The 72,089-nt window shown below is 37.5% G+C and overlaps 3 protein-coding genes and 1 long non-coding RNA gene across 4 annotated transcripts; 2 read left to right on the forward strand and 2 right to left on the reverse strand.

The window, feature by feature from the left end:
- Positions 1 to 3,269: 3,269 nt before the first annotated feature.
- LOC109148573 (septin and tuftelin-interacting protein 1 homolog 2-like) lies at positions 3,270 to 4,505 on the reverse strand. Its single transcript, XM_019296308.1, has one exon. It carries the CDS (start codon positions 4,503 to 4,505, stop codon positions 3,270 to 3,272), a length of 1,236 nt encoding a protein of 411 aa, XP_019151853.1.
- A 19,570-nt stretch (positions 4,506 to 24,075) lies between these two features.
- Positions 24,076 to 25,477, forward strand: LOC109148551. Its single transcript, XR_002048831.1, has 3 exons — positions 24,076 to 24,261; positions 24,684 to 24,826; positions 25,389 to 25,477. It is a non-coding gene; the product is annotated as an uncharacterized LOC109148551 (long non-coding RNA).
- Positions 25,478 to 27,637: 2,160 nt separating this feature from the next.
- LOC109148574 (receptor like protein 30-like) lies at positions 27,638 to 31,233 on the reverse strand. Its single transcript, XM_019296309.1, has 2 exons — positions 30,476 to 31,233; positions 27,638 to 30,403 (listed from the first exon to the last, which is right to left on the reverse strand). Exons 1-2 carry the CDS (start codon positions 31,231 to 31,233, stop codon positions 27,871 to 27,873), a joined length of 3,291 nt encoding a protein of 1,096 aa, XP_019151854.1. The 3' UTR covers positions 27,638 to 27,870.
- A 38,555-nt stretch (positions 31,234 to 69,788) lies between these two features.
- LOC109148575 lies at positions 69,789 to 70,574 on the forward strand. Its single transcript, XM_019296311.1, has one exon. The coding sequence runs from the start codon at positions 69,789 to 69,791 to the stop codon at positions 70,572 to 70,574; it is 786 nt and encodes a 261-aa protein (XP_019151856.1).
- The last annotated feature ends 1,515 nt before the right edge of the window (positions 70,575 to 72,089 follow it).

Genomic DNA, 72,089 nt, shown 5'->3' on the forward strand with positions numbered 1-72,089 from the left:
CAAGAGCCATCTCCAGTGGAATGATATCTAAACTCTATACTGTGATTTGATACTTGATGGATGCGTGAAAATCGTCCTCATCACCCTAGTATGTGCACAAGGCTGGTTGAGGTTACCAAATCAACCAGTTAAGGTTGAAGAAAATATTGATGATGTTTAAAAGCTTGAACACAGTAATTTATTTAAACTTTACATTCTGTTTTACCTTTTTAAATTTAGATATGAATATCATTTCTTTGTTTTTCTTTGCACTTTGCAGAGTTGGCTACTGGAATAAGTGGAATTGGAAGCACAGGATCTGGGGCTGCTAGTTCTTCCCTTCCTACCATTCCTGTAATGTTTTATTTACAGTCATTCCATTTTCTTGTGATATGTGATTTCACTGATTTCTGATTTGATTTTCAATGAGGAAAACTGACAAGGTTTAAAGGCTTGGTAACTACTAACAATTCAATTGTTGGATTTGTTGACTTGTTGCTGCCCTTGATTCCATTGATCCATTCAATCCTTTGGAGACTGGGGGTGGCCCCATGATACTATGATAGTAATCATAGTATGATCCCATCAGGTAAAACAGTATCAGCCTACTGCATATATGAATAGCATATATCTGAACTGGTCATCTGGTAATACCAGTCACTCTCCCTTATTCTCAATTTCTCATTCTGTTTTATCTCATTACTGTACTAATTGGCTATTTGGCTATGATGATGCTTCCACCACTCTTTGAAATGGCATTGGGTTGGTCTGTTGCTCATTAGTTTTGATTTCTATTCCAAAACTGAAAGTAGCGATTTGCTCCCAATTCTACATTGACATGAAAACATAGCAATCTGAGCCTTCTTTTTTTTTTTTTTTTTTTTTTCAGCACAAATGTGCAACTGTAATTGTGTGAATATGTGATGTTTCATGGTTTTATTTAACTTGTGTTTTGTCTTTTCGTAGGAAGATGATGAATGCTGAATTCTTATTTCTAAATTGCTGATTCTAAATGCTGAATAGTGAATACTGATAGAGTGATTGTGACTTTTGTGTTTTGGTGTTAGAGATTTTTGTCTTTTTGTCTCAATTCATATGTAAGAATTAAGATTGTATGTATGTTTGAGCATTTTACTAATTTACTTAGTCTTCTAGCATAGTAGCATGTCTACAAGACTTAGTAAGTCACTTAACATTTGAAAGTTAGTTACTACTTAGGCAATTTTTAAGTTAAGCTTGTTATTTTAGTTTTTTTATTTCAAATCCGAATCCGATCCGACCAAATTCGAACTTTGTAAAACCGAATGGAATTTCCTATAAAAATTAACGGATAGGAGTTAAAAAATGCAATCCATAATCCGATCGGGGCAGTTTCGATATCCGAACCGCCCGAACCCGTCCGATGCACACCCCTAATTACAACAGCAAATGAAAATGTTTGGAGCAAAGACACCTTTTTTCTGTGTCACAATAGAAGATTCCTTATTACCAGGAGTCAAGTTTCCACTCTGAGACATGTAAGGGAAAAGTGAATGTAATTTTAAGTTTTTAACAAATAACAATAGGGTTTTTTGTCATTATAGGATTTATAAGTTCCTTGTAGGCTTGTATTTCACTCTTGTGAATCTTAAATGTCAAATCTTGTGATTCTAAGATCTATAATTTCTGTGAGCCCTGTCATATCATTTTCCCAGCTGTACTATTAAAAGCACCCCATGAGGACATTAGCATGCACTATAATATAACAATATCCACACTAAGGATGTGAGGGCTTTAACAAACAAATTAAAGAAAGGTATGGAGTGGTTTTGTGATATGTTTTCTCCGATCCAGTAAAAGGGTATGTACACTACTACATATATACAAAATGTGATGGCATTGCATACCTTCCTGTCTGCTAGCTTACGGTTTATGGCATTAAGCACATTGTTGTACTCAGCAACCTTAACCTACAGCCATAAATTACCAACAAAAATTACAAGTTTGACAGAGCTTAGCTTCCAATGATAAATTTAAAATAAACTCAACTTTTCGGGCATATAACTGGGATTGAAAGGCATATATAACCAGGTTTCCTGCTCAGCAATTACATATGCCTCATAAATATGCACAATGGAGTCCAAAACATGAAAATTCTAGTGAAGTGAAAGACCAAATGTAGCTTCACAATAGCATAGTGAAACAATTATCCTCATCTTGCTACCTATCTTGGTAAAAGATTTAGTTCATATAAGAAACATGTTGTACAAACTGTTACTATCTACTAAAAATAACAATTTTTTTTTGAATGTCTTGGAAATAAATGTCATATTAAAAGGAGAAAGCACTAGATATCTTTTCCAGAATTTTTATACAATTTTATCTTAGAGATAAATAACTAAAACTCAGAGATCTAAAAACATATAGATAAATCACAAATAGTATTTCTTATCTCAAAGATGTCTAATTGATACAAGGAAACTAGACAATGAAGACTACTTTGCTTCAAAGTCTAGAAATGTTGTGTAAATATTAAAAGAAAAACGCGCTAAATAGGAAGGTTATGGTGCATCAATTGGAAACTGTGATGATATTATCAGTATTGGTGCCTGCTAGTTAGTTTTTAATATAAGAAAATTTTATCAAAAAGAAAAGGTTTACGGATAAGACGATAAAGCATCCTCATTACAAACTAATACCTTAAGATCATCCTCAATCTTCACAACTTGGGAGTGAACTCCATCTACAGTCTCCTTCAGAGGTGACATTATATTGTAGGATACTTAACCTCACCCCACACAAATCTAGGACAAAAATGAAATTGCAAAGTCTAGAAACAAGTCAAATGCATAGAAATCATAAAAGGAGGAAGAGAATAAGAAGAAGAAAATCAAAGAAGCCATAAAAATCAGATTTTTTTTTTATTCCAAGGCTTGATGGCCAGAAGATTTAAAGAAACTGTATCAACAGAACTGGTAAAACAAAGGTTACAAGAAATGCTTACATCAGATGCCAAATAAAAAATGCCCAGACATGAAATAGGAGAATTACTAAGCTGGGGTAGAAGAGTTATGAATTATAAGCAAAACGGAATGAACATAAATATATTATTGTATATACTTACAGCAGAATAAGCACTATCTATCTCCAATTCATACACTATCCTTTTTTGGATCATTATCCAGTGACCAATACAATGAAGAAGGGATGAACAATGGTAGGTACACAATGAATATCTTTCTACTCGACCTGGCTAGGCTAGTTCTTAAATAACAGTCAAAACGTTCTTGCTTTATCGTTGCCTCTTCAGACTAACTATATCTATTGTGTAACTCCAAAAGCTGCTCAAGAGACGCCGAAGACCATTTATCCTCGGTGTGTGCAAATACCTTCTCATTCAGAGAGTCTATAATTATGCTTATGCTACCAAAGCCATATATTTGATGATCATCATGTATCATGCCTGGCTTTAGCTTGAATACCAAACCATTCTGCTGCGCATGAGATTCTATTATTTTTTTCAAGCTGAACACTGATCGATTGTGTAACTCCAAAAGCAGATCAGGAGATGCCAAAGACCATTTATCCTCAGTTAGTGCAAATACCTTCTCATTCAAAGAGTCTATAATTATGCTTATTCTACCAAAGCTATATATTTGATGACCATCATGTATCCTGCCTGGCTTTGGTATTAATAGCAAACCATTCTGCTGGGCATGAGCTTCTATTTTTTTTTTCAAACTGAGCTTTGATTCACTATCTTCACCATCGACTTCGAGCCCACCACTCAAGTTCACAGAAGCATTTTCTTGAGCTTGTGCTGCTGCCTTTTTCTTGGTCTCTAATTGCCTCTTTTCAAACACTCTTATATTCTCTCTTAAACCTGGCTGGACTACCTCCATGCCTTTAGCAGCCTGGTTCACCATATCCATACCAACAAAAAGCCTATACTGGATATGATCATTTGCAAGAAGTTCAGGTGGCAATTCTTCTACTTTTATGTAAAGCTTCTTTTTTGAAACTTGCTTCAGCCAGGGCTTGTCTCTTTTGTGGCTTTCCAATGGCTGAGCAGGAAGAATAGGGGCAGACTTTGCTTCAGAGGGTGGCACCTTAGTCTCTTTGTATTCATTGAAACCCATTCCCATGTTCTTAGGCCGCAACTTTGGTTCAATAGGAGCTGTGGTACCTTGTTCATTCTTGCCAAGGCCACCTCCCTTATAACCCATCTTTTCAAGAAGCTTCATCCCAATCCCCTTAGTGTGCTTCTCAAATGATCCAAGGCCAGAAGATGATGCTCCAGTAGGCTTATCATCATCATGATCATCCTTAAGATCACTATCAATATGAATTTCAGTGGAGACAAAGTTAAGAGGCTTGGTAAGGTGTGGCTTCTTAGAAACTGAAAAGTCTTTCTTGCGCTGCTTTTTGCCCCTTCTCTCCTCATAGTCCGAATCGCTACTATCAGCAAAAATGCCATAGATAGCATCGGTCCGCGCCCGCTTCTCCTTGCGTTTACTACGGTAGTAAAACTCACCCTCATTCTCCATCACAAACGTAACCTTTCTTTCTATCTCCAGCTACGAGCTTAGGGCTTGGCTTGCGAGGGAGGGCTCAGGGCTCGATTAAATTGGAAGACGGAAGAAGATTTCCTTACCCTCCTAACTAATCTTCAGCAACGACATGCAAATCAAAGAATTGATGAGAGCTTTGAAAATTGACTCATCTCACAACTCAGAAGCAGCTATATATTTGAATACAAAAAGAGGAAATAACAGAGCGAAACCGGAATAGGAATATGAATAATGAATATGAATTTGAATAGGAATAGGAATAGGATTTAGCAGGGTGATGAGAAGACGATTGTGGACTTGTATAACAATTGTTTTTGTTGAATATTAGGAAATCTTTATTGAATATTAGGAAACTCCTACTCAGATGGACTTAGTTTCTCATTTCAATTAGGATTAGTTTAGTATATATATATATATATATATATAGAGAGAGAGAGAGAGAGAGAGGGGTCTATAGCAATAGTTATGCTGTGCAACCGAATGTACCATGCGCATGGTGCATACGGTTCAAAACGACGTCGTTTTGATTAAAAACGCGCGTCCCACTTAAAAAAAAAAAATCAGGTTCGACTCTCAGCAATAGCATTATTGTGGATATATAGTTATGAAATTGTGGTTATATAGTTATGAATTTATGGATATTTAGTTCATTCATTGTGGATATTTAGTTCAATCGTATATTGTGGATATTTAGTTCATTCATTCATTGTGGATTTTTACTTCATTCATTCACTGTGGATATATAGTTATGAAATTGTGGATATATAGTTATGAAATTGTGGTTATATAGTTATGAATTTATGGATATTTAGTTCATTCATTGTGGATATTTAGTTCAATCATATATATATATTGTGGATATTTAGTTCATTCATTGTGGATTTTTACTTCATTCATTCATTCATTGTGGATTTTTACTTCATTCATTCACTGTGGATATATAGTTATGAAATTGTGGGTATATAGTTATGAAATTGTAGTTATATAGTTATGAATTTTTGGATATATCAAAATGCTATTGCCGGGAATCGAACCTGATTTCTTCTTTAAGTGGGACGCGCGTTTTTTTAACCAAAACGGCGCCGTTTTGCAACCGTATGCACCTTGCAAGGTGCATTCGGTTGCACAGCATAATTTGCGGGTCTATAGAGGCATAGAGAACACATAAAGACCTAATGTATTGTAATTTTTTATCTACAAATCTACATCTACAATCTACAAATTTAATAAGAGTCAACAATGTTAGGTCATTAATTGAACAAAAAAAAATGACTGTGTAATTGTTTCTTAAAATTATTGGTTCGTATTATTTTGATTTTAGTATTATTTAATGATTTAATAATTTTCTTTATTTACCCTCTATTATATTATTTTTTTTCCATAAATAGCCATAGATTCCGTTAGTATAAACTTTAAGAACGAAATATTCTGTTAATTATTTATTATTCTTAACTTATTCATTAATTTCTATATATATAAAAAAAAAGGCTTAGGTTCAAACCACACCCCAATTAGAGTTGGCATCATTGTTAAACATATACTACGAATATGTTAAAACATATTAATATATATATATATATATATATATATATATATATATATATATTGGTTCCTGTGAGGTCATGTCTTCCTGTGCGGTCAGTGCGACATACACCATTAGGTATGTATAAATGCACCATACAGTGTTCGAAAATACACCAGAATGAAATGTCAAAAAATACACCACAAAAAAAATACACCACACATAATGGTGTATTTACGAACACTGTGTGGTGCATTTTTACATACCTAATGGTGTATGCCGCACTGACCGCACGAAAATACCTGACCTCATAGGAACCTGACTATATATATATATATATATATATATATATATATATATATATATATATATATATATATATATATAATTTAACATAAATTTTGGTCAAATAACTAATCCGACTAAATATATCCGACTAAATTTTGGTGAGTGTATGTATTTAGTCGGATTAGTTATTTGACCAAAATTTATGTTAAATTATATATATATATATATATATATATATATATATATATATATATATATATATATTACACAATTTTAGTATAAGTAAGATAAAACAGCAAAAGTTAACAAAAAATGAGTCAACCTAGATGGTAAACCATGTGTGTTTGCCAAAGGAAGGGCACAGGTTTAAATCCTATGTAATCTTTTTAGCTTGAACCCAGATTTTATAGCTATTTGAATAATGGTGAGGGTCTCAAAGAACGCAGTTTTTATGGCTATGTGAGATGTGAATTTTCTCTCTCACACACATATATACTTTTATATTAATAATGAGATGTGTAATTTATAATGTGTTTTCTATTAGAATTATTTTATCAAAACAAATATGTTTCATATTTTATCAAATAAATTGTTATTTCATATTGTTTTAATGTTTTGCATAAGGTTTTGATGCTTAACATTTTGTTATAAACTTATAGATATTTTTTATTATTTAAACTTCACCCCACTCAACTATTTTTCTGGGCCCGCCCCTAAGTTGGGCATCAAAGATTTTAAATCATGAACTTTAAAAATTATTTGATTTTCTTGCATTTAAAAAAAAAAACAAGTTTAGGTTGAGTTTTTTTTTTCTTCGTTTAATTAATCTTTGACGGCAATAATGTTACCGGAAATATAATATAAGAGTAACGAATAAGAGAGTAACAATAGTTGTATTGCCTTTGTCTCAGTATAGAAAGTACAGTGTGTCCCCTGCTCAGCTGAGGGAAGTTCTATTTATGCTAGGTCCTAACGGTAACAACATGAAGAGACATCTTTGGGGAGCTGAGCTAACGGCAAGAATATGAAGAGTCATGAATGAGGCGTTGAGGCTTTAACTCTCTCTCATCAGAGGTGGCATCAAAGGTGGCTTCAATGACAATAAATGTGACACCTGTTGGATTCTAACCGTTGGAGTTCTGCCCGTTGGGTTCCCATATGATGCTGAGTCAGATGCTCATTTGTGATCCGGGTCGGGTGCCAGCCCTATTATCCTGTCACCAGTCCCCCCTACTCCTGAGTCAACGGATGTGTTTGAGTTGACTTGGGAGTAAGGCTGAATCTATCTTGATCCTGTGTAGAATCCTGCTTGATTTAGGATATGTGATTTTATTTGATCCTGTGTATGTGATTTTATATATATATATATATTTTAATCACATATAATTTTATTTTATTTCTTATGCTAGCCGAGATAGGCTTTGGCCTAGGTTGGCAGAGGTGCGTGCCTCTGGCTGAGGCGTCGCCTCGACCGATCGTGGCCGAGGCGTGCGCCTCGACCGATCTTGGCTGAGGCGTCGCCTCGACTGATCGTGGCCGAGGCGTGCGCTTCGACTGATCGTGGCCGAGGCGTCTCCTCGACCTATCGTGGCCGAGGCGTGCGCCTAGACCGATCTTGGCCGAGGCGTCGCCTCGACTGATCGTGGCCGAGGCGTCGCCTCGACCGATCGTGGCCGAGGCGTCGCCTCGGCTGACCGTGGCCGAGGCGTCGCCTCGGCCGATTGTGGTCGAGGCGTCGCCTCGACCGATCGTGGCCGAGGCGTCGCCTCGACCGATCGTGGCCGAGGCGTCGCCTCGACCGATCGTGGCCGAGGCGTGCGCCTCGACCGACCGTGGCCGAGGCGTGCGCCTCGGCCGATCATGGCCGAGGCGTCGCCTCGACCGATAGTGGCCGAGGCGTCGCCTCGACCGATCGTGGCCGAGGCGTCGCCTCGACCGACCGTGGCCGAGGCGTCGCCGACGCCTCGACCGATCGTGATCGAGGCGTCGCCTCGACCGATCGTGGCCGAGGCGTCGCCTCGACCGACCGTGGCCGAGGCGTGCGCCTCGGCCGATCGTGGCCGAGGCGTGGCCTCGACCGATCGTGGACGAGGCGTCGCCTCGACCGATCGTGGACGAGGCGTCGCCTCGACCGATCGTGGCCGAGGCGTCGCCTCGTCCGATCGTGGCCAAGGCGTTGCCTCGACCGATCGTGGCGGAGGCGTCGCCTCGACCACTCGTGGCGGAGGCGTGCGCTTCGGCTGATCGCGGCCGAGGCGTAGCCTCGAACGATCGTGGCTGGGGCAGGCTCCGGCCTTTTTTTTTTTTTCTTTTTTTCTTTGGCCGAGACGGACTTCGGCGTTGGTCGAGGCGGGCGCCTCGGCCGAACCGTGGTCGAGGCGGGCGCCTCGGCCGAACCGTGGCCGAGGTGTGCGCCTCGGCTAACCATTGGCCGAGGCGGGTGCCTCGGCCAACTCTTGGCCGAGGCGGGCGCCTCGGCCAACACTTGGCCTAAGCGCACCTCGGCCAACCCTTGGCCGAGGCGCGCGCCTCGGCCAACACTTGGCCGAAGCGCACCTCGGCCAAGTGCCGAGGCGCACCTCGGTCAGACTGTGGCCGAGGCGGGCTCCTCGGCCAAACTGTGGCCGAGGCGTGCCTCGGTCAGACTGTGGCTGAGGCGGGCTCCTCGGCCGAACTTTGGCCGAGGCTTGCCTCGGCCATCCGAGTTGAGTCACGTCTCGGCCAACCTGTGGCTGGGGCGTGCTACTCGTTCTTTTTTTTTTTTTTTTTTTTTTTTTTTTGGAAACAACATGGGCGCACCACAAGCACGAGATACTATTCCAAAAGATTTCAGAATGCAAAGCGGGCGGACCGCGATTGCCAAACACTAGTCCCAAACGACTACTAGAATATTAAGGAAAATACTTAATCAAATGTTCCTAGCTCCATACCCGATCGATTATCTTTACAGATGGTGTGGACTTATGGATCATTTCTGCCAATCTTTTTGCATGCTTTAACGTAACAACTGCGGGCTGCTCGCTGGTTTCCTCTGACGACCCCTATCCCATTCGGAGTAGGGAACTTCATACACAAGTGTTCCACCGACACTATGGCCTTGAGGTCCTCCAGTGCCGGCCTCCCCAAAATGATGTTGTGCGCACAAGTGAGTCTTACCACGATGAATTCCATGTCAAGTTTGCGAATGTTAGGGCTCGTGCCTATCTCCACTGGTAAGGCCACCGACCCCTCCGTCTCCACTGAATCACCCGTAAATCCAGAGAGTGAGGTACGTACTTCTTTGAGCTGGTTCCTAGGTATCCCCAACTTGGTGAAGGCATCGTAATACATCACATTGACTGAGCTTCCCGTGTCGACTAAGATGCGGCGAATAATGACATCGTTGATGTCCATCTCAATCACCAAGGCGTCACGATGGGGTAGCGGGCCCTCTGGGAGGTCATCATTAGAGAAGGTGATGGCCTCCTGTCTCTGTTTCTTTTCTCTAGGAAGACTCGCCCCTTCTCCCACGTATATCTGTCGGCTCCACTTATTTCTTTCTGGGGGCGTGTCGCCCCCTGCCGGTCCACCATAGATAAAGTGTATGGTGTGTTTCTTTTGTCGTCTGGGCGCCACCTCGGTTTCTTTCTCGCTATCACTCTGCTCAGATATTTGGTCGTGGTCTCTTTTTTTGGCGTTTGAGGTGGATGGCTCGGTGCCATCCTCATTCATCCAGACATTTTTTGGTGGATTGTGTTGCGGCTGTTGCTGCTGCTTGGATCTCTTGACGAAATGTCGGAAGTAGCCCTGCTGGATGAGGTCTTCTATTTGTCTCTTCAAAACGTGACACTCATCCGTATCATGTCCGGCATGCCTATGAAACCTGCAGTACTTTGTTTGGTCTGCCTTTGGGGAGACCTTCATGCACTCCTCGGGGAATTCTACCATTCCCATCTCCTCAGCTTGCTTTAGAATGACACTGACGGGATGGGTAAGAGGAGTTAAATTACGCAAGGGGACTAGGCGAGGTCGTTCGTAGTCTCGGCCCTTCCCTGCGGTCGGGTGGTTCGAGAGTGGTACCTGGCTGGGCGGACCAGCTTTCCCAGGTTTCCCGTTTTTCCTGTTGTCCTCCTCATCTTTCTTTTTCCTGTCGACGTCCTCTGCCTCGGCATAGCGGCTAGCCGTCCTCATCAAATCTTCGTAAGAACGGGGGTGGTGGGCGTTCAGCTGCTTGTGGAAATACCCTGATCTTAAGGCATGGATAAATATTGGGATCACCGCCTTGGAGTCGAAGTCGTAGACATTACTGACTTCCTTTTTCCATTTGACCAGGAAGTTTTTTAGGCTCTCGCCTCTATCTTGCTTCACTACACAGAGGTGAGAGAAGGGTTTCTTACGCTGTATGCTACCGGAGAAGTATGTTAGGAAGCTCTTGGACAACTCCCCAAAGTTTTGGATCGACCCATCTGGGATGGTGTTGAACCAGTCTTGGGACGCTCCATCCAGGGTGGACAAGAACGCTCGGCACATGATGGCGTCCCCTGCCCCGATCATTACCATAGCAGCCTTGTACCTCGTCATGTGGACACGTGGGTCAGTGGCCCCCGTGTACTCCTTGATAGCGGGCAACCTAAAGTCCCTCGGCAAAGGTACGTCCATGATGCTTGGGGAGAATGGTGCTGTCATCTGTATCTCGGGTTCCGGCGACTGCTCCCGTGCCTCCACCCTTCTTGCTAACTCCTCGATTCTTCTCTGCAGCCTCTCGACCAGGGCTGACTCGTCAGGGTGCCGGCGCGGGGCCGGCTGCCGCTCCTCCATGTGTCGTCGTGGAGCTAGTTCATCAACGCGTCGCTTTCCCGCCGAGTGCCGTCGCGGAGCCGGCTCTTCGACGCGTCGCTCCTCCAAGTGTCGACGTAAGGCCGACTCATCAACGTGTTGGCGTGGGATCGGCTCCTGAGACTCGCCCACCTCCTCTGTGGGTGATCTCTCAGCTTCTCTGTTTTCGTGTTGGCGAGGACCTCTGGTAAAGGATCCCTCGGCCCGTGATCCTAATCTTTGCCGCACGGGCGCCCTTTGTCCCAGTCGTTCTGGTGCAGATTGGGAAGGGCCTGGTTGTCGTCTGGCCGGTGCACTTCTTTGGGTCTCCACCCTTATTTCCTGGGGCCGCGGCGGGGGCACTTGACCTTGCAGTCCCACCGCCACCTGATTTAGCGCCGCCGTCACTGCTTGCTGAATGACATCGGCAGTCGCCTGGAGGTTCATGACTTGGTTCGCCCCTCCATTGTGGGGTTGGTCTCGGAGGTCTCCTCCATTGTTGAGTTGGTCTCGAAGGCCTCCTCCATTGTTGAGTTGATCTCGAAGGTCCCCGGGCCTCCCGTTGTTGAGATGTTCTCGGAGGTCCCCTCCGCGATTGTTTGTGAGTAGGTCACGGAGGTCACCTGAGGCGTTGCCATTGTTCACGTTGCGAGAACCGTGGGAGCTGTGGGACGCCATTCTTTCAAGCTTGCTGTTGAAAGAGAAAAAAAAAAAGTTGTGTTGTAGCCTGCTTGAGTATTGGACTCAGGCTCTCAATGAAAGCACCAATGACGGTAATAATGTTACCGGAAATATAATATAAGAGTAACGAATAAGAGAGTAACAATAGTTGTATTGCCTTTGTCTCAGTATAGAAAGTACAGTGTGTCCCCTGCTCAGCTGAGGGAAGTTCTATTTATGCTAGGTCCTAACGGTAACAACATGAAGAGACATCTTTGGGGAGCTGAGCTAACGGCAAGAATATGAAGAGTCATGAATGAGGCGTTGAGGCTTTAACTCTCTCTCATCAGAGGTGGCATCAAAGGTGGCTTCAATGACAATAAATGTGACACCTGTTGGATTCTAACCGTTGGAGTTCTGCCCGTTGGGTTCCCATATGATGCTGAGTCAGATGCTCATTTGTGATCCGGGTCGGGTGCCAGCCCTATTATCCTGTCAATCTTCTTTTGATTATTTAGAACAAAACTTAATATTTCAATTATGCTTTTGCATTATTGGAATGATTTAGGTCATTATTGTATTAATATTTCTGTATGTATTTTTATAATGGTACAATTGTACATTATTTTGTAATTGTACATTACTTTATAAATATTATATTATTTTTTTTATTGGACAAAATTGTTCTTACATCATTGTTAGACTGTGCGACCTAACTACAAAGTTGTTGATCATAAATACAAAGAGTTACCAAAATAGTTCCTTCACTATAATGAAATTTCCAATTTGGTCCTTGACTATTTTTGTTACCCAATTAAGTCCTCCAATTATGAAAATGTTAACTAATTTAGTCCTCTGTTAGGTTATCTATAGAACATCTGTTAAATATGAGGGTAGTGTTGGCAATTCACTTCGCTGCCCAGGTTGCCCAGGCTGCCCATACTTTGCCATTAGAGTCAAAGGTTTGGTTCAAGACTTGAAAGACTAAAAAATTCGCAATTCCCAATTTGCAAACCCTACATTGGTGCTGCTGGTCCGACAAGAGCGTGTGCGATTGATGAATAAACCTTTGCGGGGAGAATACGCGGTGGGTGGCGGAGATCGAAGATTCATCTCCACGTGTACTACTATGGCTAGGGACTTACGACGCACGAAACGGCAAGAGCCCTTCGCGGGGAGAATGCTCTTCGTCGGACGGTAAGCTTCTCTTCGTTGAGAGTAAAACTGAGCAAGCATCTGCAGAGTATCATGACGCAGAGGAACAATTACAATTATCGGTTCCAGCTTTCAACACCAGATTATTATTTCTTCTTCCTCACACCAGTGTTCTCCATCGTCAGTAAAAGACGGCGTTACCGGCACCGGCAACGGGCTGTCTACCCCACCTCTATCGTTGAGAGCTAGCAATTCATTCTGTTTAAAAAAAAAAAAAAAACTTTTTTACACCAATTTAATTCTGTAAATTGTAATTTATGGGTGCTTAACTGCTTATTAAGGATATAGCATTTTAAATGGATAAAATATGACAAGAGTTTAAAAATGGAATGTACTTCCAGCACAGCCCGCTGTCATTTGACATAAAGAAGATGGAGAAAGTCGTGGGGGGCAGCCTCGTGGTGCCGTTTGTTGCTGCGAAAGAGGCGGTGGCATAGTATTGTTGTTGGGAAACATCGTCGTCTAGTGTGTCGGATTGCAGCAGCACAATAATCTGGACTGTGATAATGAATCTGACACTAGGAAGAGATTTAGCAGCTTGGATGCAATGGAAGTGAAATTCCAACACTACCCCCACATTTAATGCTGCCCGAACAAAGGACCAAATTGGTTAACATTTTCATAGTTGTATGACTTAATTGGGTAACAAAAATAGTCAAGGATCAAATTGGTAATTTCATTATAGTCAAGGGACCATTTTAGTAATTAACTCTAAATAAAATTATACATGGACCCTAAAATAGTGCGACCATTTTTCAAAGAATTGACAATGTTGACATCACAGTGGCCTCAATTGAATAGTTTACACATCAGAATATTATCAATGCATGAAAACTTCTAAATAAATTTGTAAGTTAATTTAATTTTTACTATATCATTATAACAATATCTATTGTGACCATATATTTTGAATTATTTATTATCTTTTTTTTGAAGGTGAATTATTTATTATCAGTTGACAACAATTGTAGCAATTGTCATTGACAAACTCTCAAAACAATTTGTCTCAACATGAATGGGAATTAAAAAAAAAAATCAATGATTTCATTATTGTTGATGAAAAGTATGTACGCCACTTTATTATTCTTATTAAATTAAATTTATTAGTAGCTACAACAAAAAATAATACGGAGTACATATGCATTTAATTAATTTAGAATTAGATGTCTATAATGCCTTTATTTTAAAAAATTATTCATTATAAAAAATTTAAAAAGAGATATAATTTCATTAGTTATATTATCTTTATTTTCTACAATTCAAAGGTTCCTTACCTTCAAATTGATTAATTTATTATATTCATTACCTTGTCCGTCTTCTTTTTACATTATCTTGTAATTAAATATCAAAGTTATAATACAAGGTATGTTTATATGTTTATATGTTTATATATATATATATATATATATATATATATATATATATATATATACCAAGTATTTTATACAAATATAATAAATATTAATATTTTGTTCAATACTTTCACATGATAACCCTATGATACACATCTCACAACACATGAAATATGTATGGGGGAAACTACCACTACCAAATATCAATAGGTGTTTGTAAGATAAAGAGTTCATAGTACAACTAAGATCATAGTCATATATACAACAATGCAAATCTAAAGCTTTCTACACTATAATCTCATTGCACGATGTATTCCTCTATGCTAGGCAAATTATGCTATGGAACCGTGTCCACCTTGCAAGGTAAACACGGTTCCACTGCATAACAATTGTCTATGCTACCACCAGTAACCCAATTGCACATGACACACTACCAAAATAAAAAAAAAATCAAAAAAAAAAACAAAAAAGAGAACATGTACTGAAGATGAAGATAATGATAATGCTACCCAAAAGAGAATTAAGAAGAATTAGAGAAATTTAAATCAAAAGTAGTATTTATTTAGACTATCGCTTTTAGACTTAAGTATTTAGAGTTTTAGACTAGCGTTATTACAAAGTTGCAAACATTTAGTTTAGTGACATTTACAATCAATCTCTCATACATTATCTTGCACTTACATACTTTAAATTACCGATTTAAATAAACAAATTAAATATTTATTTATCTATACATGAACATCTCCTATATAATATTGCATTGATATACTTTGAAATACTTATTTAAAAATAAATATTGGGCATTATCTCATGCGCGTAAAAAACTAGTAATAGGTATAAGGATCAAATAGGACATCAAACTACACACCAAAATGCAATTAGGCCATTGAACGCAAAAAATATGCAATTGAGTTTCTAAACTAACCAATTTCATGTCATTAGTCCAATTTACAAATTTTCAGGTTTCTAACATCTCATCCTAAATTTTTAGAAACCTAAAAACCTGCAAATTGGACTAATTGCATGAAATTAGTTAGTTTAGCAACTCAATTGCATTTTTTTAAGTTCAATGACATAATTGCATTTTGGTGTGTAGCGGGTGGTTGTTATTCTCCAGCCACCAGTCCTTCCAATCCCTCAATTTTAACATGGTATCAAAGCCTACTTTCCTAGGCTATTTTTCTTCCAATATTTCCGCCAGCACCTATTTTTTTGCGTAAACAAAAACCCGCGACTGTTTTCTCTTGTTCCAACGTGTCCGGTGGTTGTTTTCCAAATCTTTCAACACAGGACTCCTTGGAACCTCGTCGCGAGCCTTCGCTTAAAAACCCATCACCATCCGCAGCCGCACGCTCTATCACGTGCCACTATCGCCGACGGACTAGCTTTTGTTTTTCCAGCCAGATCTCCTCTTCTCCAGTGATTTCCTAGTCTCACCTCCTACATCGTTGGATTCTTCTCCTCGTTGCGACCTTAACTGGAAAATATGGTCTCCTTCCTCCATGCCATCGCTGTCTTCATGCGTCGACGACCTTCCAACTCTCTTCGTCAGTTCCGCGACTCCATCTATGTGCCTGTGATGTATTTTTCCGGTGAAATTTTTTCCAAACTGTTGTTTTCCCCGTCTTTGGACCTTTTTGGTGAAATTTGAAGGCTGTTGTAAGAATATTAGAATAGGCAAAGAGGGGAGAGGGAAGGTTCAGACTTCTCATTCATCATACCGAATTCTTATACAAAGGTATCATCATATACAAGGTAATAATGAATACATATAAAAGGTAGTAACCATATCAATTACAACTGCTACCATATATATAATAATGTCCACAATAATCATATTTATAACACTCATTATAACCTGACAAGGCTTAAACCACTCCTTGTGGCATTTTTTTTATGAATGCTGGTGTTGGCTATGTGTAGATTGAGCCCCAGGCAAGGTGACTACAATGCTAGTAGCCGCGACATCATTCATTAGCCCAGTCGGCCAGAAAACATGGACTGAAACACGTCTGCTGCTGCGAAGGAAACACTGCCACTGGACTACGAAGGCCGATCGCCAGGCGCGACATAACTGATCTGGCGGTGGGCTGCGACGCCACCTCGGGCGTGACCGGCAGCCATGCTAGTCTGGATATCCGCGGAGAGAAAAAGCCGATCTGAAGTGCGGAGAGAAAGGCGTCCTGGTCATCGGACTACGAAGTTCGGTCGCTATAAATTTGGCAAATTAAACTCTAGATAAATGCTTATTTTTAATATATTAAATATTTATTTTTTGTGTGTTGAAGGTTTATTATTTAATATATAAAAAATGAACATTCAATTTATTAAAAAGGGAAATTTGTAATTTATGTCTCTCAAATATGTCAATTATCTATGTCACCCTTAAATTATTAGTGGTGTAAATGTTGTCCCTCAATTTTTAAAATGTGACATATATTGCCCCTCGCCTAATAGGAAGAAGGAGAAATATGATTGTCGGTGGAAGGAGAACAAATTAAGAAAGAAAAATAGATGAGGCAATATATGCCAAGTCTTGAAAATTGAGGACAACATTTGCACTATTAATAATTCAGGAGTGACATTGATAATTGACATATTTGTGAGACATAAATTACAATTTTTCCTATTAAAACTAAATCTTTAATATTATAAGGTAAATCATGGTAAATTTTAATAGATCTTTAATATTATAACTTTATAAGGTAGATCATGGTAAATAGTACTCCGTATCAGGCCTGGCCCTGGGCAAGGGCAGGCTGGGCCCTTGCCTAGGGCCCACTCTTGGAAGGGGCCACCACCCTATCTCAATACCTTTATATATACTATAGATGTTTTCTATAATAAATTATTATAAAGTTTGTAAGTGTATTGAAAGTCAAACGAGTTGGTAGTGCTTGTTGTTTGAGTGCGTGAGATCTCGGGTCCTTATTTTTTAGGGATATTATTATATAGTACTAAAATTGAATTTTGGGATATTATTATATAGTATTAAAATTGAATTTAGGGATATTATTGTTATATAGTATTAAAATTGTAACTAAATTTATTTATATTTTTAACTTGTATTTTAAAAAAAAAATTAATTTGTAACTTTGTGTTTTTTTTTTTCTTTTTTTTTTTTTAATTATAGTGAGATTTATAATATAGATTGATTTGTGATTCATATCAAATTCTGAATATATTTCTATTCAAGTATTTTACTACTTATATTTAAAATATGTATCATTTTGTGAACTTTATAATGAGTATGTATATGTAATATATTTTGTGATTTAGTTATGAAAAATATTTTAAAAGATAGTTTAGTTTTTATGAATTATTTAGTCAATGTAGTTTAGAAGTCATATAATTCATATTGTGCATCATCGTATTCAAATTAATCTAGAAAAAATTGAAATTGATGTAACTAAAAGAAAAAGTATTTATAAATATAAATATGATATCAATATAGAAGATGTGTGATTTATTATGTCTTTTTTATTCGAACTATTTTATTCAATTAATTATGTTTCATATTTTATTATGAATATCTTTTATCACGTTTAGAGTATTTTGATTTATCCTCAAAAAAAAAAAAAGAAAAAAAAAGAGTATTTTGATTTATTGCTCCCAATAATTAAAATTTTTTGCTATGCTCTTATTTGTATGTTTTGTTTTATAATTTTTTATTAAAAATTACTTTATTATTTATTATAATAATGTGATTCTGTATAAGCTCATTTGGTTTTAATTTATTTTTTAAATCATTTGATTTTAAAATATTTATTCATTTTTATAAACTATAATTTTTTATTTATGAAAGCACTGATGTAGTTATTGACTATTTTAGATTTAAGAATGCATCTAGAATTGTTTTCATCTGTATGTATAATTGTCAAAAACATGTGAATCTTATTTCAAGTTATTTGACATTAGTATTCTTTCCCTTATTTAATTTAAATTTGGGATAAAGTACAAATAAGCCACTGAACTATTTGGAAAACAGCAATTAAGCCATCGAACTCAAATAATCATCAAATAAGCCATTGAACCCGGAAAAAAAAAGCAAATAAGCCATTGAACCCTGAAAAAAAAGAGCAATAAACATTTTTTATAGGTTAACTCCAAGTTTTTGCTAATTAGATTGCCAAATGTTTATTTTATTTACATTTATTATTTTTTTTATTAATATTATCCACTTGGATAGTATTATGTTTTAAAATAATTATAATCAAAATAATTTTATCTTGTCGAGATTTGATTTGTTTATTTATTATTATTTTTTCACTAGATCTTTTGTTTAAAAAAATAATAATAAATAAATAAATTAGATCTAGACAAGACAAAACTACTTTGATTATAATTACTTTAAAATATATTACTATGTAGATGGATTATATAATAAAAAAACGTAAATAAAATAAACATTTGGCAATCCAGTCAGTAAAAACCTGGAGTTAACATGTTAAAAATATTAATTACTCTTTTTTTCCAGGTTCAATGGCTTATTTGGGGGTTATTTGAGTTCGATGGCTTAATTGCTCTTTCCCAAATAGTTCAGTGGCTTATTTGTACTTTATCCCTTTAAATTTTAGTTATAAAATTAATATTTATTTAATATAGTGTCCATTTTTGTTCCTACGCCCGCCTATAAAATGATAGGACTGGCCCTGCTCCGTATAATGATTGTATAAATTTTTTGGACGCCAATGTCTAGACTTGCTCAAGGTTTGGAGTTTGGACAATTGGACGAGCAATGCAAACAACAGCATCCATACGAATTTAAACCTTAAACATGCAGATAAACTAACCATAAAATATACACAGCGGAAGACTAGATATGAAATATATGGAAAACGTAGAGTGCTATGCCACGCTCACTCAACAGTGAATGCATAGGCGTAAACATCTGCAACATAATCCAACTATCCAAAAACAATGTCAACGACAAGGAGTCTAAAGTCTAACAAAGGCACGTAGGCCCAAACCATCATAAGGTTCAAGGGATCTATACTAACTGTCTCTAGATCGCGCTCTCGTCTACTCAGCACCTGAAAGAACACAAACATATATATGGGACGACGCCCGGTCAACGAATGATACTGGTAACCCACCAATACATGTGAAATATCATACATAGATAGGATATATATACAAAATCATTCGCGAAACGGGATATAGTATATATAAGTTCAAATCCAAGAGTAGAAGTCAAACACAAGACTCTATGCACTCACAACAAAGACAAGGCAACACATCCCAAGACCACAAGAAGTAATAACGACTCACAAGAACGGCTCAAGGCATAATCTACCATCACACAGTAGATTAACACCCGACATGCATAACACAAGAGAGTAAGGACACAACCATTGGCAACACATGCCTTTGTGACAACACATGTCACAAATAAAGAAATACACAACAACGGCTACACAAGCCTTCGTGACATCACCCATCAAGAATTGAGATGCCTTCCTTATGCCCGGTTCCAACCTTATGGCTACCCCCAACCTTATGTCTAATTCCAACCATTACCTCCAAGACCCCTGTACACCAAGTCTAACATTTTCCCTCCGAGGACCGTCGTCCCCATCCGCCAACGACCGCCAACAAAACCACCAATTCATAGTACACGAGGGTACCGATCACACACACGGCAACACATGCCTCCCAAGAAATACGTGAACCCGACACACAGGTCACAAACTCCATAATCACGTCATGGCCACCACGAGGACCACTGCCGTACCTTGGTGACTAATGTCCCATACCATTAATCGTGCAATCCAGGTACAACCACACACACCACACTACAACAGGAATCAATCAACGGATTACAACGAAGATATGAAATCATACTCAATCAAGGAATGGATCACAATCTGACAACAACGATGATTGGCACAAGTCATCATCAACATTAGGAAAGGACAAACAACACACACGCTAGCATTTAAACACTGAACTAGCATGCTTATCAAACGGGTAAACCGAACATAGTTCAGTAGAACACACAAGACTCACCACGGTTCAACGAATCACAATGTTGAACACATAGCACGATTCAAGACACCAAAACCTCCATGGAATCCTACCATATAGTTCTAGACATACGAAACATCAAGAAGACGCTCAAATAGTTCCATAAAAGAACATCGGGAAGTCAAAAGGCCAAATACCGAGTCAAAAGAATCACGGAGAACAAATCCCCGCACAACTCCATATATGTACCCCGCAGGAACACACTTCATCAGCCCGCGTTCCTCGCGGGTGGGGCGGCGGGTAGGCCACTGCCCGCCGTTCCGCCCGCGGGTACCATGCTCTGTACAAAAATATCCCTTCGGGGATTTTCAACACCAAGCTCAAATTCAAATCCAAAACATGCCAAATCTCACCAAATACAGCAAAATGACTTGAATCAAAGGAATAGCCAAGAAATGGCATACAAGAACTCTAACAACAAGCTCTAGATATGCATTTTCACAAGACAATGCATCCACACTCACATTTCATAGCACAATCACATGTAGAATCCAAGAAATCATCATATAGGTAATGAAAATAGATTTTGTAGAGCATGTGTTACCTCTTGAAGACTTATCCTTCACTTACAACACTCCTCAAGCTCCTAACAAGGTCCCCTTTCCACACCCACTTCAAGAACACACCAAAACATCATAAAGATTTCACCTTTAGAAAAAGATACCTTAGAAAACACTAAAAACACAAAAGGAGCTTAGATCTTACCCTCCTAGATGCTCAAAAGTAGGAAATGTTGAATCTTGAAGACAAAATTGGAAGATCTTGGTAGCCCTAGATTTAGCTTGGAGAGAAAGCTAACTAGCTTTTTAGAGAGAAGGGAGAGCTTATGATTTTGGAGAGTGTTTGAGAGAAATGAAATGTGTCTCATAGGTTAGCTTGGAAGACTATTGCAAGGGAAATGTCTTATTTATCCTTACTAAGATGAAATGTGTAAGGGAACAATGGAACTATTCACAAAGCTTTAGGTACAACACTTGACTTTGGGTTGACTAGTCAATTACTAGTCCCCGACTATTGAATTTTCAGGAATTTAAGGAATCAAATTACCAATTGGTTGAGGATTAATTACTTAATTAATCCCTAAATTGAATTTTGGATTACGGGGTGTCACAGCGGTCCTAATACGGCTCCATTTTTTTTAATGTAAAGAAACGACAGTGGTTACAATTTAACGGAGCGCGTATTTCTTGGTGTATTAATTACCAACTGAAACTACAATGTATCTAAATTGACACTGCCCCACGTATTATTTTTATATTATCAAATGAAACTGCAATTGAATTGAAATGAAACTATAGTTGTGTTGAAATGAAACTGCAGTGTATACAAAATGAAACTGAATAACAATTTCACATATTTGAGTGTATATTGCCCAGCGAAACTGTAGTTATATCAAAATAATAATGTAGTTGTGTTGAAATGAAACTGCAGTGTATATAAAATGAAACTGAATAACATTTCACATATTTGAGTGTATATTGTGCAATGAAAGTGTAGTTATATCAAAATGATAATGTAGTTGTGTTTTAATGAAAGTGTATATAAAATAAAACTAAATAACATTTTCACATATTTGAGTGTATAAATATCGAATGAAACTGTAATTATATCGAAATGAAACTGTAATTGTGTTGAAATGAAACTGCATTGTAAACAAAATGAAACTGAACATGTTATACAATCCAATTTACTTTTTTTGCGGATAACGCGAAATGGCGCGGAACAGGTGTTGTTTCTTTTAATTAAAAGAAACGATGTCGTTTAGAAGCTCGGTCCATAATCCATTATGGACCGCAGTCCATGATATAATTTGCCTTCAAACATAGTTTTTTTTTTTTTTTTTTTTAAATCTCTATTTTTGTTTGTTTGTTTGTTTGTTTTTTTTTTTTTTTAATTTCAATTTCGATGGTTTATATTATCTAAATTCAACTTTAATTTTACGAATTTTCTTAATTCTAAACAAGTTTTAGATCAAATGTAGATTTTTTTTTTTTAGTAGTTTCTAGTAGTAGCTTATTTTGTAGTAATAGTATTGTGAGTTAATTCAATCTTTTTTTAGTTCTTTTCCCAAAAAGTTGAATCTCCAACTCCAAGGGCCCCCCACACCCCGATCCGACAAAGAATTTTTTTTTTAGTTCTAGGTTTATAAGTTGTAGTTCACTTTTAGACTTTTTTTCAGAACATTATCTTTTGGTCCTAACATTATTTTAGTATAACTATTTTTGTCCTTCGTTAACAAAATCATTGAAATGCCTTTAAATACAAAGACATTTAGATTTTTTAAAATACAAAGTGGGTTAACCCGTTATATTTTTATTTATATATTTTTTTAAAAAAAATCCCTAATTAAAAACCAAAATGTCATTATATTTAACGACATTTGAAAAATTTTGTTGATAGACAACGAAAAATGGTCCTGCCACAATAATACTAGGATCAAAAGGGAATGTTATGAAAAATAAAACAAACAAAAAAAAAAAGATAATAAATGTCTTGCCACCTATAAATCTATGACAAAAAATAGAACTAACTCTAAAAAAAATATAGAGATAAAGGTCAAATAAACTCTTAAAGTATATTCAATAATGCAATTAGCCCCTTAATATATAAAAAGCTCGAATTGAACCCTTTAACTTTTCAAATTAGCGCAGTATAACCTTTTAACATGTAACCATCCAGTTTTAACTACTAAACTACATTACTACCATCATACCAGCCATCATCTCCACCATCGCTAGCTACCGCCGCAGACCGAAAATTGTCGTCCCTTCTACCAGCCAATGTAGCCTCCCAATCGCAGTAGCAACTTTTGAGGAAGGCGACGTTTTGCCTCCTTCCGTTCTAGAAGGAGGCAAACGTCACCTCTTTCCAGTCTGGAACGAGGCAACTGCCACCTCCTTCCGTTCTGGAAGGAGGTAGCATCTGCCTCCTTCCAAATCGGAAGGAGGCTGGAGGCGGTAACGTCCAACCTCCTTCCAATCTGGAAGGAGGCTGCGATGTTGCCGATCGGTCGGCCAAACACAAATATTAAATAAAATTATATTCTTTACCAGTAACTTGTTGGTTACTGGTAAATTAGGTTTAATTGCACAATTTTAAAGAGTTCAAGTGTGTAATTGAACCATTTTAATGTTTGAGGGCCTAATTGCTTTTTCATCAAAAGTTAAAGGGTCTATTTGATCTTTTTTTCAAAAATATATATTGTTAAAAATATTTAGTTGACATTTTTTAAAAAACACATATATTGATACTAGTCTTTTCTATGCATGAGTCACAAAAATAAATGTCTAATATTAGTATTGAATGTTAAAATATAGTTGTATTGAAATATTTTTTGTGAACCAAAAAATGAAATGAAATTCTTATTATATTGCTTGCATATTCTGTTCGTAATAGAATAAGATATATTTTTTTTTTTTTGAGTACTATCAATTCTATTACAAGATAGTATTTGTTCAATATATTTTCTCCATCTATTATAACTCAAAGAGTCAATACTTCACCACCAGAGATTCGATTCTGTGACTTCTTAAAAAGAGCCACAAAGCCAAGGACGGAGGGAACGTGGGTGCAGCTGCCCCCACTGCCAAAAATTATACAGCCCCAAAACGACGTCGTTTTGGGGCTGTATTATATATATTATTTTTTTTTATTTTGCTTATTTTCCAGTTCCTCAGCCAAAAGCAGCTCTTCGCGTCGCTTCTCTGGCTCTCCACAAGACCAAAACTACCGACTCTAACAATTGCTTAAACGCTTAGTGCTTCTCCGTCCTTGACTACCGGCGTCCGGCTCACCGCCTCCGGTCAGCAGGAACACCGGCGTCCGGCCAAGCTGCAACCGCGGCTCTCATCTCCTCTCCGTAATCAGTAATCAGGTTTGTATTTTTGCCCTAATTCTACTAATTTTATTTTAATCAATTTAATGTATGTGCTTTGTTGTATACTTGAATATATGAATTTGTTTATGAATTATCAATCATGATTTATTGGTTTATTCTTCCCAAATTGATTTATGAATGTGAGTTAGAGGCTTTGAGTATTGATTGGTTGTTCACTTGTTCGTACAGTCTGTCCAGACTCCAGATGATTATTTTTCTGTAAATATTAATTTCTTTATTGGTTGTAGGTTTGTAGCATGAGAAAGGGAAAAGTTGGCTTTTTAAAATTTGTTTAATGTTTGCCTTTGTTTTCTCAATTTCCTTGTTGTAAAAACTATGACCCTCTGATCATGTTCAAGTCCCTTTTGGGTTCTGCATTTAGTTGTGTACTCAATTACTCATTGAAGTTATTTTGATAGTGTTAGATGCTCCCAAGGTGGAGGAAATGGAAGCCCAATCAAGATAACAAGTCTTCATGATCTGTACGAGAAGCGTGTGGCCGTGTTACATATCTAATTCCATTGATTGAGAGAGTGTCAAAGGCGTTACCAGCAATCTTGCGGTAAAGTGATTCCTTGCTAATTTATTTGACATGAACTTCCCCTCTTCCATTATTGATTTATGAATGTGAGTTTGAGACTTTGAGCAGTTTGCGGGCAGTATGGTAGAAAGCTAAAAATGCATAATTAATTTATCTTTAATGCTTAATGTCTTATTGGTTATTGGTAATGCTTTTATTCTTTTAGACTTGGTAAGTGAGGCAGTGAGAATCTGCATAATTTATCCTTAATGCTTAATGTCTTATTGAGGTAGTGCTTAATGTCTTTTAAACTTGCTAAGTGAGAATCTGCATAATTTATCCTTAATGCTTAATGTCTTATTGAGGTAGTGCTTTTAATGTCTTTTAAACTTGCTAAGTGAGGCAGTGAGAATCTGCATAATTTATCCTTAATGCTTAATGCCTTATTGAGTTATTGGTAATGCTTTTATTCCTTTAGACTTGCTTAGTGAGGCAGTGATTAATTTTTCTAATTTTCTGAGGTAGTGAGACTTGCTTAAGCTAAGAATGTATAATAATTTTTCTAATTTTGTTCTTGTTCTAATTTTCCTAAATCTTGGTTCAGTTATGGAAAAAATTTTCAAAAGAAAATCAACTTTTGGGGATTCATCTAGTCAAAGTAGTCGCGAAGTGTCAAGTACAAGGCCCCGTATTGAAGTTAACATAGATGAACTTGAAGTTGATCCGAGTAAAAGGAAAAATATATATGAATATCATATCAATGATAGAGATATTGTGCGGAGACGATATCTACAAATGGGTCCTTGTCAACCAAAAAATCATGTATTTCTGCTATGAAGTTAACCAAGACATCTTTACGCAACCGGATGAGTGATGATTTATTACATGATTGCTTAGTGCCGTATGTTGAAAAAGATATTTTTGATCAAGTTTCAAATGAAGCAATTCTACAGCGATTTCAAAATATGAGAGAGCGTAGAGGAGTATTACCTCGTAGTTTATCATAAACTTTGTATGGTAATTTATAATGTATTTTGATTTTAACAATTGTATTCGTATTTGATATTTTGTATTTGAACATTTTTAAGTTTACGTTGTCTTTGCTTCTTCGCCCCCACTCAACAAAAATCCTGGCTCCGTCCCTGCACAAAGGTGTATTTGACTAGAATGAGATTTCTATTCACTCAACATTCTTTTAGTGAACCAAATATGCTGTTATAATAGTGACTTCTTATGAATGTGCAATGGTAACCTTATGAACTTTATGAAACTGTATTAACTATTAAAACTATATGAATTTAAAATAATTACTGAATCTATTTTAGTTTAATAATTCTATAAACCTAACTTAATAATTTTATGAACATATTGATTCATTTAAAAAATTAAATAAAAAAACTACTATATGTATCATTTAAAATATTTTAATTATTACAGTAATTATATTTGTATAAAAAAAGAGTAAATTCAAGTTGAAAAATAAATTAAGGAGAGAAATTGGGGGTGGCTTAGGTTCATGTTGCTATATGCACATTGTCCATGATATAACTATAGTTGCGAGCTGTGGGTAGGCATGATCACGATTTTGTTTAAAATTTAAACTATCCAATTCAAACTGAATTGAGTACTATGCAAACCTAATTGAATTGGAATCGGAACAATAAACACATAGGGCTCATGGAAACTGTTTTTTATTTTCTAATTTTTCAGTTTTCATTCTTTGTTTTTTTTTTTTTTTTAACTTGTTTACTAAAATTTATTTTTTTCAAATTTATTTTTTTAGATTAACACTATAAAATTAACACAAGTTTAATTTCAGGCGATTTTTAGTCATTATATTTAAAATATATTTAGTTTAAATAGAATAAATATAATTTTAAATTTTAAGTCTAATATATGTAAGTTCACCTAAAACCTAGTTTAGATAATATAACTAAAAAGATATTCGAACCAATAACCTATTAAGTTTACATAAAACCTAATGATTGATAATAGATAATTCTGTTTTTCCATTTAGAAAACATTTTTTAATAGTTTTTCAGTTTTCTAAAAAATTCAAAAATTGTTTCATGTTTTCAAAATTAAAAACTATGTTAGTAAACATGTTTTCTATTTTCCATTCTCTAATTTTCAGTTAGTAATAAACCCCAAGTTATTAGATTCCAATGCAAATGATTCAAAAACCCAATGGAATTTGGAATGCTTCGTATTAATTGGTTTCCAGACAACAAGAAGGAACATAAATGAAGAATTGGATGACCACGAGAAGTGGTGAGGAAGCAGCTGAAAGAGAACAAGAAGAAAGTAGAAGACTGTAAGCTTCAATGATTTGTAATGTTTATTTGCGAGTTATTGAAATGATTTTATAATTGTGATGTTCTATGATTGGTAAAATTGTAATTTATGTCTCTCATAAATATGCTAATTATTAATGTCACATCTGAATTATTAGTGGTGTAAATGTTATCCTCATTAATCATATTAATATATTAATTTTAAAAACTAAAATTTGAAGTTAAGTTATATATATAAAAAAAAAAAAAAAACAAAATCTACCATTCAATCCATCAAACAAACTCAAAAAATATTCAATTCATAAAAGGAAAAAAAATATCCAAATAACAATGTTTTTAGCGGGTTATAAACAAGATTGTGTAAATAGGTTAACACAATAATATTAACGGGTTCTTAATACGTTGAATAGGTTGTTAAGACACGAAACATAATGAATTCTTTACGGATCAATCAGTCACTAACGCGTTAATTTTGTGTCTGATTTCGTGTCGATAATTGTCAGGCGGCCTAATGCTTGGTAAAAGTCTTATTGTAGTAGTAATTAAAATGAATGCGTAATTGGCTGAAAAATATGTAAACTCATTGTAGTATTACAAAAGATTTGCACAACATAGATAAACGATAGGTTTACAGTTACACTATGTTACATAATTATGACAATCACACTATGTTACATAATTATGACAATGAGTGTTACATGATAAATTACAAGGGACAAGCTAGAAGATACACTAAATCATAAATCTCAATATGCATATATAGATTCCTAATAGTAGAGAACACCAGAAACATTATACCATCAGAGCATGTGCCCACACTAAAAAAGACTTCAACTTGTCATCTAAAAATTGAAAATAAACAATCCTCCAAGGTCTCACAAGAAACAAAGAACCACAGACCGCCCAAAAGCCCACTGCAAATCCTATAGCCATGCTAACATAAAACCAATCCACTACTTCAGAACTATCATCTCCTTCATTTTCATTTTTTGGAATTTTGCCATCATCAACACTGCAGCTTTGTAAGAGCGGAGGGCCACAAAGATTATTACCAATGTAGCATGAATCATTAAAACCTTGAAGTTGGGTACCTGAAGGTATCTTCCCTGATAGGTTGTTATATGACAAGTCCAAAACTTCTAGAGTGGACAAACTCGAGAAGCTAGTTGGAATTTCCCCTGAAAGTTGATTTCTTGAAAGATCAAGAGATTCTAAGAATCTCATGTTTCCCATTTCCATGGGGATATTTCCTATCAAGTTATTTCTTGATAAGTTTAAGGATCTCAATCTCACAAGATTAGCCAATTCAATTGGAATGTCCCCAGAAAAATTGTTACTTGAAAGATCCATGCTAGCAAACAACAATAGAATGATTGTGTAATACTCATACTCTTGCCCTTTGGTCGTCACTATAGCACTTTCACCAAATCCCCATGCATAAAATGAATAACCCATTTCAAATTCTCCATCTTGAATTGCCTCTTCATTGATCATTGCAGTGAGATTTTTAAGACACCAAGGAATCACACCAGAGAGGTTGTTATTGGAAAGATCCAAAATGCGAAGTGATTTAAGATGGCAAAATTCTAGAGGCAATTCACCGTAAAACTTATTTGATCGGAGTCTAAAAATTGTCAAATCTAAAAGTTTAGTCCCCAGCCATCTTGGAATCTTTCCTGTGAATCCATTTTCACCCAAATCAATTTTCAACAAAAGGGTGCAATTTTGCAATGATGGAGGTATAGGGCCAAAAAGCATGTTCTTGTGCATATCCAAAGATTTCAACTTATCCAAAAGCCCAATGGAATTTGGGATGCTTCCAATCAGTTGGTTATTGCCCATATTTATGACTTTTAACTGTGGCCAGTGCATCCAACAATTGGGAATTTCTCCAAATAACCTGTTTCCTCCCAAATGAAGTATTTTAATCTTATATGGCACACTTTGAGCTTGACATAAGAAGTTAGAGACATCTTCTGAAAAGAAATTATTTGACAAGTCTAACTCCGTAGTATGGCTAGAGATACGAGGTAAGGGACCATTAAATTGGTTAGAGCTCAAGTACACAAGTGCAGATGAAGGCATTTCTCCAAATGGCTTGAATACTGAGATAGTGTGAATTTTACCTCGCAACTGGTTGTGTGAAAGATTAAGGAAACGAAATTCAAAAGATCTCCAAAACCAACTTGGAACTTCACTCTGAATTCCAGCATTAGATATGTCCAACACGACAATACTATGTTGATATTGTAACCAAGTAGGAAATTGAGGACCCAACTTCCAACCACTTAGATAAAGCACAAGAAGTTGGAACGGAGGTATCCAATTTAGGCTAACATTCAACGTTAATCTATTTCCAGATGCTTGTAAATACCCCAACATGGTGAGATTAACAAAGTGATTTTCCGTCACTATGCCTTCTAACATGTTACCCATAATGTTAAGATTTTCTAACATTGGAAATGAATATCCTAAATTCTCTGGAAGTGGGCCATCTAACTTGTTGTTATAAAGATTAACTCTTTGCAACTTGTTGAGTTTTCCAATTGGCTTTGGTATCTCCCCTGTGAACATATTTTCAGAGAGATCAAGGTCTGACAAAGAAGTCAAGTTCCAAAGACTATTGGGAAGATGGCCATGGAATTGATTTCCAGAGATGTAAAGAATGCTAAGGGATGTCAAATTCCAAAGACTATTGGGAAGATGGCCATGAAATTGATTTGCAGAGATGTAAAGATTGCTAAGGGATGTCAAATTCCAAAGACTATTGGGAAGATGACCATGGAATTGATTTGCAGAGATGTCAAGAGTTCTAAGGGATGTCAAATTCCAAAGACTATTGGGAAGATGACCATGGAATTGATTTGCAGAGATGTCAAGAGTTCTAAGGGATGTCAAATTCCAAAGACTATTGGGAAGATGACCATGGAATTGATTTGCAGAGATGTCAAGAGTTCTAAGGGATGTCAAATTCCAAAGACTATTGGGAAGATGACCATGGAATTGATTTGCAGAGATGTCAAGAGTTCTAAGGGATGTCAAATTCCAAAGACTATTGGGAAGATGACCATGGAATTGATTTGCAGAGATGTCAAGAGTTCTAAGGGATGTCAAATTCCAAAGACTATTGGGAAGATGACCATGGAATTGATTTGCAGAGATGTCAAGAGTTCTAAGGGATGTCAAATTCCAAAGACTATTGGGAAGATGACCATGGAATTGATTTGCAGAGATGTCAAGAGTTCTAAGGGATGTCAAATTCCAAAGACTATTGGGAAGATGACCATGGAATTGATTTGCAGAGATGTCAAGAGTTCTAAGGGATGTCAAATTCCAAAGACTATTGGGAAGATGACCATGGAATTGATTTGCAGAGATGTCAAGAGTTCTAAGGGATGTCAAATTCCAAGGATCATCAGGAAACGGACTTTGAAAACCACAATCATATAGTTGAAGTGAAATAAGGCTATCAAAGTTGAATATCCATCTAAAAATGACAGTGTTGAATTCATTATTTGCAAGATCAAGGACTTGAAGTGAAGATTTGTTATGGCCAAGTGGATGTGATAATTTTGAAATATCAGTTAAATAAAGCTCACGCAAGGAAGGAAGCATATTGATCACCTCTGCCCAATTATGTACCATGCTAAGATTAGCAAAAGTCAAGTCCAATACTTTTAAATTTGAGAGACTGGATAACCAATCAAGGCTGTCAGCTTTGAGAGCCTCATCTCTCAAATGTAAAGTATGCAATTGTGAAAGGTTTCCAAGTTGATGGGGGATTATTCCTTCAAAGCTTGTAGAAGATAGATCAATATATTGCAAATTTACAAAAGATCCAATGAAATTGGGGATGTGAGACTCACTGAAATTGAGACCACTAAGATCGAGGTAACGTAATTGTTTCACTTCAAGCAAGCAAGAACTAAGTTTACCTCTTGGAAGATTATCCTCAAAAGTTGATAGATGGAGTTCAATGACATGGCCGGTTACATTATCACACACAACTCCTTCCCATTCAGTGCAACAATCAGCTCTATCAACCCAATTCCTTAGAATTTTTGACTCCTCCTTGAAGCACAATAGCGCCTGTTTCTCCTCTTCCTTGCAAATCCTAGTATTGTTGCTTCCGCTACAACAAATGCACAACCCCATAACTACAAAGGTGAGGAAGGTAACCAGGAAGTGATTGATTTGAGGTAAAGATGTCCCCATGATGAGAAAACTTTTAATAGTTTCAAAATTAAAGGGAAAATATATGTTTAATTGGTTAAGTTTTAGCTTGAATGAGAATTGTATATATACAGTATGCACATGCTACGACATTAATTAGTCAACACCAATAAGGTTGCAATATTTTCCTGGAAGCAACTATTTGGCTCACAACGCGTTTTAATTGACTCGTCACAAAGACTTTTTAAAGATTTTTAACAATTTTAAAAGTTTAGTGGTATTTAATTTAGACTTTTAAAACATTTTAAAAAATTATTGCTATCCCATTCAGACTTAAAGAGTAGTCTTTAAAAGTCTCTAGGTATTCAAACACTTATTATTTTTTTGGAACTAGTATGATACACATGCGATGCATGTAATGAATATTGTTCATCTTATTGTGTAATTGTGTGAAAAATTTAAGAGATGTAATATATAAAAAGTTGGAACGGAAATATAAAATGGAAAATAGAAACAATAAAGAAATTACTTTAACATACAATATAGAAAAATAAGAGTGACAAAATTACAAAAATTTCGTGGTATATACCATGTTGGTTGTTGATGTATAGATCTATTATGATTTTCTGAGTACTTTTTAGTTGTACGTAGACGTAGCAGCCTGGTTATCCCGAAACATATTGTTTATGGTTGTGCATGTTGGTGTTGATGTAATTTTTCTAAATCTTATTACAGTTTCTAACATTTCAAGCGACTATTGGGTTAATACAAAAGAGAAAACATAGGTGAACCACCATTTTCACCAAAAGATTAGTGGTTTTTAGTGCTAACAGTTTAATAAAAAGACATAGAACTGCACACAATAATGCAATTAGACCACTAAACCTAAAAAAGCTACAACTAGATCCCTAAACTAACCATTTTCTTATAATTTGTCTAATTTGTAAGTTTTCTAGGTTTGTTAGTAGGTCACCTTTTATTTAGAATAGTTTTTAAAATATTTATTATTTAAAATAATTATTTAAAATAAAAATAAAATAATAATAATAATAAAGAAAAACAGACCGTCTCCGACCATGGATTCATCTCCGTGGCCGGAGACGAAGACATCTCCGACCATGGAGACGAATCCATGGCCGGAGACGATCTGTATCTTTCTTTCTTTCTTTTTAAATTTAAATAATAAATATTTTAAAAAATATTTTAAATTAAAAGTGACCTGCTAGCAACCTAGAAAACTTACAAAATAGACAAATTGCAAGAAAATGGTTAGTTTAGGGATCTAATTGTAGATTTTTTTTAAGTTTGATGGCCTAATTGCATTATTGTGTGCAGTTCAATGGCCTATTTGACCCTTATTCCCATTTTTTTATAGACTATATCAAAATAGGATTTTTATAGACTTTTTTTTTTCACAAATATAAATAAATGAAATCCAGCTCTCCAATCCAAACTTTTCAATTTTTTACTTTTTCTCTTTTTCTAAAAAGAGACAAACTTTTCATCTATTCCTCTATGGTACATTTAAAAACTTTTATAAAATACTCATATGCTTTTGATTTTTATCATTTTATTTCCATTTTCCACACATCTATAAAAGAAAAATATCAGTATTCAAAAAAATATACTCCATCCGTCCCGAATTGGTTGTCTCATTTGCTTTTTGCACGCTTTTTAAGGAATTAAAGTAAATGTTATGTATTTTCCAATTATGCCCTTCACTTTTTCACTTTTGGAAATAAAAGCAAAAGTCATAAGGGTAATTTGGGAAAAAGTAGAATGATGGTGATGTTCAATTTTGGAAAGAGGACAACATTTTGGGACAAACTAAAAATGAAAGTAAGACATGCAAAATGGGACAGAGGGAGTATATCATAGCAAAAAAAAATTTGAAAAAATAGCAAAAAAATTATTGTTTTTACAAACAACTAGATTTTGCTACTGTTCACAAGAACAATTTTTACCAAGCGACCCTCCCTTCCTAGCTTGATGAGAAGAACGGCGTTAATGGCGACACTAAGGATTTTAGCTATCAACATCCTCAAATATTTCAATGGCAACACTAATTTTCCTTTCTTTTTCAAATCCCAAAATTGCTCCCTCAACATGCATGCTATTCTGTGTATATATATATATATATATATATATATATATATATATATATATATATATATATATATATATATATATATAGAATTGCACTCAGGTGCGAATGAAGCTCCTAGGAAGGAATATGCGAACCAATCAGCGCGCGACACGTGTCCAGATCTAATGAATTAAAAAAATGCGGTGGCATTTTCGTAAATAATTGAACATCAAAGTGCAAGTAAAATGTAAAGTAAAATTACACTGAGCATCAATACGAAGTGCACATATAGTTATAAGTAGTTGCATCTATAGTTATAAGTAGTTGCACCTGTAGGCATAAGTAATTGCACCTATAGTTATAAGTAGGCGCACCCAAGTGAATGAATGGTTGCGGGAAGTGAATGTTAACAAGACAAAATTACATGCACTTATAGGTGAAAGTAGGTGCACCTATAGTTATAAGTAGTTGGACATATAGTTATAAGTAGGTGCACCTACGTGAATGAATGAGTGCAGGAAGTGAATACATGTTAACAAGACAAAATTACATGCACTGATATGTGAAAGCAGGTGCACCTATAGTTATAAGTAGTTGCACCTATAGTTATAAGTAGGTGCACCTAGGTGAATGAATGGTTGCGGGAAGTGAATGTTAACAAGGCAAAATTACATGCACTTATAGGTCAAAGTAGGTGCACTTGTAAGTGATTTTACTTGTACTTCAATGTTCAATTATTTATGAAAATACCACCCCGTTTTTTTAAATCTATTAGATCTGGACACGTGTCGCGCGCTGATTCGTTCGCATATTCCCTCCTGCGCACTTATTCGCACCTGAGTGTATCACTATATATATATATATATATATATATATATATATATATATATATATATATATATATATATATATATTTTGAAAGCCAAAAGATTCAGATTGCATTAGCCCCCAAGGGCTGAATAAAGGCAAGAGGAAAATCCCTCCATACTGAGCGTCCTGCTACTGCAGATACATGTTTAGACAAGGAATGAGCCACATCATTGGTATCCCTACTAACATAACAAACTAGTGTTCCAGGCATAGCATTAATTAAACGATTGCAAGATAACAAAATAAAATCAAAATAATTGCGAAATGAACTAGCACACTTTAAACCCGAGACCAAAACTGATGAGTCCGTGTAAAGTTTTCCACCTGCGTACCCATTGTCTTTCAACCAAGAGAGGGCTTCGCACAATGCCATTGCTTCCGCCAAGGGAGGATCATACTGACACACCATCGGGCCATTAGTCGCCGCCACGAAGGAGGAGCCACCATCCAACACTACAAAACCAAACGCTGCCGCATGATGTGATCCGTGAAAACCGGCGTCCACATAACAGTGAAAAGCCGTGGCTGCCTGGGGTGTTTGAACAGGAGGCGCTGGTTGCTGGGCAGTGTTTCGGTTACAAGCTTGCTGTCGACGTTGCTCACAATCAGTCCAAGTGTTCCACGCAGCCGAGAGGCGTCGAAGAAGAGTGCATGGCGTCGGCAAACAACCATCCCACACCGCCGAGTTCCTTGCGGTCCAAATAACATGGAGAATTCCACAAATTCTGCCTTGTACATCAGTACTAAAACCAGTTGAACCGCCAAGCCAATCTTCCGTCCATTGCAAGAAACCCCTGTTGGCAAAAGAGGGGATTTGAATTTGAGACATCTGCCAAACACTGACAGCAAAGGGGCATGAGCAAAAAATATGCAAAAGACACTCCTCATCTAAACCACATGACGGACAAATATTTAATATGTCCACCCTCCTTTTTATCAAGTTATCTAGCGAGGGTAAAATATTCAAGAGGGCTCGCCACAAAAACACCCTCCACTTAGAGGGAGCCTGTAATTTCCAAATATTATTCCACACAGGAGAAACTTGTGAATTTATAAAGCTCAACCTACGATAGCCGTTTTTAACCGAGTAGCATCCCCTTAAATCCCCTTCCCAGTACCACATATCATCATAGTCCAAACTTACAGGTAGCTGAGATATAAGCATTTCATCTCGTGGATTAAACAACTGAGATAAGAGGCCACCATTCCAACTACCTGTATGGGCATCAATCAAATCCGAGACTAATAAAGACTAACCATTAATCGCCTGTTCGGATTCAACATATGGATTTTGGGCATCTGGAAGCCAGGGAATTGTCCAGACTTGAGTAGATCTACCATTACCAATTCTGCGCCTGCATCCAGATTTTAGCAAATCCTGACTGGCCATAATGCTCCTCCACACATAACTCGGGTTACCCCCCATAACAGCCTCATAAAAAGATGTTGTCGAGAAATACCTTGCCTTGAAAACACGTGCCATCAAAGAGCTGGGGTTAGTTAGAAGCCGCCATCCCTGCTTGCCCAGTAGGGCCAGATTAAAATCATGTAATCGCCTGAATCCCATTCCTCCAAACTTCTTTGGTTTACACATCTTATCCCAAGCTAACCAGTGAATGCTTCCTTCATCACCACTTCGCCTCCACCAGTATCTGTTCATTAGTCTTTCTAAAGAAATACATAAAGAAGACGGGAGTAGGTAAATACTCATAGTATAAGTTGGCATGGCTTGTGCCACACTCTTCAGAAGGACCTCCTTTCCTGCTTTAGACAGCAACCTCTTATTCCACGATCCAAACCTCTACCTCAGCTTCTGCTCAACATAAGCAAAAACCGCCCTCCTATATATTCCTGCCAACAACAGATGGCAATCCCAAATACTTCCCAAAATCCTCCGTTTGTGCAACTGCTAGAGCCCCGGCAACAAGATCCCGTATCTCTGCGTTAGTATTGCGGCTAAACGAGACATTGGACTTATGGAAGTTCACCGCCTGACCAGAGAAAGACTCGTAAACACTGAGACACCTCTTTACCTCCACCGTTTCTTGCAGATTGGCCTTAAAGAAGAGCAGGCTATCATCTGCAAAGAACAAGTGGGAAATGGGCGGTGCCCCCCGGGCGATCCTGCATCCGTGAATATGCCCCTTAGCCTGAGAATCCTGCAAAAGCAAAGATAACCCCTCTGCACAAATGATAAATAAGTAAGGAGACAAAGGATCCCCCTGGCGCAGCCCCCTTGTAGGCACAATTTCCTCCGTAGGCTTTCCATTCACCAATACTCTGTACCACACCGTTTCAACACACATCATAATCAACTGTACCCACTTTGCATCAAAACCCAAAACCAACAACATATCCTTCACAAAAGGCCACTCCATCCTATCATACGCCTTTGCCATATCAAGCTTTAAAGCGGCCCACCCCACCTGGCCCAGTTGTTTCCTTCTCAAGTAGTGTCCAACCTCAGAGGCAATTAGTATATTGTCCGAGATCAACCTACCCGGGAGGAAGGCACTTTGTGACTCCGAGATAATTCCTTCCAACAAGGGCTTCATACGATTTGCCAGCATTTTTGCCGTTACTTTATACAAAATATTGCACAAAGCAATCGGGCGTAAATCAGACACACACTCATGGGCACGTTTTTTAGGGATCAAAACAATACTCGCATCATTCAAGCAAACAGGAAAAGATGGCTGAGAAAGACAATTAAGCACAAAGGAAGTGACATCCTTACCAATAACATCCCAGAAGGCTTGATAAAAGCCAGGATTCATGCCATCCGGACTGGGGGATTTATCTTTGCCCATAGAGAATAAAGCAGCTCGCACCTCCTCCGGGTCAAAAGGTCGCAATAGATGTGCATTCTGAGCTTCGGTCACACGCGGCTGCATAGTATCAACACTGAAAGGCCCTGGAGACCCCCCAGAAGTGAAAATCTGTGTATAATATGTAGTGACCAGCGACTCCAACTCGTGACCCTCCTTCCAGGCCCCATTATCATCCTTCAGTTTCATAATAACATTTTTCTTCCTCCTGTGGGATGCGTACTTATGGAAGAACTTGGTATTCCGATCTGCCCCCTAAAGCCAGTGCTGCTTTGCACGCTGCCTCCAGAAAGCCTCCTCCTGGGCCAAGACTATATTCAGACTATTATCCAGCTGTGCAAACCGAGCCAACGAAGCCTGGTCACGTCTGCCCCGTAACTTCTCCACATCCTTCCTTATAGCACCAATCCGTTTACCATACTTGTGATGTCGGTCACCACCCCACGATTTCAGCCCCTTTCCACAAGAGTCAAGCCTAGCCTGTAAATTTAAACCTTGTGACGCAGCCCATTCCCATTCCACCGCTCCTCTACACCCCTCATCCATCAACCATGCGTTCTCAAAACGGAAACCACGAGGCCGAGCAGTAGGGGCCAAACCATAAATATCTAGAAAAAGGGCCGAATGATCTGATGAATCTGTACGGATATTATACAGTCTCGCCCTATCATAGGAACCCAGCCAGTCCATACATGCCACCACCCTGTCGAGCCGCTCTTCCACCCAATCCACCGTACCTTTAACCCGCTCCCATGTAAACGGATAACCAATCATAGGAAGAGACAACAATCCACAGTCCTCGAGAGCCTCACTGAAACCCTCAATCAAACTATTCGGGTGCGGTAATCTTCCCCTCTTCTCTGATTGGGCTAATAAATCATTAAAGTCACCTAGGACCACCCAGGGTAAATTAGAAGTCCCCTTAAGTGATCTCAAGAAATCCCATGATGCCCTCCTTCCGTTTCTCTGCGCAAATCCATAGTAACAAGTGAGCCGCCATTGTGGCTTCCTCGGGAGGGATACCAGAAGATCAATATGGTTATCTGTATAGCTGATCAGACTAGCGTAGTTATTCTTCGCCCATAAAAAACACAATCCCCCCTCTGGCCATCACTGTCCACCTTGAAGCACCCCTCAAAACCCAGCTTTACACGGAGTCTCTCAGAATGACTCCCATCTACCATCGTCTCCATTAAGAACACAAAATCCGGCTTCCTTTTGGACACTAGGTCCTCGACTTCGCGAACCGTCCGTGGATTGCCCAAGCCACGGCAGTTCCAGAATAAGGTACTCATTGGGAAAGGTGGGCCTGGTCCCCAGGACCCCAGGTCCCACCAAACAAGAAGAGTTTGTATCCAATTGCATGCCCCTGACTACATCCACCACTCCACCATCCACACCCCTACGATGCTTCGGGTCCACCCGAACACCCATCTTCACTCCCTCAACATTCCTCGGCCCTCCAACTGCCATCCCTCCCAACCCATTTCCACCCAACCCGACAGCCCCCCGAGCAGCGCCACTGCCACCCAACCCGACTGCCCCCCGAGCAGCGCCACTGCCACCCAACCCGACAGCCCCTACTGCCGTAGCTTCCCCAACAACCCCGACAGCCCCTACTGCCACAGCTTCCCCAGCAACCGACAGCCCCTACTGTCAGCAATCCCCCTAAAGGAGCCCCACCAAATCTGATCTCCCTCCGCCGCTCCTGCCCTAGGTGAAACCACCTCTCCCCCAATGCCTTAGCCGGGTTTGTCCCACCCGCCTTCAACGCCGGCCCATATAAATATTGCTCAGGTTTCAAAGGTGACCGCCTCGCCTCAATACAGAACTTATCCGTATGCCCCAACTTTCCACAAAAATAACAGAACATATGCAAGCGTTCATATTTAAAATTCACCCACGCCCAAGAACCATCCCGGAGAATCATCTTCATGCGCCGCTTCAAAAGCGTAGTAACATCATGCGTCACCCTCACCCTATAAAACGTAGACCATGGCCTAGTAAAATTACGCTCATCAATCCGCAGGTAAACACCTACGAAATCCCCAACTTTCTCCAACACCTTCTCCGTTCGATACCCAATCGGCAAGTCAAAAACCTGAACCCATAAATCAATGGAGTTCAGTATTACCTGCGTAGGATGTTCATCACCAATCAGCGGCTGGCAAATCAGTGTTACATTCTCGTAAGCCCAGGGTCCCTCCTCCAACACTCGCCGTCTATCTGCTTCATCAAAGAACGTGAACAAAAAGAGGTTCGGCTGCACATCCGCCACCTCAATTCCCATCAACGGCCGCCATGCGGAGACCAGAACCCGCTTCATCACTTCACTCTTATAATTCCGATCGGTGAGTAGTCGGCCAACAATAGACCAGGTTTGCTGCACCGGTGTATGATCAATACCCCCAGCCGGTTCATCCTCAAAACGTACGCCAAGTTCCTCCCCCTCCAGCGTGATATCGGCAGCGCCATCAACGATATCCTGGATGTCCATGCTAGCATGCAACGAAATTCGATCACTAGTCGATCGTAAACAGGAGGCCGAACGTGAATCTGCGGTGGATATTGCGTTGAAACCCAAGATACCAGGGTAGAAAATTGGGAGAAACCCTAAATACCAGGGTAGAGAAAAAATTCGTTTTTAAATTTAGTTATATATATATATATATATATATATATATATATATATATATATATATATATATATATATATATATATATATAAATGTATATATGTATGTATGTATGTATGAAACTTTAATGATGTAAAAATAATTTTGTCTGTATAATTGTATCATTATAAAAATAGAGAAAAAAATATTAATACCATAATGACTTAAATAATTTCTAATAATGGAAAAGTATAATTAAAATATTGAATTTTGTTCTAAATAATTAAAAAAAAGATTAAATTAAACGAAAAAAAAGAGAAAAAAAAAAAAGAAGAAGAAAAACTTAACCTAAATTTGTTTTTTTTTTTTTTTTAAATGCAAGAAAATGATTTTCAAGTTTCCTTATTTGTAATCTTTAATGTTCAACTTTGAATGTTATGAATATAGTTTTGCTAATTAATTGACCAAAGTTCATGTTAAATTGTATATAAATTAATTCCACCAGAGGTCCTTTGTCTTTGGTGGCAATTCCAAATTTAGTCTCACACTATAATTTTTTTTTTTCATTTAACAAATGATGTTTTCTCTTCTTTTTTTTCGCATTTATTCTAATTTCCACATATAAGTATATATGAGCGCGGTTCGGTTCTAATTATGAACCGCCAGTTTACGATTTCGGTTCCGATTTGAATCGTTGGATCAAACTTTTTTTTTTTAAATAATTCTGTTTTCTATTTTTAAAATTGTCTAAATTCAAAAATTATATTTTTTCCCGAATCACAATTTTAATAACCAAAATTTGAATATTGGTTTTCTGGTTCTGAATCGTAACCGAAACCTTTCGATTTGGTTGCTTCAATGTCTGGTTCAGTTCAAATTAGTCAGTTCGAATAGAGCCATGGTTAACACTATATATAAGCAATAATTTGTTGGAAAAGATAAATAAATGCAACACTTATTTTTTTTGGTTACATGATGAGGGCTAATGCAACACTTATTTTTAATGATAAAAATGTCTATTTCATATAAAAGGAATAAAATCATTATTTTTTAAATAATTAAGAAGATTAATATTACCAAGACTATGTGGTCTAATGGTATCCGGATTGGACTTCCATTTAGAAGATTGTAAGTTCGAGCCTCAGTGGAGGCATTATTAGCTCTTTGTGTTTCAGTAGGTTGAGAAAGTATATGAATAGATACTACAATGTAACAGAGCTAGTAGCATTCAAAAAAAAAAAAAAAGAAGATTAATATTAATGTAGATACATGATAACATGAATAATTTAGGGATAAAGGCGCTATAAGCATATAATTTAGGGGAGAGATAATGATGAACTTTCTTTTTTTTTTTTTTTTTTTGAAGAGTAATGATCAACCTAATAAGGAAACTTCCAAAGTCATACTCCATTATATATATTTTCAACATGCAATAAATTCAGTTCACAAACATCCATCTCAACACCGGCCTATAATAACTATGGTCAGTTTGCAATAAATTGCAAAGTCTGATCACCCGCCAAAATACATGTTAACTATTATAGCTGCGTTGCAAGTCTTTAGTCTTTAGTCTTTAGTCGTTACTGTCCTGAGTGGCTGAGTTCACTGGGTCATTAACCAATTTTTTGGGGAACAATCTTCCACCACAAATTTTAATAGGAGGAATTCTTACATTTTTATTTTTTTAGAAAAAAAAAAAAAAATCTTTCTATGAATGACTATGTAAACCTGCAGACACTACTAGGTATAGTAAAATTTATTTTTGGGTCAAAATTGTTTAAGATAGCGTGTTAGAAAGACCACGGCCACATAAAAGAGATAAATTACACTAGGAAGACCGCTCAAAAAAATGCTAATAAGAATCGAACTCGTAATTTTTAAATACAAAAATCATACTCTACTCACTCGGTCATCCTTTTAATATAATTTTTTTTCTTTCTTTCCTTGTAGCTAGATGGAGAATTTTTCGATTTATTTGCAGAACCAACATCTTTTAACGTTTGTTGTGACCTGGCCTACTATATCAATGTATGCATCAACCACAGGAAATAGCCTCTTCTTCCTGGAGGCATAGCCTAGACATAGGCAATTTTGTGATAGGACTTGTTAACAAGATACAAAATTAGATACTCAAATAACGGTTTAGTTTTTACTTTTAATATATTCCAAATCATTAATAGGTTAACTCGTTAACAACTCATTAAAATTCATGTATTAACGGGTCAACCGACTTAACCCATTAATATTAACATTAGTTATGACACACTATTTAAATATTAAAAGTAAAATTTGTTCTTTAAAATATAAAACCTATATTTAAATTTTACACTAGGCAGGTCGAAATTCAATCCTAACGTGCTTAGTTTGCAATAAATTGCAAAGTCGAGTATTAGTTACGTAATTTAAAAAAAAAAATAGTTACGTAATTTTTATCACCCAAAATTCATGTTAACTTTGATAGTTGCATTGCAACTTGCAAGTGGCAAGTCTTTAGTCTTTATTTGTCATTATCCTGAGCTCTCTCAGTCATTAACCAATTTTTATGGAAATTTATTCCACCACAAATTTTAAGTTTGCTCCATTGACAAGTAAGAATATATAAGGGGTGTGCAACTTTGAATGATTCCTTAATTTCTTCTCTTTACTAGTCTTACTTTTATCACCATCACTTGTATTCTTTTTTTCTCATTTTGTCACTATCATTTTGCTACTACTAATGAAAGGAAGAACATAGTGCTACTGGCTTTGGAAACCATGGAAAAGATTGTACGAGAATATTTTCCTTACATAACTGAGACAGAAACCGTAACTTTCACTGATTGTGTTATAGGCCTCATTACATTGACAAATAGTAGATTTAACAGTGATGTTAGCCTCAACGCAATTGATTTTCTGTACTGCATATGCAATGCATTTAGTTGTCAACATCTGACTTATATGCAAGCTTTTATTGTCTGGCAATGTTTGAACCTGATAGATGGAACTATGGAGGACAGAATTTGAGAGGATAGAGGAAGAAGGGGATGGAGAAGACTTTGAGGAATACACATCCATCCAGGCTCATATCTATCTCAAGTTTCATAATAGCAGTGTTATATTACATTCTCAGTGCCAAGCACCTTGTGCTCAGATGGTGCTCGGGTTGGACTCTCATATGGGAGGTTGTGAGTTCGAGCGCTCTTTGTGCTTCAGTAGGTAGAGAAAGTAGTTATGAACAGATACTACATTGTCATATAGTCAGTAGCATTCAACAAATATTACATTCTCAGCTAATACGCATTATTAGGATTTGTTCCAAGTGAAATCTTTAATTGCATATTGTTTTCCCATATCCAAACATATGTTTTACCTCAACCAAAATTTGCTGTATTTAAACCAATAGATCCACACTTTAAGTAGAACATTATTCAATTGAACTAATAAACTAAGAAACATGTTCATGAATAAGAGACTAGTGGTAATCTATAAGTGCACAATTCTTTATCAGGAAAAAGTAATCAAGAATAGACTCACAACACACATTCCATACTTATTACAATATATATGTCACTACATTTTAAGAATAAAAAATAACTAATTCACTAAAATAAAAGTAGAAAGAGAAAGCAAAGCTTACATCCTTGGGCCATAAAAGGACAAATAAATAAGGATACATAGGGGGGCCCAGTTTGGTAAAAAAATTGGCCTATAGGCGAATTTTGATTTATTTCACCACTATTAATTGTTTGATTTAATTAGTTAAAATAGTTAAAATATCAATATAAATGTTTGGTTAATTAGCTTTTTTCAACTCCAAAAGGCTAAAATTTAAAAAGCTACTCCAAGCAACTTTTTCAATTAATTTTTTCATAAAAGAAATTATATCAAACAGTTATCATTAACAACTAATTTACCAAACACTTTTCTATAATCAACTAATATTATCAACTTTTATACCCTCTAATTAACACAATCAGCTAACAGCTAACAATTATCAACTAACAGCCAACCAAACATGACCATAACCATATTTTTGTTTTTAAAGAAATTTCAAACTCTCATGAAAATCTCGAGCATATGGCTTTTTCAAATAAAACCAAGCAATATTATTATCACTTCATTCTTCATCTTTATTAATATTCCGTTCACTGACGATTAGTGCATTCCCAGTTAGATTCATACCAATATTAATAGCACTCTTCTTCACTTCACTTGTAAAAACAATTCATTTCTTGAGTTACCAAATCAATGGAAATCATATCTGCTCTAGAATGATCCTCGGAAACATGCTTAATATATCTGTTGGGAAATAATGGCAACGTCACCATGATCTAGAAGCCTTTTAAGAAGCACGAACACTATGGGTGTATGGTTGAAAAGAAATCTGTGCCGTGTTATAATAACACTACCTAAAAAGCGTTATTTGCCCGGTAACGGTGCAGTTAGAACCTAGACACGCTTTCGATAGGCTACACAGACCTACTACGGACAACTTGCACTAGCAATCACATAGGTGAACCTCACTATTGCTCAGACTAGGGGAGAGAGAAGGAGAATAGAATATGTGACTTGAAGTCAGGTCCGTAGTAGGTAGGGATGTAAATTTAGCCCGAACCCGATGGGCCAACCCGATAAAAACCGAAACCGACAGGGCTATGGCCCGAACGGGCTAGCCCGATAAAACACATTAGCCCGACGAGCCCGAAACCTATTAGCCCGAAGCCCGACAGGGCTAGCCCGAAATTAAAAGGGCTAACCCGACAACCCGAACTATTGAAAACTATTCTTTATTATAGAAGTGATGTGAAACCTAACATACATGAAATAATTATTATAATTAAAAAGAAATAAATAAATAAATATATATATATATATATATATATAATTTAAATTAAAACTTAAGTTTTTAGTTTTTTAAAATTTAAAACAACATTAATTTAATATTTTGATTAAAAATTAATGAGGACGGGATTCTTCGTTCCTGTCAAATTCTCCGCCGGAACGTAGATAAGGACTATTTTCAATTTCTCAATTTCTCGTTGAGGATGGAGACGGGGAGTATACTTCCCGCCCTGCTCTGCCCTGACCCGTTATTATTCCGACTCTAAATATGAGCACTCACTTTTAGTTTCTAATATTAGTTCAGATTGTTCAACCCGCCCGATTAGCCCGACAACCCGAAGTTTAGGGTTAGGGTCAAACCAAACCCGAGAATAAAATATTAATTAACCGATTAGCCCGAACCGATTAGCCCGACAACCCGACAGGGTTAGCCCGAAACCGAGTGGGCTGGCCCGATTGACATCCCTAGTAGTAGGTCTGTGTAGCCTATCGAAAGCGTGTCTGGGTTCTAACTGCACCATTACCGGGCAAATAACGCTTTTAAGGTAGTGTTATTATAACACGGAACAGATTTCCTTTCAACCATACACCCATAGTGTTCGTGCTTCTTAAAAGGCTTCCAGATCATGCGTTGATGTTGCCATTATTTCCCAACAGTTAAAAGCGTTATTGTGCAACAGTCAACTTTAGCGCTATGACACCTTATGTCATACCCGATCTATCGAAGATCACTGCGCTTGATGGAAAAAAATTACAGTAGGTGGGCTCAAAGAATGCATATTCTCTTTGAACAATTAAAGTTGGTTTACTTGCTATATTCAGTTGCACCTGAACCTACTCCAACAATGTTCTCTCCTTTTGGTGCTACAAAAGTTAACCATGAACCTAATTACACTCCGGGTGAAGAATAGAGAGAAAGCAGTCCTGAAATATATTACATTTCGGGTCAAGAACCGGGTGTAACTCTGATGCAGTTTAGAAATGACAATGCGGTAGCCAGAGGATACCTTCTGTCACAAATGAATGACGATTTGTTCGATATCTATGTTAAACAAGACTCGACAAAAGTCATTTGGGAATCACTGTCAAAAAAGTAGGGTGCCAATGAAACTGAAAATCAAAGTGTCAGAACCGTCTACAACGAAAGGAGTAGAAATATCAAGAAGTTCAAAGGAAGGTGTTTTGCGTGCGGAAAACAATGACACCGAGCACACCAGTGCTACCATCACAAGGGCAAAACTAGCAAAAGTCAATCTGACAGAGCAAGACGAGTATTGAGTCTCTTTAAATAAGTAGTTATTTTTAAGTAACTATATTTGCTCTAGTTCCAAGGGTTCGCATGAAGTATGATTGTCATAGTACTGAATTCCAGTTAAGTTGTCTAGATTTTGATTACTTAGTAGTACTTATTTCTTTAGTATGTTGAATACTAATGACATTGATTGAAATAATTTATGCATAGATATTGCTCAAACTTTTTACTAAAATTATTTGTATAAAAATAAGAGCATATATCATAGGCTTCAATTGTAATTTAATGAGAACATGGAAAAGTCATCATTCTTGAACACTCTGCCTAGGAAGATGATTTTTAAGTAAACTTCGGTTTCACCACTCGACCAAGGAGTACTTAAGAAGTAGGGTGTTGATCATGCAAGCTAGTTAGAGCGCCACTTGATCTTCACTTGAAATGAGGTTGACTTTCATATGTTGTTAAACAATCAAAGTCTTGCAATAGAAGTTGTTGAAGTACTGCAATAGTAATATTGATCTGCATCCTATGAATGCTTTATATGAGTTTCAATTTCCTCAAGGGAAGGGAAAATTGTGCAAGTGGCAACTCTGAAGTCTCATTGTTGAGAGATATTCTGAATAAATATGAGCTCAAACATATTCCTTGTGTATGAGATTAATTTCTTATAAGAATATGATGTGAAGTTTGTGATTATGTTGTTCAACTTGATGTAGCATGTGGACAACATTATTTCTGTGGCTCACTAACAATGAGCATTTGTATATATATTATTTAAATTCTTGGTTGAGTCATATTGAAATACCTATAATTCCTAGTTAAAGGGTAATTATGATCAGTTGAGTTAACCAAGTTTGTTGAAATATATTCAACTGTAGAGTATGTATCAGGCAGAGTGCGAAGCTTCTATATTAGGAATATAGCGGAATAATGTAGAAGCGAAGAATCGAAAATTGAGAATTATAGAAGTTAAATAATAGGGAAAATATATAAACGAAGAAAATTATATAGAATGACAAATGAATAACTAAAATGGGAAATATGAAATATATATATATATATATATATATATATATATATATATTATCTCACAAAAGTGAATATAGAAGAATATATATATATATATATATATGTGTGTGTGTACACGTGAGGAGAGAAAGAAATAAATAGATGAATGAATTCAATAATTAATATTGATGAGTAATGAACGAATTACAAAGCAATTGGAATAAACTATTTATACAATGCAAATAAGAGATAAATGCGGCAGTCATGTTGAGAAGAGCAAAAAAAGGAGAACGTGCAAGGTGGACATGGAGCAGCACTGCCAACGGCTGAGGGAAAATGTCTTCATGGATATGAGCCACACATTTATGTATTAACAATCTCCACCTTGGATCAAATCCATTGTGGGAATTCACAACTGGAACAGCCAAACTAAACTCAAGCACTACTTGAACTTAGCAACATGAAGAGTCTCGGAATAGCAGGATGGAACACCATCAACCTCCTGTGTGACTGAAAGAGCATAAGCAACCAAGTTGGTTTCATCATCACTAGCATACCTAGCAGGTTTCTTAATTGTCCTCCTAAGACGATCCATAGCAATGGAATACTCTCGTTGTGGCTCGACGAGAGGTGTGATGCTAGTAGATGCATCATCTTTAGTATTACCATCAGTGGTAGTAATACGATCAATAGGCCTGAACTCAAACTCCACCTTCTCACCAGTACTCTGCGTCTCATCTGTACTGGGAACTTTTCCAGAAGAAAGTAGTGCATTTTCATCAAAAGTGATATCTCGACTCAGGGAGTTGATCGCAACCAACTCCGAACATGAGGGTTAATGCGTATAACATTAACACGGCCCTGCAGCACCCTACCTCATACCGCGGCATGAAGGGAGTTGATCGCAACCAATCCATAGAGGACCGCTGACGAACTCAGCGTCGGACCACAATCCTACACACCGCTGACGCGCACAGTCGGTGGACCGTGATCCCCTTTACAAGGGGGGACATACGACCCTACACACCGTTGATGCGTACAGTCGGTGGACCGTAGCGGATCAAGCCCTACACACCGCTGAGGGACTCAGTCGGTGGGCGAAGATCCTCGGAGACTACGACCCTACACACCGCTGTCCCATCACTCGGTGGATCGCAGCTAGCCGTAGCCCTACACACCGCCTGATTACTCAGGTCGGTGGACTACAGCCTTCCTCGGGTTTATTGGCCCTACACACCGCCTGGCATGTCCAGTTCAGTGGGTCATCGTACCGAGGCCCATGTGGACCGCAGCCCTATATAATATTTATATATCTGACCGATCGCAACCGACCTGGTTAACAGTTGGGATGGTTCTCAACCCATTCAACTGCCGTATAGTTCATAAGTAACCAAACAGTGGACCGCAGCCCTATATAATATTTATATACCTGACCGATCGCAACCGGCCGGGTTAACAGTTGGGATGGTTCTCAACCCATTCAACTGCCCGTATAGCCAACTTGATCGCAACCAAATTGGGGAATCATGCATCACATAACACACAATGCACATAATAGCACATTAGGAAGGGGGAGACACATAAATAAGCTTACGTGTGAGATCATTCACATACTAAGAATAGTCCTAAGGGGTTCATACGACTTCCACCTAGGTCAATGGGTTACCGATTCAACTAGCATGCAATTCCTAAGACTCTTTTATCCTATGAACGGTACCCAAAACATCAAACAAGACTCAAGCACGACAAACGGGGTCGTTGGTACACCACGGGGAACGGGGAACATCAAACGGGGAAGCCAAAGACCCGAAGTGAGCAACAAACCAGCGGGTAGCCAGTGGGTGGAGGGCCATTTGAAAGCAAAAGATTCAGATTGCATTAGCCCCCAAGGGCTTGAAATAAGGCCAAGGAGGAAAAATCCCTCCATACTGAGCGTCCTGTACTTGCCAGATACATGTTTAGACAAGGAATGAGCCACATCATTGGTATCCTACTACATAACCAAAACTAGTGTTCCAGGCATAGCATTAATTAAACGATTGCAAGATAAACAAAATAAAATCAAAATAATTGCTTAAATGAACTAGCACACCTTTAAACCCGAGACCAATAACTTGATGAGTCCGTGTAAAGTTCCACTGCCTTACCCATTGTCTTTCAACAATCAGAGGGCTTCGCCACGAATCCATGCTTCGCCAAGGGAGGATCATACTGACACACCATCGGTGCCATTAGTCGCACGCACACGAACAGGAGGCAGCCACCATCCAACACTACAAAACAAACCTTGCCGCATGATGTGATCCGGTTGAAACCGGCTCCACCATAACAGTGAAAAGCCTTTGGCTGCCTGGGGTGTTTTGAACAGGAGGCGCTGGTGCTGGGCACAGTTGTTTCGGTTACAAGACTGCCTGTCCGACGTTGCTCACAATCAGTCCAAGTGTTCCACGCAGCCGAGAGGGTTCGAAGAGAGTTGCATGGCGTCGGCAAACAACCATCCCACACCGCCGAGTTTCCTTGCGCCGTCCAAATAACATTGGGAGAATTCCCCAAATTCTGCCTGGTACATCCAGTACTAAAAACCAGTTTGAACGCCAAGCCAATCTTCCGTCCATTGCAAGAAACCACCTGTTGGGCAAAAGAGGGGATTTGAATTTGAGACATCTGCCAAACACTGACAGCAAAGGGGATGTAGCTAAAAAATATGCCAAAAGACATCCTCATCTAAACCACCATGACGGACAATATTTTATATGTCCACCCTCCTTTTTATCAAGGTTATACTAGCGAGGGTAAATATTCAAGAGGGCTCGCCAAAAAACCACCTTCCACTTAGAGGGGAGCCTGCTAATTTCCAAATATTATTGTCACACAGGAGAAAGAGAACTTGTGAATTTATGAAAGCTCAACCTACGAATAAGCCGTTTTTTTTAACGAGTTTAGATTCCCCTTAAATCCCCTTCCCAGCTACCAATATCATCATAGTCCAACTTACAGGTAGCTGAGATATAAGCATTTCATTCTCGTGGATTAAACACTGAGATAAGAGGCCACCAATTCCAACTACCTGTCAATGGGCATCAATCAAATCGAGACATAATAAAGACTAACACATATAATCGCCTGTTCGATCAAACATATGGATTTTGGGCATCTGGAGACAAGGGAATTGTCCAGACTTGAGTAGAATCTACCATTACCATTCTCCGGCCTGCCATCCAGATTTAGCAAATCCTGGACGGCCATCAATTGCTCCTCCACACATAACTCGGGTTACCCCCCATAACAGCTCATAAAAAGATTGTTGTCGAGAAATACTTGCCTTTGAAAACACGTGCCATCAAAGAGCTGCGGGTTAGTTAGAAGCCCGCCATCCCTGCTTGCAGTAGGGGCCAGATTAAATCATGTAATCGCTCTGAATCCCATTCCTCCAATTTCTTTGGTTTACACATCTTATCCCAAGCTAACCAGTGATTGCTTTCCTTTTCATCACCACTCCCTCCACCAGTATCTGTTCATTAGTCTTTCTAAAGAAATACATAAAGAAGAACAGGAGTAGCGTAAATACTCATAGTATAACGTTGGCATTGCGCTTGTGCCACACTCTTCAGAAGGGACCTCCTTTCCTGCTTTACGACAGCAACCTCTTATTCCACGATCCCAAACCTCTCCTCAGTTCTGCTCAACATAAGCAAAAACCGCCCTCCTATAATATTCCTTGCCAACAAATGATGCAATCCAAATACTTCCCAAAACATCCTCCGTTTGTGCAACGTAGAGCCTCCGGGCAACAAAAGATCCGTATCTCTGGTTAGTATTTGCGGGCTAAACGAGACATTGGACTTATGGAAGTTCACCGCCTGGACCCAGAGAAAGACTCGTAAAACACTAGGACACCTCTTTACCTCCACCGTTCTTGAGAATTGGCTTTAAAAAGAAGAGCAGGGCTATCATCTGGCCAAAGAACCAAAGTTGGGAAAATTGTGCGGTGCCCCCCGCGGCGACTCCTGCATCCGCTGATATTTGCCCCTTAGCCTGAGAATCCTGCAAAAGCAAAGATAACCCCTCTAGCACAATGGATAAATAAGTAAGGAGACAAAGGGATCCCCCTGGCGCAAGCTCCCCTTGTAGGCCCACAATTTCCTTCCGTTAGGCTTTTCCATTCACCAATACTCTGTACCACACCGTTTCAACACACAAATCATAATCAACTGTACCCACTTTGCATCAAAACCAAAACCAACAACATTATCCTTCACACAAAGGCACTCCATTTCCTTATCATACGCCTTTAGCATATCAAGCTTTAAAGCGGCCCACCCCACCTGGGACCCCAGTTGTTTCCATTCTCAAGTAGTTGTTCCAACCATCAGAGCGGCAAATTAGTATAATTGTCCGAGATCAAACCATACCCGGGAGGAAGGCACTTTTGTGACTCGCCGAGATAATTCCTTTCCAACAAGCGGCTTCATACGATTTGCAGGCAATTTTTGCCGTTATCTTTATACAAAATATTCGCCACAAAGCCAATCGGGCGTAAATCAGACACACCACTCATGGGCACGTTCTTTTAGGGATTCAAAACAAATACTCGACATCCATTCAAGGCAACAGGGAAAAGATGGCTGAGAAAGACAATTAAGGCCAACAAAGGAAGTGACATCCTTACAATAACAATCCCCAGAAGGCTTGATAAAAGCCAGGATTCCATGCCATCCCGGACTGGCGGATTTATCTTTGGCCATTAGAGAATAAAGCAGTCTCACCTCCTCCGGGTTCAAAAGGTCGCAAATAGATGTTGCATTTGAGCTTTGGTCACACGCGGCTGCATAGTATCAACACTGAAAAGGGCCCTGGAGACCCCCAGAAGTTGAAAATCTGTGTATAATATGTAGTGACCATGCGACTCCAACTCGTGACCCTCCTTCCAGGCCCATTTTCATCTTCACGTTTATCAATAACATTTTTTCTTCCTCTGTGGGATGCGTACTTTATGGCAAGAACTTGGTATTCCGATTCTGCCCCCTAAAGCCAGTTGCTGCTTTGACGCTTGCCTCCAGAAAGCCTTCCTCCTGGGCCAAGACTATATTCAGACTATTATCAGCTGTGCAAACCGAAGCAACGAAGCCCTGTCACTGTTCTGCCCCGTAACTTCTTCCACATCCTTCCTTATTAGCCACCAAAACCGTTTTACTACTTTGTGAGTGTGGTTCACCACCCCACGAAATTTCCCAGCCCCTTTCCACAGAGTCAGCCTAGCTGCTAAATTTAAACCTTGTGAACGCAGCCCATTCCCATTCCACCGCTCCTCTAACACCCCTTCAATCCATCAACCACTGCGTTTCTCAAAACGCGAAACCCACGAGGTCCGGAGCCAGTAGGGGCCAAACCATAAATAATCTAAGAAAAAGCGGCGAAATGCATCTTGATGGAATCATGTACGGATATTATACAGTCCTCGCCCTATCATAGGAACCCAGCCAGTCCATACATGCCACCAAACCCTGTCGAGCCGCTCTTCCACCCAATCCACCGTACCTTAACCCGCTCCCATGTACAACGGAATAACCAATCATAGCGAAGAGACAACAATCCACACGATCCTCGAGAGCCTCACTGAAACCCTCAATCAAACTATTCGGGGTGCGGTAATCTCCCCTCTTCTCTGATTGGTGCTAATAAATCATTAAAGTCCTAGACCACCAGGTTTAAATTTTAGAATCCCTTTAAGTGATCTCAAGAAATCCCATGATGCCCTCCTTCCGTTTCTCTGCGCAAAATCCATAGTAACAAGTGAGCCGCCATTTGTGGCTTCTCGGGAGGGATACCAGAGATCAATATGGTTATCTTGTATAGCTGATCAGATAGCCGTAGTTATCTCTCGCCATAAAAAACACAATCCCCCCTCTGGCCATCACTGTCCACCTTGAAGCACCCCCTCAAAACCCAGCTTTACACGGAGTCTCTCGAATGACTTCCCATCTACCCATCGTCTCCATTAAGAACACAAATCCGGCTTCTTTTGGACACTGGTCCTCGATTCCGCGAACCGTCCGTGGATGGCCCAAGCCACGGCAAGTTCTGCAGAATAACGCGTACTCATTGGGCAAAGGTGGGCCTGGTTCCCCGGACCCCAGGTCCACCCCAACCAAGAAGATTTGTATCAATTGCATTGCCCCGTGACTAACATCCACACTCCACCATCCACACCCCTACGATGCTTCGGACGTCCACCCGAACACCCATCTTCACTCCCTCAACACATTTCTCGGCCTCCAACTGCCATCACCTCCCAACCATTTCCACCCAACCGACAGCCCCGAGAGCGCCACTGCCACCCAACCGACTGCCCGCCGAAGCAGCCGCCACTGCCACCCAAACCGACAGCCCTTACTGCCGTAGGCTTCCCCCAACACCCCGACAGCCCCTACTGCCCACCAGCTTCCCCTAGCAAACCGACAGCCCCTACTGTCAGCAATCCCCTAAAAGGAGCCCCACCAATCTTGATCATCCCTCCCGCCGCTCCTGCCCTAGGTGGAAACACCTTCTCCCCCAATGCCTTAGCCGGGTTTGTCCCACCGCTTCAACGCCGGCCCATATAAAATATTTGCTCAGGTTTCCAAAGCTGACCGCACTCGCCCTCAATAACAGAACTCTATCCGTTTATGCCCCAACTTTCCACAAAAATAACAGAAATATCAAGCGTTCATATCTTAAAATTCACCCACGCCAAAGGAACCATCCCGCGAGAATCATCTTGTCATGCGCCGCTTTCAAAAGCGTAGTAACATCATGCGTCACCCCTCACCCTTATAAACGTAGGACATGGCCTAGTAAAAAATTTTTACGCTCATCAATCCGAGGTAAACACCTAGAAATCTCCCAACTTTCTCCAACACCTTCTCCGTTCCGATAACCCCAATTCGGCCAAGTCAAAACCTTGAACCCTAATCAAAAAATGAAGGCGTGTCAGTATTACCTGCGTAGGATGTTCATTTCACCAATCAGCGGCTGGCCAAATCAGTGTTACATTCTCGTAAGCCCAGGGTCCCTCCTCCAACACTCGCCGATCTATCTGCATTTCATCAAAGACCGTGAACAAAAAGAGGTCTCGGCTGCACATCGCCACCTCAATTCCCATCATACGGCCGCCATGCGGAGAACCAGAACACCGCTTCATCACTTCACTCTTAATAATTCTCCGTCGGTGATTGTAGTCGGCCAATCAATAGACCAGGTTTGCTGCACCGGTGTATGATCAATACCCCCAGCCGGTTATCATCCTCAAAAAACGTACTGCCAATTCCTCTTCCCCCTCCAGGGTGATATCCGGCAGCGCCATTCAACGAGTATCCTGGATGTCCATGTTAGGCATGCCAACGAAATTTCATCACTAGTCGATCGTAAACAGGAGCCGAACGTGAATCTGCGCGTGGATATTTGCGGAACCCAAGATCACCAGGGTTAGAAAATTGCGCAAGGAAAACCCTACAATACCAGGGTAGGAGAAAAAATTCGTTTTTTTTTTTAAATTTTAGATTATATTATATATATATATATAATATATATATATATATATATATATTCATACTAATATATATATACTTATCATATATATATATATAAATGTATTATATTGTATGTATGCTATGCTATGAAACTCTTAATGATGTTAAAATTAATCTTTGTCTGTATAATGTGTATCAATTATAAAAATCAGAGAAAAAAATATTAATACCATAATACTTAAATAATTTCTAATAAATTGCGAAAAGTATAATATAAAATATTGAATTTTGTTCATAAATAATTAAAAAAAAGATTAAAATTAAACGGGAAAAAAAAGAGAAACAAAAAAAAAGAGAGAAAAACTTAACCTAAATTTGTTTTTTTTTTTTTTTTTAAATGCCAGAAAAATGATTTCAAGTTTCCTTATTTTCTGTAATCTTTAATGTTCAACTTATGAATGTTATGAATATAGTTTGCTAATTAATTTGACAAAGTTCATGTTAAATTGTTATTATAATTAATTCCACCAGAGGGTCTCTATGGTCTTATGGTGGCAATTCCAAAATTTAGTCGCAACGTATAATTTTTTTTTTTTTTCATTTAACAATGATGTTTTCTCTTACTTTTTTTTCGCATTATTATTCTAATTTCCACATATAAGTATATATGAGCGCGTTCGGTTCTAATTTGAACCCCAGTTTACGATTTCGGTTCCGATTTGAATCGGTTGCGATCAAACTTTTTTTTTTTAAATATTCTGCTTTTCTATTTTTTAAAAATTGTCTAATTTCAAAAATTATATTATTTCCGAATCACAATTTTAATAACCAAAATTTGAATATTGGTTTTCTGGTTCTGAATTCGTAACCGAAAACCTTCGATTTTGGTTGCTTCAATGCTGGTTCAAGTTCAAATTACGTCAGTTCGATAGAGCCAATGGTTAACACACTATATAAGCAAATAATTTGTTGGAAAGATAAATAAAAATGGCAACCTTATTTTTTTTGCGTTACATGATGAGCGGCTAATGCCAACACTTATTTTTAATGATAAAAATGTCTATTTCAATATAAAGGAATAAAATCATTATTTTAAATAATTAAGAAGAATTAATTCATTACCAAGACTATGTGGTCTAATGGTATCCGGATTGGACTTCCAGTTTAGAAGATTGTAAGTTCGAGCCTCAGTGGAGGCATTATATAGCTCTTTGTGTTTCAGTAGGTTGAGGAAAGTATCATGAATAGATACTACAATGGCTAACAGAGCTAGTAGCATTCAAAAAAAAAAAAAAAAAACAAGATTAATATTAATGTTAGATACATGATAACAATGAATATTTAGGGATAAAAGGCCGCTATAAGCTATAATTTAGGGGAGAGATAATGATGAACTTCTTTTTTTTTTTTTTTTTTTTGAAGAGTAATGATCACCTAATTAAGGGAAAACTTCCAAAGTCATACTCCATTATATATAATTTTCAAACATGCAATAAATTCAGTTTCCACAAACCATTCCATCTCAACACCGGCCTATAATAACTATGGTCAGTTGCAATTAAATTGCAAAGTCTGATCACCCGCCAAATTACATGTTAACTTATATAGCCTGCTGTTGCAAGTCCTTTAGTCTTTAGTCCTTTAGTCAGTTACTGTCCTGCAGTGGCTGAGTTCACTGAGGTCATTAACCAATTTTTTGTGGGAACAATCTTCCACACAAATGTTTAATAGGAGGAATTCTTACATTTATTTTTTTAAGAAAAACAAAAAAAAATCTTTCTAATGAATGGACTTGTTAAACCTGCAGGACACTACTAGGCTATAGTAAAATTTATTTTTGGGTCCAAAATTGTTAAGGATAGCGTTGTTTTAGAAAGACCAGGCACATTAATAAGATAGAAAATTACACTAGAAGACCGACTTCAAAATAATGCTAATAAAGAATTGGATGTAAATTTTTAAATACAAAATCATATCACTCCACTCGCTCTTTTAATTTTTTTTTTTATCGTTTCTTATCCTTGCGTATCTAGAGGAGAATTTTTTCGATTATTATTGCCAGAACCAAAATCTTTTAACGCTTGTTGTCCTGGTATGATATCAATTAGCATCACCACAGGAAAACTAGACCTCTTCTTCCGTCGGAGCAATAAGCCTAGACATAGGGCACTTGTGATAGCAACTTGTTAACATGATCAAATTCAGATACCACAATAACGAGTTTAGTTTTACTTAATACTATTCCAAATCAATTAATAGGTTAAATCGTGTTAAAAAACTCCATTCAAAATTCATAGTATTAAACGGCGTTGCAACCGACTCTAACCCATTAAATATCTATACATTAGTTATGACACACTATCTTAAATATCTAAAAGTAAAAATTTGTTCTCTTAAAATATAAAAACTATTTATTTAAATTTTACACTAGGCACGGTCGAAAATTCAATCCTAACGTGCTTAGTTTGCAATAAATTGCAAAGTCGAGTATTAGTTACGTAATTTAAAAAAAAAATAATAAGTTACGTAATTTTATCACCCAAAATTTCATGTTAACTTTGATAGTTCGCATTTGCAACTTGCAGTTGGCAGTCTTTAGATCTTTATTTGTTTCATTATCCTGAGCTCTCTCAGTCATTAACCAATTTTATGGAATTACTTCCACCACAAATTTTAAAAGTTTGCTCCATCTGGACAAGTAAGAATATATAAGGGTGTGTGCAATCTTTGAATGAAATTCCTAATTTCTTCTCTTTACTAGTCTTACTTTTATCACCATCACTGATTCTTTTTCTCATTTTGTCACTATCATTTTGCTACTACTAATTGAAAAGTGAAGAACATAGCTGCTACTGGCTCTTTGTAAACCATGCGAAAAAGATTGGTACAGAGAGATATTTTCCTTACATAACTGAGACCAGAAACCGTAACTTTCACTGTTGTGTTATTAGAGCCTCATTACATTGACAAATAGTAGGATTTAACAGTGATGTTAGCCTCAACCGCCCAATTGATATTTCTGTACCTGCATTGCAATGCATTATAGTTGTCAAACATCTGACTTATTATGCAAGCTTTTATTGGATCTGGATATGTTTGAACCTGATAGATTTGCGAAACTATGGAGGACAAGGAATTTGAGAGCGATAGAGGCAAGAAGCGGGATGCGAGAAGACTTTGACGAATACACATCATCCAGGCTCATATCTATCTCAAGTGGTTCATAATAGCAGTGTTATATTACTATCTCAGCTGCCAAGCACCTTGTTGCTAGATTGGTGTCGGGTTTGGACTCTCATTAATGGGAGGTTGTGAGGTTCAGTAGCGTCTCTTTGTGCTTCAGTAGCTGGGTAGAGAAAGTAGTTATGAACTAGATACTAACATTAGTACATATAGTCAGTAGCATTCAACAAATATTACATTTTCTCAGCCTAATACGCATTATTAGATTTGTTCCAATGTGAAATCTTTAATTTGCATATTGTTTTCCCATATCAAACATATGTTTTACCTCAACCAAAATTTGCTGTATTTAACCAAATAGATCACACTTTAAGTAAGAACATTATTCAATTGGAACTAATAAACTAAGAAACATGTTCATGAATAAGAGAACTTAGTGGCTAATCTATAAGTGCACATTTCTTTATCCAGAAAAAGTAATCAGGAATAGACTCACAACACACATTCCATACTTATTACAATATATATGTCACTACATTTTTAAGAATAAAAAATAAACTAATTCCACTAATATAAAAGTAGAAAGAGGAAAAGCCCAAAGCTCTTACATCCTTGGGCCATAAAAGGAACAAAATAAAAAGAGATACATAGGGGGGGCCAAGTTTGCGCTAAAAAAATTGGCCTATAGTGCGAATTTTGAATTTATCTATCACCACTATTAATTGTTAGATTTACATTAGATTAAAATAGTTAAAATCATTCAATATCAAATGTTGGCTTAATTAGCATTTTTTCAAACTCCAAAAAGGCCTAAAATTTAAAAAGCTACATCCAAGCAACTTTATTCATATTAATATTTTTTCATAAAGAAATTATAATCAAAACAGCTTATCATAACAAACTAATTTACCAAAACACTTTTCTATAATCAACTAATATTATCAACTTTTATACCCTTTCTAATTAACACAATCAGCTAACAGCTAACAATTATCAACTAACAGCCCAACCAATACATGACCCATAACCACATATTTTTGTTTTTAAAGAAATTCAAACTCTCATGAAAATCCGAGCATAATGCTTTTTCAATAAAACAAGCAAATATTATATTCACTTCATTCTTCATCTTTATTAATATTCCGGTTCACTGACGATTAGTGCATTCCCAGTTACGATTCATTACCGAATATAATAGCACTCTTCTTCACTTCACTTGTAAAAAACAACTTCATTTCTTGAGCTTTACCAAATCAATGGAAATCATATTGCCTCTTAGAATGATTCCTCGGAAACATGCTTAAATATATCTGTCTGGGAAAATAAATGGGCAACGTCACCATGATCTAGAAGGCCTTTATAAGAAGCACGAACTAATGGGTGTATGGTTGAAAAGAAAATTACTGTGCCGTGTTATAATAACACTACCTAAAAAGCGTTATTTGCCCGGTAAAACGGTGCCAGTTTAGGCAGAACCTAGACACGCTTTCGATAGGCTACACAGACCTAAACTACGGGACAACTTGCACTTAGCAATCACATTAGTGACCTCATCTATTGCTCAAGACTAGGCGCGAGACGAGGAAGGAGAATAGAGAATATGTGACTTGAAGTTCAGGTCCGTAATGTTAGGTAGGGATGTACAATTTAGCCCGAACAACCGAAATGGGCCAACCCGTATAAAAACGAACCGACAGGGCTATGGCCGAACGGGCATAGCTCCGATTAAAAACACATTAGCCCGACGAGCCCGAAACCTATTAGCCCGAAGCCCGACGGCCTAGCCCGAAATTAAAAAGCCGGCTAACCGCGCACAACCGAACTATTGGAAAACTATTTCATTTATTATAGAAGTGATGTGAAAACCTTAACAACATGAAAATTAATTATTATAATTAAAAAAGAAAATAAATAAATAAATATATCATATATATATATATATAATTTAATTAAAACTTAAGTTTTTATGTTTTTTTAAATTTAAAAACAACATTAACTTTAATATTTGATTAAAAATTTAATGAGGACGGGCATTCTTCGTTCCTGTCAAATTCTCGCCGGAACGTAGATAAGGACTATTTTCAATTTCTAATTTCTCGTTGAGATGGAGCACGGGAGTATTACTTCCCGCCCTGCTCTGCCCTGACCGTTATTATTCGACTCTAAATATTGGAGCACTCACTTTTAGTTTTCTAATATTAGTTCAGTTATGTTCAACGCCGCCCGATTAGCCGACAACCCGAAGTTTAGGGTTAGGGTTCAAACCAAACCCGAGAATAAAAATATAATTCAAACGATTAGCGCACGAACCGATTAGCCCGACAACCCGACAGGGTTAGCCGAACCCGAGTGGGCTGGCACCGATTGACATCCTAGTAGTAGGTCGGTGTAAGCCTATCGAAAAGCGTGTCTGGGTTCTAACTGCACCATTACGGGCAAATAGACGCCTTTCTAAAGGTAGTGGTTATTTATAACACGGAACACATTTCCTTTCAACCATAACCACCCATAGTGTTCGTGCTTCTTAAAGGCTATCCAGATCAATGCGTTGATGTCTGCCATTATTTCCAACAGTATAAAAGCGTTATTGTGAACAGTCAACTTACCGCTATGACACCTTCATGGTCATACCCAGATCTAATCGGAAGATCAACTGCGCTTGATGGAAAAAAATTTCACAGTAGGCTAGGCTCAAGAATGATATTTCTTTGAACAATTAAATGTTGGCTTTACTTTGCTAATTATTCAGTTGCACCTGAACCTACATCCAACAATGTTCTCTCCTTTTGGTGCTAACAAAAGTATAACCATGCAACCTAATTTACACTCCGGTCGTGAGATAGAGAGAAAGCAGTCCTGAAATATATTACATTTCGGCTGTCAAGAACCGGGTGTAAAACTTCTGATGCCCAGTTTTAGAATATGGACAATAGCGGTAGCAGAGGATACACTTCTGTCACAATATGAATGACGATTTGTTCGAATATCTATGTTACAACAAGACCCGACAAAATCATTTGGGGAATCACTGATTCAAAAAAGTAGAGGTGCCAATGAAACTGAAAATCAAAGTGTCAGAACCGTCTTACAACGAAGGAGTAGAAATATCAAGAAGCTCAAAGGAAGGTGTTTTGCGTTGCGGGAAAACAATGACACCGAGCCACACCAGTGTACCATCACAGGGCCAAAATAGCAAAAAGTCATCTGACAGAGCCAAGACCGGAGTATTGGAGTCTCTTTAAATTAAGTAGTTATTTTAAGTAACTATAATTTGTCTAGTTCCAAGGGTTCGCATGAAGTTATGATGTGTCATAGTTACTGAATTCCAGTGAAGTTGTCTAGATTTGATTACTTAGTAGTACTTATTTCTTTAAGTATGTTGAATACTAAATGGACATATGATTTGCAAATAATTTATGCATAGATATTGCTCAAACTTTTTACTAAAATTATTTGTATAAAAATTAGAGCATATATCATAGGCTTCAATTGTAATTTAATGAGAACATGGAAAAGTCATCATTCTTGAACACTCTGCCTAGGAAGTGATTATTTAAGTAACTTCGGTTTCAATATATATATATATATATATATATATATATATATATATATATATATATATTATATAAACTCTTAACATAATACACATAAACTCTTAGTATAATACACATGAACTTTTAAAATAATACACATAACCTTTTAACGTAAATACATAAACGCTTAACGTAATATACATAAACTTTTAATATAATACACATATACTCTTAGGACGCACAATGTATTGTGCACCCTGGTGCACAATATAATTTACCCTGTTTTGATGTCTAGACCACAATGCATTGTGGACCGCGATCCACAGTATAATTTGTCGATTATTTTGAAGCCTATAATGCGAAAAGTATTTTTATCATAAAAGCCCATCGGCCCACGTTCGACAAATTATTGTGTGGACCATGGTCCACATAGTGTTGTATGGACCATAACAAAAAGTACATTATTTTTGTACTGAGTATACATTATACAATATAATATACACTTAGTACAAAAATAATATGCATCCCTTGAATACAATTGTACATTATTTTTGTATTGAATGTACATTACTTTACAGTATACAAAATATGGTCCACAGAACTTGTGTGGACCATGGTCCACAAAATAATGATTGCCCACGTTCTAACCCGGCATTATCACTTGGCGATCTGAACAGTAGGCTTCGAAGATGGAAAGCAAAGGTTTCTTAGATGATTCACAGTCTGATGCTACTTTATTTCCAGAAATTGCGTCGAATAGGCATGAGGTCCGACGAAGATCCCACCGTCAATGACTTGGTAAGAAGAGGGATGAAGACAAGAAAAGACCAAAATGCCCCTGCTAAATCAGAGTTCTCATCGGCTGATTGACGAAAGACGGTCGGATGGCTTAAATCGACTAAAAATAATTGATTTTGGAGACCAAATTGATGAATAAGGGATTGAGGAGCTACATTGACAATTCGCCAATAATTGAGAGACCAAATCGTTGATTTTCCCTTCTTATTATTATTATTATTATTATTATTATTATTATTATTATTATTATTATTATTATTATTATTGTTATTGTTATTGTTATTGTTATTGTTATTGTTATTGTTATTGTTATTGTAATTGTTATTATTATTATTATTATTATTATTATTGTTGTTGATGTTGTTGTTATTGTTGTTGTTGTTGTTATTATTATTATTATTATTATTATTATTATTATTATTATTATTATTATTTAACAATTCGGACGAAAAAATATTACATTCTCCTTGATGTGTCAACTTTCATATTGCATAATTAATGGTCCCATGCATCCATAATTTGATACTCACATTATTGCAATAGTTGATTTCTTCTTTGTCGATCTGTTTCTTTCTTTCCTTAACAAAAAACTAATCCACAACACAAATATATGCAAGGTGAGGAGGTCTTGAAATATGTATGTATACTAGAATATATAATGAAACCAAAAGTTGTTACGTATGGATTTTGTCAATATAATAAATGAGAAAATGACCCACAATTTTCACAATTTCACTAGCTAGCTCCTACCCAAAAATGATGAGTTGGTCAGTATGATTGTTATCATGAGTAATCAACTAACAATATTTTAAAGTGTTCGATCTCTCTCATCGTCGCATGATGCATGCTACAATGCTTTCCAAAAACTATGAGAAATTAATATATTTTCCTTTGATTGGTTAATTGAAAACATTTTGCATGGTCTGCCCTTGGTATTTTGTTTTTTCATAGAAAATGTTTTTCATGAAAAACAAGTATGACAATTATGCTCTCGTCAATTTTTCTTAATTATCATTATTATTATTGTTGTTATTATTATGTAGGGGTATAATTGTTTTTATACTCATTATTCTTTATAATTTCAAACTCAACCAAAAAATGGAATCCATATTCACAGTCATTTATTTTCTACCAACCAAACAATGTAATTAATTTTCTTGGTAATTTCTTTTTCATGGAATTTCAATTTCATTCCCTCTCAAATATTTTCCGCAAACCAAATGGGGTCTAAAAGAGAAGGACTGTTTTGACCACAATCTCCAAAAGTATCCACCTAGAGACTCGGTCTTTGATCTTCACACACTTTACCTTTCTTAGTTAGGATAGGGTGTTACTATTTGTACTAATCTCTAGTTAAAAGTAGATATAAATCACATTGGAATTGTAAAAATGACCAAAAATTCAACAATATTGTAGGCGGCCGGTGTAAATAGTCATAGGAGTGTTCATATTGATATTTGCATCACCTTGGTCAAACGTGATTTACAAGGTGCAATTACTATTTTTTTATTCAAAATTTAATTAATTAAAAAATAAAAATAAAAAACAAAAAATCCCTCACCTTCTTCGGTGAGAAGGCAACCCAGTGGGTCGCCTTCTCACCGGAGGAGGCCAGGGGTTTTTTGTATTTTTTTAATTAATATTTTAATTTTTAAATAAAAATAAATAATAAATATTTTTTTTAAAAAAATATATAATGTTTAACTACATTTAATGAATGCGGTGTAAATACTTCGTAACACTTTTCTATTTACATCACCTATAGAATCATAAACACAAATAGGGTGCCTGGAAGAAGTGGATAATGATTCGTAAGGGAGACTGACTCTCTATTATTGAAAGTCGATCTCCCCACGTCCGAATTACATTTTTTTGTAAGTATATATGTATATATAGTACAAGTGTTAGTATTAGTATAAAAAACTATTAAATAAAACAAGGTATAAGTTAGATTAGTTGGCAAAGCACATGTGTAGTAATAGTAAAGGTTAAGCCTTTGAATCCTTAGGCATCAACATAGTTTTACAATTTTTTTTCACACACACACATAATATTCTTTTATATCAAATTAATTATGTTTCATATTTTGTTATTAATATTTTTATAAAGTTTCGATGTATTTTATTTTTCGCTCATATCCAACAATATTTACAACTATATTTCTTAGGTAATTTTTTTTTAAATTATCTCTTTTGTTTTAATGTTTCGCCTTTACTGAAAAAATTTTCTGAATCCGTCTGTACTTCTTCGACCCCCTCAACCGAATTTCTGGCTCCGTCCCTAATTCTAACTCTGCATTGTTTTTTCGGGAAGTGACGTAAACTCGGTGCTTTTTCTGTTGCTAGTATTTCTTTTTAGAACTTTTTGTTGGTAAAGTTTCAACCTGTTTAAATGCATGTGATGAATTTTTGGCATTTAGCAAAGTTTGTTTTATGAAGTTATTATTGTTTAGGAGTTTCTATTTTTTTATTTATTTATTTTTTTTTTTGAGTTTTTGTTTGGGAATTGATACGCCTAATTTAACTGGTTTTGTCAATGCGAGATTATCTGAAAGTGCTATATGAGGGAGTTTTGTTAGTGGCTCTTAGTTAGTAGCTAAAATTGATACCTTCCTTGGTTACGTTGTTGCTGAATTTGTAAGTTAACTGGTTAAAAAAAAATCTACTTTTACAAAGTCAGATCGTATTACTAGTCAGACTTTGTTAAAAAATAAATAAAATTTGGCAGGACATTATCTTGGACGAGCATCTACAAGCCTTTAAAAGGGCCTCAAACTTCATTCATCTTAATCTTCATCTGATCTTCAGCTTCATTCATCATCTTGCCAAACAACAATATGTTTTCGCTGCTAGTGTTTGCTTACTCCTTCACAATCTGCTGGCCTAGTCTAAATGCCCTTGCTCCACCACCTCCCCCTACCCCCATTTCTCCAATCCTGCTAAATGCTAGTAAGGATTTCAGTCCAATTGAAGCCTCCCATCACGGTTGTGGTAGCGGTACAAATCCCCCACTTTCACATTCCGGTCGTGGTCAGGGTGGCGGTCCTAGTCTCGGTCCGCCCATTTCACGTCCCCGTCACGGTTGCAGTACCACTCCCCATCCTAGTCCACCTGATTCACCTCCCCGTTCCGGTCACGGTTGCGGTATCACTCCTCATCTTAGTTCACCTGTTTCACCTCCCCGTCTTGGTCCGCCCATTTCACGTCCGGTAGCGGTACCACTCCCCATCCTAGTCCACCTGTTTCACCTCGCATTGCTTTGGTGTCCTGCAGGTTACTGTGAAATAACTAGTGACTATAAAAAAGCCAAAATCAAAGAGATGTTTACAATACACGGCTTATGGCCGTTTGACCAGAACGGGCAGGACCCACAGTCCACTTCTATGCCTGCTTATGACGATAAATTAGTAAGTTTATTATTATTATTTTATTAAATTATGGATTTCCATTTTTGATAGCTCTCTGGAACTCTAAGGAAAAAATTGACTCAAAGATGGCCCAACTTGAAAGGAGACGATAAGATATTTTGGAAGAAGCAATGGGATAAACATGGCACAATATCAATTAAGTTGATGGATCAAAAATTGTACTTCCAGAAAGGGCTCCAAATGAATGCAGCACTACGAGATATCAAGTCACTATTGGCACAGGATAATAAATATACTCCTAATGCTAAGAACCAAATACAGTTTAATGATTTCTATAATTTGGTGAGCAATGTCTGCTTTGGCCTTTACAATTTTGTCTTATTTCGGCATTCGGGTCGTAACATAACCTTATCTCTGTAAGGATTTTGTCTTATTTCGGCATCCGGGTCGTAACATAACCTTATCTCTGTAAGGTAAATGTAACCATTTGTTGGATGCTTCTGGCAAATTACCAGAAGATCATAACCCGCCGTTTTGGTTTGGAGGTGTTGATAGAAATCATTAAACTGTATTTGGTTCTTAGCATTGGGAGTATATTTATTATCCTGTACCAATAGTGACTTGATATCTCGTAGTGCTGCATTCATTTGGAGCCCTTTCTGGAAGTACAGTTTTTGATCCATCAACTTAATTGATATTGTGCCATGTTTATCCCATTGCTTCTTCCAAAATATCTTATCGTCTCCTTTTAAGTTGGGTCATCTCCGAGTCAATTTTTTCCTTAGAGTTCCAGAGAGCTATCAAAAATGAGAATCCATAATTTAATAAAATAATAATAATAAACTTACTAATTTATTGTCACAAGCAGACATAAAAGTGGACTGTGGGTCCTGCCCGTTCTGGTCAAACGGCTCTAAGCCGCCTATGGTAAACATCTCTTTGATTTTGGCTTTTTTACAGTTGCTAGTTATTTCACAGTAACCAGGACATCAAAGTAATGCGAGGTGAAAGCGTACCCATTGCGAAAGACCGGGAGCTGAAACAGGTAGACTAGGATGGGTAGTGATATCGCGACCGTGACCGGGAGGTGAAACATGTGGACTTGCTAATAACATGTATGCAATAGGGAGAAGAATGAAAATAAAAGCAATAATAATAATAGGCAGGAAAATGAGTAGTAACGCCTCCATTTGATTAAATTAGAAGGCTACGATGAAGTATGTATATAATTTGAGATGGAGGAGAAATGATGAGGAGAGGGGAGAGAGATCAGTGAAGAAGGTAGAGAAAGTGTAAAGGAAATTGATGAGGAGAGGGGAGAGAGATCAGTGAAGAAGGTAGAGAAAGTGTAAGGAAATTGATATCGTTCTTGTTGATCGAGTTCAACAGGCAGATACATATATGGTGGATATAAATTAAGTTGGTTACAGCTGACAATGGTGATAGATTACAAGAATACCCTTATGCTATAGATTACAAGAATACCCTTATGGTATTTGTACTGCAGCTTGCTGTCCATGTGTTCCCACCCAAATTAACGATAAATGTATCTAGTAAAGATCGGGTAACATTTGTGTGAGGCGGTCTCACTGGTCTAAATCTCAATCTGTGAGATGAGTCAAATCTTTGACCTCATTAATCAAAGATTCGACCTGTCTCACGAATATAATTGTGACCCATGAGATGGTCTCACACAAATTTTTGCCTTACAATATGCAATATTTGATAAATTAAAGCACAATAATAAATAACTTACAATGAAAAGAGTTGAATGGAAGAGATATATAACTAGGCAAAAACTTGTGGGAGACCGTCTCACGGAGTTACGGATCATTGTTCGTGAGGCGGGTTTGATCAAGATAAAATGTACGTAATACTTATATTAGCGAATATAATACTAAATTAGTAATAAAATGTAAATTACTTATATGGGAAAATACAATACTTTTGAGGAAAAATGTAATACTTTTTCGAAAAAATGTAATACTTTTTCATCTTAATGTAAAAGTATTACATTTTTCATCAAAAGTATTAAATGCATTTTCCTTAATAAGTGCAACATTGCTTATAAAGAAAAATATAATACTCTTGATGGAAAAAACCTTGAGTCTAGAAGGAAGAAGCAAAGCCTAAAAATGGCGCACTTAAATGTTAGATCAACGCACCTTAAGTCTTAACCTCACACACCTTCAATTTAAAACACTTTAAGTAGTAAAATTTTCTCTCCTTAATTTATTTCTTATTTTTAGGGTCTCACAAGTTTGATGTTATGGATGACCTTTTCAACGTCTAGCTATAGAATATAAAAAAAATAAAAAAATAAAAAAATAAAAAAAAAACATTTTGTTATATTTTTCTTTTTAAATTATTCACTTTAGAGGGTCCAGAGTGTGTTCTGTTATTAATGATATGTGTTCTGTTATTAATGATAATAGAAGACTAAAAGATAATAAATACAATAGAGACCTATCTATGATACAAGATAGAGAGTCCAAGATAGAATATAATACTACTAAAAGATATATTCTTAATACTCCCCCGCAAGCTCAAGTGGGGTGACTAACAACATTGAGCTTGTCACGCAGCTGAGTACGTAAACTGAGGCCCAGCCAAGGGCTTAGTAAAGATGTCAGCAATTTGATCCATCGTAGAAATAAAATTCACATGAAGCTCCCCCTTAGCCACTTTGTCACGCATAAAGTGATAGTCGATTTCAACATGCTTTGTACAAGCATGAAAAAACAGGATTGGCGCAGAGATAAGTGGCTCCTAAATTATCACACCACAGTTTAGGAGACACAGAGAGGGGCAGACCTAACTCACATAGTAAGGCAACAAGCCAAGTAACCTCAGCCGACGCATTCGCCAATGCCTTATAATCAGCCTCAGTAGACGAACGAGACATAGTCCGCTGCTTGCGACATGACCAGGAAATTAACATGTAGCCACTGGTAGACTTTCGGTCTTCGGACGAACCAGCCCAGTTAGAGTCACTATAGGCATGCAAAACCTCCGTAGCAGACTTACGTAAAAGCAAACCAAAATGCAAAGTCCCCTTAATATAATGCAAAACACGTTTCAGCAACGCCCAGTGAGCAATCGTCGGTGAGTGCATGAACTGACATAACCTGTTAACAGCAAAAGAGAGATCCGGGCGAGTCACCGTCAGGTATTGCAAGGCACTAGCAAGACTCCTGTACTGCATGGGGTCAGCGTAAGGCTCAACAGAGCTAACCTCAGACTTAGCAACTAAGAGCGGCGTAACCAAGGGCTTGCAATCAACCATACCTGCTCGTTTCAAAATGTCACACATGTAACACTACTGAGACAACAACAAACCATCAGCCACAGAAACAGACTCAATACCCAAGAAGAAAGAAAGACCGCCCATGTCACGCACTTTAAAAGCAGAAGATAACTGACTGACCAAACTTGCAACACACTTCCCATCACTGCCCATAACAAGGATGTCATCTACATACACCAGAAGATACACAAAAACACCACAAACAGAATAAATAAACAAGGAAAAATCAGTGTTAGAGGGGCGAAAACCAATAGACACCAAAAACTCATGCAAACGGAGAAACCAAGCACGGGGAGCCTGCTTCAGCTCATACAACGAGCGCTACAAGAGACACACATAATCAGGTTGCGCCTTATCCTCATACCCCGGAGGCTGACGCATGTAAACGATCTCTGCCAACCGACCATTAAGAAAAGCATTATGAATGTCAAGCTGGCGGATCACCCAGATACGAGAGTGCACTAAAGATAGAAGCAAGCGTACAGTCGTCGGTTTAACAACAGGGCTTAAAGTCTTAAAAAAGTCCTGCCCCGGAACCTGATTGAAACCTTTCGCCACAAGCTTGGCTTTGTAGTGCTCAACCGAGCCATCCGCCTTCCGTTTCACACGGAACACCCATTTGCAGCCAACCACATTCATACCGGACTTAGCTGGGACAAGGCGCCATGTCTGGTTATGTAAGAGAGCATTAAACTCTACATCCATGGCATCTCTCCACTCAGCATGCCGAACAGCCTGAGTAAAGCAAGTAGGCTCCTGAGGAACAACCTGAGACACCAAAGCACAGTGAGGCTGATCACGGGGCATGTGAGAACGAGGTTGCCCCCGTACCCGCTAGTTACGAGTACATACAGGTTTCCTGGAAACACCACTAGGAGCAGGCAAAGTAGGAACAACCATAGCAACAGGAGACGGCACAGAAGCTCGAGAGAAACCAACAACACCCCATGAAAACCAGACATGGGCTTGCTCACCGGACCCTGCTCAACACTAGAGCGTGTAAAAGGAAAGCTGCATTCATCAAAACGCACATGTCTACACACAAAAATACGATTAGTGTTAAGATCCATGCACCTATAACCACGAAAGGACGGGGGGTACCCTAGAAAAACACAAGGAGCAGACCTATAATCCATTTTATGACGATTATAGGGACGCAAGTAGGGGTAGCATAGACAACCAAAAACTCTAAGGAAAGTGTATGACGAAGGAGAACGGTGAAGTTTATAGTGAGGACTAACATTGCCAAGAACAGAAGTGGACATTCTGTTGATAAGATATACCGTTGTTTCAAAAGCAAATTCCCAAAACCGTAAGGGAACAGATGCCTGTGCCAACAAGGCAAGACGAGTATCAACAATATGACGGAGGTCGATCCGGCATGCCCGATGTGTGGAATAGCGCATGAGAGTGCCATGCATGCATTAATTTCATGTGATTATTCAAAATTATTATGGAATATTTTGGGATTGCCTGTTACTAATGTAGTCACACATTCTTTATCGCCATGGCTTATGAGAGTTTTTAATATCTTGACAGAGGAGCAATGTGGTTTGGTCATAGTAGTGCTATACAACATTTGGAATGCCCGCAATACAGCGGTTTGGGAACACGCCCTCCCACGACCTGAACAAGTATGGCGACGTGCGGCGACGGCACTACATGCCTACCAGCAAATGCACCGTCCACCACCCACGGCGCCGGTTACCGAGGCTGCTGCGGCGAATGGCAGCGACACACCGAGGTGCTATGTCGACGCCGGCTACAGACCAGACACCGGAGAAGCTACATATGGGGCGATGCTCCTCTCTCATCACGGCACCTTCGTGGCTGCGACGAGTGGAAAACTATCGGGTGCTTTCTCGGCCGTTATGGCGGAGACGCTTGCTTGCAAAGAGGCGCTGTCTTGGCTTAAGGATCGGGATATCAGGAAGGTGGATCTTTTAACAGACTGCTCAGAGCTGCAGAATGCTTTATATTCAAGCCCAACGGCTAACTTCTCCCATATTGGGATCATTGTGGACCAATGTAGGACAGCCATATCGTTATTTACGCATTGTTCTTTAAGTTATATTTCTAGAACACTTAATTTTCATGCTCATACTTTAGCTTCGTTAGCTTTCGATCAGGAACAACCTATGTACTAGGACTCTGTCCCTCCTGACTCTATTGTTCATTTTATCCATTAATACACCGCTATTATTACTTTTAAAAAAATCTATTTAATTTTCTATAATTTATTTATTTATTACTTACGGAGTATATTTTTAAAAATTAATTGAAAACTAAAAAATGTACTGAAAAGTGTCCATTTATCCATAAAAAAAATTGTTATCTTTATTATATATATTCGAATATCCAAAATTTGTCATTTAATTCATTTCTCACAAATACCCACTACAACATTGATAGCAGGTCAACTCACTTTGTATAAAAAGATCTAAATGTCTTTGTATTTAATGGTATTTCAATGATTTTGTTGACGGAGGACCAAAAATGATTATACCAAAATAACACTATGATCAAAAGAGGATATTATGAAAAAAAAAAAATTAAAAGTGAGCTGTCACTTATAAAATTAAAACTAAAAAATTGAATTAACTCACCATACTATTACTACAAAATAAGTTAGTATTAGAAACTACTAAAAAAATCTACATTTGATCTAATAAAAAAATTAGAATTGAAAAAATTCTTAGAAATAAAGTTAAATTTAGATAATTTTAACCATCAAAATTGAAATTGAAAAAAACAAAAATAAAGTTAAAAAAAAAAAAAAAAAAAAAAAGTCAGTTTGAATGGTTGGTCCATACCTTGAGCAAGTCTAACCGTGGGTGTCTAAAAAAAGTTGAGTATGACCAATTCTTTTAAAGTTTCACCTCTATGACCAATTGAGCTGCTCATGCAAGTACATCAAGTATATAATCATTATTATACTATTGACTATGATCTACCTTGCAATACTACAAATTTATTTTTAATATATTAAATGTTCATTTTTTCGTATATTCAATAATGAACTTACAGTACACCAAAATTAAACAATTAATATTATTAATAATAAACATTTATCTATGATCCAAAGTATAATTTGCCAAATTTATATGTAGTACTATAATAACGTTTAATTTAGTCCCTATTTATTATATTGAGTAATTCCGTTCACGCTATACCAATCTGGCCAATATTAAAAATACATAATTTAGAACTAGGGTTCACCTTGCAAGGAGAACCTAGTCCATGCCTCCATGGTATAACAAGTGGCTAAGTGATATTCCTAGTCATATTGATATTTTGCTCTGTTATTTCTTGTTCTTCTTGTATTCAAATAATAAATATATAGCTGCTTCTGAGTTGTGAGATGAGTCAATTTTCAAAGCTCTCGTCAATTCTTTCATTCTCTTCCCATTATCTTCATTCTTGCATTCATTATCTTCATCAAATTTGAGCTCGCAATTGGTTGTGCGAAACATTAACTGATTGAATTTGAGAAGAAAAGTTCCATAACCAAGTTGGAATTGAAGCTCACCCTCTATTCCAGCATTAGATATGTCCACCCCAGAAATTTGATGTTGAGATTGCAACCAAACAGGAAATTGAGGACCCAAATTCCAATCACTTAGATCAAGCTCATCCAGTTTGGATTAACACTCATGGTTAAT

The sequence above is a fragment of the Ipomoea nil genome, unplaced genomic scaffold (genome assembly GCF_001879475.1).
Source record: "Ipomoea nil cultivar Tokyo-kokei standard unplaced genomic scaffold, Asagao_1.1 scaffold2144, whole genome shotgun sequence".
Classification (NCBI taxonomy): Eukaryota; Viridiplantae; Streptophyta; class Magnoliopsida; order Solanales; family Convolvulaceae; genus Ipomoea; species Ipomoea nil.

Excerpts from the sequence above, each read along its gene's own strand:
- LOC109148573 (XM_019296308.1), bottom strand. The coding sequence starts at position 4,505 with ATGGAGAATGAGGGTGAGTTTTACTACCGTAGTAAACGCAAGGAGAAG.
- LOC109148574 (XM_019296309.1), bottom strand. The coding sequence starts at position 31,233 with ATGGGGTTGTGCATTTGTTGTAGCGGAAGCAACAATACTAGGATTTGC. Across the intron at positions 30,404-30,475 it reads GATGATCCTTGGAATTTGAC|ATCCCTTAGAACTCTTGACA; the intron begins ATCCCTTAGAAC and ends TTGGAATTTGAC.
- LOC109148575 (XM_019296311.1), top strand. The coding sequence starts at position 69,789 with ATGACGGAGGTCGATCCGGCATGCCCGATGTGTGGAATAGCGCATGAG.